Raw genomic sequence first — 60,948 nt, 5'->3', positions numbered from 1 at the left:
CTGGAGGCCGAAACCAGAATAAATGAAACCGCTCTCCGTGAACGTTGAAGACGACTCGAATGTCGACTTCTGTTTGCCGAGAATGGAAAGGAGTGATGGGAGCAGACGGAGCGTGACACGCAGCTCCGCTCAGCGCACGGCTGTGAATACTTTTTGTTGGTGGCCCTAAAAACAAAAGTCAAAACAGAGCGCTAGATAGGAAGTCTGATACACCCCGAGCCTCTCTTGTTCATCTTGTGTGGTGACATTTTATTGGATAAGGACAGGGCCCTTTGGCGACGAGAGAGAGAGGCAGAGAATAAAAAGCCATGACAAGAGAGGAGAAAAAAACTAATCTTTAAGCACCTGTAGTGAAACACAATGCACGGTTTTGAAAACAGTAAAGGCGAGGAATTTTTCTAAAATGGGCCAAGTCACGTCTTCAAGGCAATCCGAGACAAGAGAGATGAAAGCAGGAGGAAATGGGGGTTGAGGGAGGCGTCACCTGGAAAAAAAACTGCCTGCTATTGACAGGATCCCAACCAGGCGAGACACCCTGAAAAAGCCACTGAACACAGGCGCTGTGTTCCAGACTGGAGAAGGCGGAGGAGGGGCTGCAGCTGCAGACAGCTGTTTCCAACCAGATCATCAACCTGCGGATGCCGTTCAAAAAAAAGGTGCAAGATGTTTACCATGGAGTTCGCAAATTAAGCACGTCATAAAGGTGAAAGACGTCTGTCATCAGCATGCACGGGGCCAAGATCAACAAGAGGCTGACGGTCCAATGAAATGCAGCGGTTGGGTGTGGAGGAGAGGCCGCCGGGCCCAGAGCGAGGCCCGATTTACTGTGACGCTCACGGTGGCGAAGGCTCATTTACGAGCAAGGAACGTGAATGATGTGTTTTCTTGTGCTTCTAGATAAGTCCTTTTTTTTGTTATGACTTGGCCGATAAGCCTTTTTCCTGATAGGGTGGAGATAACAAATGTTTACGGCTGTCTGGTGTCTATGTGGCCATGATTCACATGGACAACAATGGAAGCCAATACCAGAAATGGTGTGGGCGCTACTATCTAAAAAAAAAAAAAGTGTTTTTCTTTCTATTTCTAAAGAGAAGGCTGGTTTCATTTAGGTGTATATTCTGCGTTATGTGTACACAGATTACATGTTTCCCCAGAATAAAAAAAATAAAAAGAACAGTGCTGTAGCTCAAAAGAGACTCCTATCCTAACAAAAATATGAAGATGTGATGATAAACTTTGTCATTCCTCTTGTAGGCGTCAGCTGATTGACTGGAAGCAGAACTTAACCTGATTCATACTATGAGTAATAAACGGACTCTTGCAATAATTGTTTTCCCCACCATCCTAGAACAGCATCCCGTGATAAGTGGTTATAGCTATAACTGTGCTGACTGTGTAAAAAAAACAGGAGGGACGGCCATGACAAAACCAACTTAAAGTGAGCCTTTCTTTCACGGGAACAAAAAAGAAATCACAGGAACAAAACAGGAGCATAAATAAAAAAACTAGGCCGCTGCATTTAAAGCGTTCCCTTTGGCAGCTGCACAACTTGCACTTTACTCTCATTCTAATTTGAGCAGGCATCAGTTCTCAAACCTTTTATTTATCCGGGGAGGGTTTCGCCGAGCGCGCCCCTCCTCCACGCTCGCACCTGGGAGCTGTAGTCATCAGTTTTTATGGCTAAAAAAAAAGGTATTGCGCTGTCCTTCTGATACATTTCGGTGGTATCTTACCTTTGGGTGGTTTGAAACTTTAATGTGTAATCATAGCTAAATCCCGCGAGGCTAACTAGCCCGCTAAAATCATAAAGTAGTATTGCGCGGCTTTCCGCGATGGTGACAAACAACAGAAAGGGCGGCGAGTGAACGAGACAAAGAGACGGGAGAAAGACAGAGAGGTTTGTCTTCTTTTTCAAAAAAGTCACAATATCATTTAATATAAAACACCTTTAAATTGAACATAATGAGGAATTCGGCATCAGGAGTTCCACCGATCCACGACCGCGGGAACGCCGCAGTCCACGCCGGCGGCAGCCGACTTCAACGGTACTTCCGAGTGCACACAGAAAAGGGTTTGAAACATGCATTTACTACATTGTACAAAGTCGAAAGCGGGAAAAAAAAAACAGGAGGTTTTTTTTTTTTTTTTTTTTTTTTTTTTTTGCCGTTACGGGCAGAGAGCCTCTGCCGCCTCGTGAGGGATCCGGAGGCAAGGAGGGAGGAGGAAGGGGAGGGGAGGGACAGTCTTGATAGTTGGGCATGTACAGAGGTGTCCATTTGTTTCCCGGCACTTATGGATAAAGTGCCCTCCTCTCTCTCAGACCGTCAACTGAAGGGAAAGCGGAAACTTGGTGTAAGGCAGGGAAATGACTCAACACACTTTAGATATTCAAGATAACAGTTGCTTATTAATTTGGACAAACGGCGACGCCAGTGCGGTACAGCGTTGTGAGGGCCTCGGCAGTAACAGATAGCTGTCTCTCTCTACTCACACATCAATGAGTGAGGAAGCACAATGTCCATATTATCTATGACAATCCAATAATGATGCTGCGTTTTTGAACGTCAGACGTGTCACAGACGTCTGTCCTTTCACACTGACGACGCTTTGATAAACACACACACTCACACACACACACACAGGCACACACACACTCTCTCACACGACAGACGCCACGGAGGTGACGGAGGTCACCTTACTGTCGTCGGCCCAGGGCTGCAGGTTCTGCAGGGCGTAGAGGGAGGAGTTGTGCAGGCACAGGGGGTCCGGCTGCAGAGGCTGGCTCAACGTCTTCTGGAAAGCTTCCTGCTGAAGCTGCAGCATCAGCCGGTTGGCCTGCTGCCTCTCGGCCTCTCTCTCCTCTGCAGTCTGTCTCCTGGGTGGATGGGTGGGGGGGAGATGGAAGAGGCAGAGGAAGATATAAGACCTCTATAGTGGGTACTCTTATGGGGCATGCACACAGGATTTATTAGTGCCGCATTGTTCGCAATGTTTGTCTCGTGTCCTCATAAAGGAGCAATAACATTTCTCTTTTAATATTTATATTTAAGCAGCGGCGGCCAAACTGGGGGTCAGGACCCCAAAGGAGGTCGCTAGCTAACGGGGACACGTTGGTTTTCAGGTTCATACTTGTATATTGAGTTTCTAATGTATGCTTCAAAAAACACGTTATTTGTTCTACTGTCTACCTGCATTCATTTTAATGGCCATCTGATTGGATAAAAGTCTTTGAGAAAATGACTCTCCCTTGACTTATTACCGCAGTAAACATTGTAAACATGAGTTCATGCTTTTAATCGCTAGCTTTCTTAATTGCAGCATGATGTTCATTTAGTAAATGATGTTCCCACTTAGAGTCAAATAGACCATAAATCAGGGTATGCTTGAGGGCGGGGCTACCTTGTGATTGACAGGTTGCTACCACAGCGTTGTCCGATCGGAGAATCGTCCTTGTTTTTGTCTTAACGCTTTCACGGTGTGTTTTCACTTCATGAAAGTCAACTGTAACATGTGGAGCTAAGTACAGCCTCTGGTTGCACTTAGCTCCACCCTCTTGTGTCACTTCTGGTTGCAAAAAAACAAGATGGCGACGGCAAGCGTGCCATACTTGAGGCTTCAAAATGGCAGCCAACAAACCAATGGTTGACGTACGACTGCGTCTGTTTCTTATATACAGTCTATGGGAGCACCTTTGCAAAGGTAGTAATAGTCAGAAGAAGGGTGGTATGTACTAATTACTAATTATTAATTAAATACTAAATACTAACAGACTGCATGAGACATAAGAAGGGGAGACACATGTACTTATTTCACAGTTTGTGTCCAGATATCCAAATGTATGTGCAATGGATGTCCCCTTTAAATCTGTGTATATTTTTCAGATTTTTATTTACATTCTTCCTTTTTTTAAATGTCAGACTAATGAATGATTTCACCTCCTCGAAAATTACTTTAATATATCAAAAGAAATAAATGTCTGGTTTAACTGGTCACAACCAGTAACATTGCTTCACACGCCAAAAAGGCAGGAAACCACCACATTAAAGGTCGAAAAAATAAACAAGAGGTACACAGAAATGGAAATAATACCGGCCTGATTAATATGTATGATATTTTATGGTGTTTATTTCTTTTCTTTGGCAGCTAGTCGTCGTAATGTGTCAAAAAGCAGGAAGTCAAAGCGATAAAGAAATCTAGAAAAGCGCATTATATAAAATATTAAATGTGCAAGTGAAACCTGTCCATTTGCAAACTGTCTGCTTTCACCGCATGTCCCCTTCAACACCTGCATGTGTCAGAGCTTCAGCTTCAGGCTGAACAACAGCTGATCAGGATGAGTGACAGGTGCAGGTGAGGGGACGTGACTAAGGGAGGATGGGGGAGGCACAGGATGCATCCTGCCTCAAGGAGAGACGTTACCAAACAGAGAGGTAACGGTCACACACACTCTGCTACCTTGTGTGTCTGTGCTGTTTCACTGACACACACAGACACACACAGGAAACAGTGTGCTTTTAAAACATCAAGCTTTTAACGGGAACGTTACATTGCTTTCTGGAGAAAAGCACAACCGGAAACCTTTAGGTATCGGCAGGAAGATGTTTATCAGACTTTGTTGAGTATTTTTGAATCGTAATCAAATCAAATCTCCTGACAGCTGTTTGCATGGTCTTCAGGACATTTCCCCATCTGTGTGTTTGTGCTCATTTCAGCCAAGAAAGTGATTTTCAGCAGCGCAGATTAAGAAACAACGAAGACTCTACAGAATGACGATGGTGTTGCTATTAAAGCAAAACCACAACAAACAAATGACTGCCGTCAAAATAAACTACACAATACAGATGGCAGGCATAAATCACAGGAGGAAGCACACCTCTAAAACACTCTTTCATGCACACCGACCTCCATCCATTAGCCACACATTATTGTTAACAGCATTATCATAATCCGATTCCCCGGCTGTTGATTCGATCATCCTCTTGTTACTAGCGTAGTCGTCACGCAAAGACATCCCTCATGCTCGTCCTATCAGGTGCGCACTACAGGGAGATGGCATAAATCTAAGCAAAACTATGAAATCTGAAGAAAGAAATACAGTTATGCTAATTCCCTTGTTACTTATGACAAGCTGTTTGGTCTTGGATTCAGTTTGGCGGATTTTATTTCCCTTTGTCTCACATCTTTTAGTGAAAACAATACCTCTTAGTGTTTTCACTATGATTGGAATTCATTAAATATCTTCTTTTTTTTTGTTTGCTAAAGGTATCATCAAACCAGTTTATGACCAAAGCTAGCTAAAAATAAATGCTAACCAGCCGCAACGGGAGTTTTTAAGTGTTTTCCATGTGTATTGATTTTAAAACTCAGTCGCACAAGCTCTAGGATCGTTTAAACATTAAAACCCTGAAAGGTAATTTAGCTGTTTGTAATATACGCTTATGAAATATGTGTCCTGTCCCTTTAACGAAGGGCAGGGCTTCATAATTTGATTCCCTATACTCATTTACTTCCAAATGGCGATAAACAACAGTTAGAATGAAGTGAAGTGAGTGTGCGTGCATGTGTGTGTGTGTGTGTGTGTGTTTTCTGTCTATGGGCTTGGCAGTCCATTCCTCCTGTGAGTGTTTCAGTATTGCTTTGGACAGCAGCTTTCTAAAAGGCCTTTCAGGAGGCTCAGGAGTAATTGTGCTTGGTCAAGTGAACTGGCCTCGGCTGGCAGCTCAGCTAAGCAAAATAGGTGTTGTGTTGTACGACGCCTCGCCCCGCTTCGGCCTGCGGGCCGCTTTGCTTCGTGTTGGAAGGTAAAACACCGGTAAGCATTTTGGACCCCGAGAGCAAAAACACAATCGTGTCGATTTATGGCTCGGGGAGAAGAAAACTGGACGGAAGGAGCGAACATCCTGCCCTCATAAAGACAAACGGCTGCGGGAAACATCCACCGCGGCCTCTTTGTGTTGCTTAAGTACACCATGAGGGAGGGGGTATGAGCGAAATTTGGCACGTGCAAGAGAGAATTACGATGCTTTGGCTTCATTATTCTCTGCTCATCAGCACCAGATTCCACTTTTAAGCGCAGGCCTTCCCCGTCTGTAATCTTACCGCCATTTTGTCCGTCTGTTCTGAAACCAGGTCTTGACTTGTGCGTCCGTCATCTTCAGGGCCTTGGCCAAGGTGGCGCGCTCGGCCGACGCCAGGTACTTCTGGCGGTGGAAGCGCTTCTCCAGCTCGCAGATCTGCACCCGGCTGAAGGACGTGCGAGGCTTTTTCCTCTTGGGCGGCGTCCGGTTCTGGTAAGGGTGGCCGATGCGCCGGGTCACGGAGAACGGGGACAAGGCTGCTGATCAAGAGGGTGGATTTAGTTTGAATGTTCTCAAGCGAGAAGAAAAAACCCTCCATGCTAGCGTTAGCTACGAGGTTATTGTAACTAATTGAAGCGTCCGAGATTCACATCTGCTCGTGGAAGGAGTTATTTCCATTTTTCGAACCGCAGCTTCCCTTCCCAAACTTATTTCCCTTGAGCTTTCGGTTTGTCTACGCTCATGTTATAAACACAATTTTGTTTTCCAGCCCTTTGGTTAGATAAAATGATTGTCCATTTTGTTCTAACTCTGGAAAAGCCAGCGTCGTTTGGGGAGTCTCAGAGAAGGCCCAGAAGCTGCCAATTGCCGAAGATAAATGTAATTACGACTAATATTCCCCTGCCAGATTTTTTGAAAAACCAAAACAGCACGCTGGTTTGTGAGGAGATGACGTTTAAGGACAAGTCAAAGAGAGATGGACATTTAGATAAACAGCATCAGCTCCAAACATTAAAGGAGCAGATTTATCGCTTGATAATAAAGTCATGGAGGACAGATTTAAACGTCTGCTTCAGCAATATGTTTTACATGTTCACACTAAGACAAAACAACACTTTCAATAGCTAAGCTACACAAGGATTGCACTCAAAAATCAGCTGTGAGACAGGTGTGTGTGTGTGAGGAGGTGTGTGAGGAGGCGGTGACTCACCTGGACACGCCCCCTTCGGAAAGGGATAGTCTGCTAGAAGGCCACTGCTGTCTCGCAGGTGAGCGAGCTCGGGGTAATAGCATTTAGCCAACGTCTCCACGGTGCTCCAGACGGGGACCCTGCCGATGTCTCCCTTGGGGAGAGGACAGAGGGACCCCACGGGCCCCGGGCCCCCTGCGGCCTCTCCGGCTCGGCTTTCCTCTGCCTGCTCCCCTAAACGAAAAGGGAGACACGTTTAGGTCCCACATCTGGAGCACAGCTGCAGCAGCCGCCGTTGTCCGGGCGCCAACGCATAGCGGATAATCACATTGGGCGGCCTGAACGCTGAGCAGAGTCGACTTTAACGTCGTTTGCTGATCGTCTCTTAAGTTCGCGTTTGCGGGGGTTTCGCTCCAAAATTACATATCTGCCTTTTAGAGAAATAAGTGACAACTAGCAGGGTTACAAAGACAAATCCAGCATGCTGGTCAGCCAATGAGGCAAGGTCATATGACACGGGGGTGAAGGTCAGAATATGATTTCTTTAAAACACTATAATAACATCAACCTACGTAAAACAATGCAACGCGCAATCTATTTACATACTTTTACAATTTTACAAGATATTTATCACATCTTCCACACAATGAATGACACAACTTCACATATATAGTCATTTCAGAATGGACCTAATTTAAAGCTATTGCTGTTGAATTATTAGTTACACATATATTTGACCCAGCCTGTTGTGTTCCCAACTGCTTTGTCATCGTGTGTCTTCAAAAAAATATGAATATGAATGTGAGCCTACATTGTGTTTTTCCTCTCTCTGTCTCTCTCTGTCTGTGCCCGGAGGCTCACTTTCACATATCACTGTATCTGGGTATTAATAACAACTTATCTCCTGCATCATAAAATATCTATGAATCCTGTCTATTTTGTCAGCCATGGGTAAACAGAAGATCGATAAATGTAACGAGATCGTTTTTGGCCATAGATCCACTCCTGCAGCCACATTCTGAATGTGGAGGCCGAATGGAAATCAAGGGAAAGGAAAGAGAAAAAAAAAAGTGGATAAAAAACCCAGAGTTTCTGTCTCTCTGTGTCTCTGTGTCATTCCTCCCCAGCAAGCTGTTTCACCTCCTGTCATACAGGCTGTTTATTTGTTTTTGTTTTGTCAGAAAAGCTCACCAGCAGCCAAAATGAATATGAAAAAAAACAAAACATCTGCATAGGTGTCCCCCGGGGGCCACGAGCTGCCGCTCCCAGAGTTACAGCGAGCTTAAAAAATTAATTTGCCACGCAGGCAGGCAGGCGACGACAATCTGAAAGTAAAATGGAAACATCGTTTCCGGGGAGCTGCAGACGTCCCCTGGTGGTGCTGAACACGAGTGGCAAATTGAGGCGTGCTTGAGCAAATGATTTGTAAAAAAAAAAAGCAAGATGAATAGCTGCAAAGTGCTGTTACAGGAGGTCACATTAAGGGAACATCACCTGAGTGAGTATTAGCAATGCAGATTTAGTGCCTCAAATGAGAACTCCCTGCCTTTTATTGTGTTTTGCACTGGATTTATAGTGTCTGTGTCTTCTCTTTCTGCCTCTCATTATTATCTTTAATCTCCTATGGTAATATCCCTATAATATCATTATCGGGTTTCACACCATGTGCTGCTCTGGTGCTCAATAATAGTAAAACTGGTAATGCTATCCCTCTAATATTCCTTTCGGGACTTGGACAGGCATCTGTGGTATTTAATCATGGGTTTATAGTGACAAAATTCCCATGATGTCTCTGATATTTAGGCGCTCACAGCAGACTGCGGCACCTCCGTGGCCCTTTATTCTGACTTTATGGTGACTTTATTGCACTTCATGGTATGTTTTCGACGCCTCGTGATGTCTTGTTCCTTTGTGACTTTTCCATGATGTATATATAAATATATACGCGTTTGTAATCAGCCCTCTTTGCCTGGCGTCTCGTTGCCCCATGTGCAGCCTTATGGGTCACATGCTGAGAGCGAACAGGCCTGTTGTTGCTCCCAGCGGCAGCTCTGGCTAAATGATACTGCATTAGGTGGCTATTTCAGGCCATCTGTGGGCTAACTAATGGACCAGGCGCATACGAGCACGTTCACAGGCAACCCAAGTGGAGCTCCGCGTGCAGCAGCAGCCCTCGGACCCACGACTGAGGGGGAAAAAAGAGAAGAAGCTCGGCCTCAGCGTGCAGAATGCTGGGGAATTTATATATATGAGGCAGGGATGCTGCGTTAGAAGCGGGTTTATTTGTATTATTATTAGTGCAAACTATTAGGAATGCTGAAATCAAATTAAGACTCAACTGCATCAATCCTAATGAAATTATAGGGATGAAATGAATCCATAATATTCCTGTATTCTTGTATTTATGGCACTCAAATGTGTTTATGGCGCTTTTAAATGAAGCCAGCTGTGTCTTTAATGTTAAAAAAGTGAGTTTAAATGACCTGTCACTGCAGCATTAAAGGACATTTAAATACAATATACTTCGAAAATCTCATAATCCTGAGATTAAATGTCCCAATCACACATACAGAGTATACATATGAATATTAAATGTATCTACTTGTAGCGTAATTTCCTATAATGTATGTTGAGACATTCTAAATCCCACGAGATAAAACGCGATTGTTGTGAAAAATGTCAGTATTATTTTTATTTTTTTTCGTATGTTATAGGATTTTAATAATTTTCACCATGAGAAGAACAATTAGTCATGTAACATTACCTTGAACGAGCTGGGGGAAAACAGTTAAACTGTTATTGCAGCGTTTGGTCCGGATAGGTATGAAGTACATTATGAACCACATCGCAGCATTTATTTTTTATTTTTTTTTAAAGAGAGAAAGAAAGAAAAAACGATCTTACTCCTTGTTTTTTCTTCCCTCAAATGAAAAAGAAAAACGAGTGAGAATGCTAAATCTGCTGCTTGTGTAATACAATTTAGCATAAGCATATAATAAATGCTACCGCGGAGGATATGTTTCCCTAATAAAACCAGCGATACTTAATAACACTTCCCGGTGACAGCGCCTCCCTTCCCCACTGCGGATATTACCTCGGTGGCAATCTAATAAATATATCCGTGAAGGATTCTAAAGGGGATATTGAAATATAACATGAACATATATTGCTATTTATTACACTATACGGGACAAAAGGCAGGGCCGCCGTCTTCTGTCACACCGGGAATCAGGGCCGCGCGCAAACACGAGCAAATACAATCACATTGTGTTGTTCTGCTCTGCCATTAACACACACACACACACACACACACACACACACACACACACACACACACACACACACACACACACACACACACACACACACACACACACACACACAGATGTATTGGAGAGAGGAAAAGTGTTTGATTGTGTTGTTTTTTATCGGTGCTACATGGCCTGTATGGCTCTGTTTATTGTCAATATGCCCGAATGGTCCACTTTATTTTGTCATCCTTTATAATCCTATTATACTAATAATTATTATTATTATTACAGTAATAGTTTATTGATTGTATTAGTGCTTGGCCGTCGTGTAGGGTTCTTGATCATTTGTATTGAAACTGTCCATATTATGGATGTGTAAAAACTCATTTTGGAAATGAGTTTGAATAATATACAAGTATTTTTATTGGATAAGTATGATACAATACAATACATATGTGATACTGACTTTTTCTGTTTTCTTGTTTTCGTCCATTGTTTTGTTTGTTTAGTGTTTTTTTTAGGTTATCAAAATTGTTGCCGAGCATTGAGCAGGTTTTAAACTTTTTAAACATTAATGTTAATTCTAGTAAAACAATTAAAGCAGAATGGCGCAGAGGAATAACGCTGGAATCTCCCAAAAATACCAGTACTACAGCTAATACAACTACTACTACTACTACTACTGCTGCCTACTGATATTACTATTAACCAATAATAATATTATTACTATTAATAATCAAACATTTGCGCTGACATCTGGATGGGCTAATACAAATAATAGTGTAAATATGATGAAGTTGCCCTCAAGCCACAGAGGAGCTGGTGATCAGCATAAAGCCACTAGTGAATAAAAAAGTATTAGTTTCATTCAGAGATGGATTATTAAATGATTCATCTCTCGGCCTGCAGCCTGAATAAACCTCCGCGTCCGTCTGACGCAACTTCTCTGATTTATAACGTGAATTTAGGCCACGAGGACGCGCGCAGAGCGAAGAACGAGAGACGCCTATTGTGCAATTTAAAAGGTTTCGTTTACATCCCTGGAAAACACACACACACACACACACACACACACACACACACACACACACACACACACACACACACACACACACACACACACACACTCCCAAGGCAGCCAGAGCTGGAAGCCTTTGGCTAAATGTTTAGCTGTTTAAAGCTGCACGGGGCCGGTTTGTCCTCCTCCAGTTTCAACTCGAAAAGCGAAGAGAAGAGAAAACACATCGGAGAGAGAGGGAGAGAGAGAGAGAGAGAGAGAGAGGGAGAGAGAGAGAGAGAGAGAGAGAGAGAGAGACCTTTAAAATGTTGCTCTGCCCATCAGGATAGATGATAGTCCATTTGATTTACGGCTTCTTATAGGAAACAGAGCAGGCTAAATCTGGATAGTGGGCTGTGTGTGTGTGTGTGTGTGTGTGTGTGTGTGTGTGTGTGTGTGTGTGTGTGTGTGTGTGTCTGCTGATCAATACAGTGGAAAGATATAAGCTGCGAAATAATTACAGCGACACAAAGCTGGGAGAAATTAAACGAGAGGCCCTCGGTGACTATGAGGAGAATTGATAAGCCTCTTTACACTGTATCTTTTTGCTGCTGACATATCGTCCCCCAGTATTTAATAATTAATCAGGTGGAAAGAACGGAATAGTGAATATTTAATGCGTGGAGAGGTGGGGGGGATCTATGATGCTCTTCTTCATCTTCATCTTCATAAGGATGAGGTCATGAGAAGCAGACCAGTGGCAGCATCCCCTCCCAAAAACTGAATGAATGAAGAGAATAAAACACGATGCTTCACGCAAGAACTCAATTATATAGTTATGTAAGATATTATTTCATTTTGTATTTATTTAATTATTTAACATCATAGAATTTTGGCTAACACTGCCACTGTGTGTTTGTTGTTGATCAATAACTCTTTCAAAATAGATCAATATATTTTAAATAGAAGCCTGAAAACAACGCGATTCATCGTTTTTAATAACATTTTAATTTGTAATAAATAGCATCATGAAAATGGTGTAACTGTATGTGAAGCTGAAATAAAATGTGAGCAAATATCTACAATAACACAATTAAAAAATCATCGTATACTAGTTTTTTATTTTACTTTAGAGAAGCAATTATTTATTTAACATATTTGTGTCTGCAATATCTTAAAAAGAGGAAATAAATAATAAAGGTTATTAAGTTAAAAAATAAACTCGACAAAATATATCGCCTACAAAGAAGCTGTAGTATTGCTGCACTATGATATATATTAATAAAGGGCAAAATAAAACGAAGGTTTTTAAGAGTGAATTATGAAAATTATTCTTTGAGAACTACACATCATTGAAGCTTTGCTTTTATGTAATATCTACCTCTAAATTATAATTACAAATGCTACATCACTTATAGTAGCAACCATTGTGAATGAATAATAATAATAATAATAATAATAATAATAATAGGTGTAACCCGTTATTACATACATGTTAACCTGCCACGTGTAATTACTATTATGACTCATCTCTCTGCTTTCTCAATTGGCTCTCAGACCAACAAAATAAAAAATAAAACCTCATTCATCCTCATGAAAAGCCAGGCAACGTCGTTATCCGTCATCCGCAGTAAATGGAGAGTGATGGTCCAATACTGATTCATCAGCACGTCCGTGCCAATCTCTGCGCTCGTTCGTCAGACTGCGCTTCCAGCGCAATAAAAGTGACTCTGCGTGCGCGCACAGACGATTCGTTATATATTACAACCTAAAGATGGAATCAGATCCCCATCAGCCGAGATATTAGGCCCACTTCCTCCTGCACACGTTAACATAAGAGGAATAAAAACACACAACTCACAACTGCAACTCTTCTTTCGGGCTCTTTCTAAAAGGTGTGGAATGCGGGGTGAAGGTGCGTGTTTGGGTGCTGCGGGGGTCACGGGGGGTCACTCGTTACCTGTCAGCCTCTCCTTGGCGAACCTCCTACTGCTCTCCATCCACGGGAAGGTGAAGCTGGCCGCGGCCCCCATCCCCATGCCGGGCACCGAGGCGATGCACGGCGGGTGCGCGGAGGGGGGCGCGTGCGGCGCGGCGGCGGCGGAGGGCGGCTGCGGCGGCGGCGGCGGCGGAGGCGCCATGGGTCTGTGCGCCGGCACCCGGATCACCCCTCCGGCGCCGCCCGAGTTGACGTTGACGTTCATGTTCATGTTCATGCTGACGTTCATGTTCATGTTGACGTTGTAGGAGCCGGCCAGACCCGCCGCCATGGAGCAGGCCGGGTTGTAGACGCTGTTGTACCCGTTGCTGTAGACGTTGGGTGCCAGCGCGTAATCCGGGTCGCCGGTCCGGTTGGGCAGCATGCAGCCGCTGGACTGGTCCGAGCTGTTGAGGATCTGGTCGATCCCGAAGCTGATGGGCTCATGCTGCTGCTGGTGCGTCTGGTTCACCTCCTCGATCCCGGTGTGCTCCATAGTTTGTATTCGTGTGCTGCCGGCGGTGTGTTTTGTCAGATGCGATCAGCTCGGATGTGTTTCTGTCATTCAACGAAATGTTTGTAGTTGCGCTGCAGTGTCGGTAACTGTGTTTGGGGGGATTCAAGCATCGACACGGGCCGGATCTACTCCCAGGAAACCGAGAACGTGTCCAGCGCTTTCCAAAACCTTGCCATTATTTTTGTCCAGCATCGGGATCGGGTGTTCCCTAAATGAAATGCCTCTCCATCGGGCTAAGAAAAAAGCGTATCCATCTTTAACGGCGCGTTCTTTCCCAGAGAACTACACACACACACACACACAAACACACACACACACACACATACATACATACACACACACACACACACACACACAAGGCAGCCTAGCAAGAAGAAGAAGAAAAACACACAACCTAAAGATGCCAAATGGTTATCCTGAGTACTTACACACACACATCACACACAACAAATCCGTGATTCAGTTCTCTGGAGAGGCTGGATGCGCTTTGTTCGCCCGCTCTGAGGGACGGTCCATATACGCAGAGGACACGGCGGGATACCCGGGCTCGTTGCATCAAAATACAGCCGCAGACGGAACCAACCAAACCAAAAAGGAGGCGGCGGGCGACGCGCTGACCTCGCCGGCGTGGATATTAATTGGAGGTGAGAGCGAGCGAGGGCTCTGTTGTGCTGAATGGAGGAGAAGTGCGTTCCAGCAGGTGAGACAACCCTCTGCGTAAAAGCTGCCATTCGGTCATCCAGCCAAACCTCGCCTCTCTCTCTCTCGCTCCCTCCCACCTTCCCTCCTTCCCTCCCTCCCTCCTCCTCCTCCTCGGTAGGGTAGTTTGTGTTTGCTCGGTTTTCTTAAAGAAGCCGCAGCTTTGTTTCTTTTCGGCAGCTTTCCTGCCATGACGCCGGGAGGTGGTGTGCCTTTTAGTGGCGCTGGAGGTCCGAACAGTTGCGCGTCTGCATGTTAAAAAATACTGGAAAGGGTCAATATGAAAAGAGTTTGGTCTAATGTACAATTGAATATTTGATTTTTATTATTCTTCTCCTTATTTATTTATTTAACAGGATTTGTTCTCTCTCCTCATGTAAGAAAAGATACATTTTAACAGGACAAATATGATTTATATACATTTGTTTTATTTCATAATTGTTTAATCTTTATACTATTCCTTTATGAGTTTGACACTCAGTCCATTTTGATATGTGTGTGTCCATCTTTACTCTGAGACTCTGCATATTATGTTGGTTGTCTTGTAGATGTTTGTGTTTAAAAATAATCTTAAATGTATTCCCAAAGGGATGTAATATGTCACCGTCTTTACATTTAAGCCTGTGGAGTATCTTCCATGATAATAATAATAATAATAGTAATAAAAATATGTTTGTTATCGCCTCCTCTCTGCCACCTGACTGTTTGGACATCATTTGGCACAAAACGTGACAGCAGGTGCTCACTTGTGTTCAAGGCAGTGATGACAAATGTGTGTGTGTGTGTGTGTGTGTGTGTGTGTGTGTGTGTGTGTGTGTGTGTGTGTGTGTGTGTGTGTGTCCAAGGACCCCATAGAGTTTCCCGGTACACCACTTTAGGATCCACCAATATTCGGATCAATGAACACTGAGCGAGTATAAAACGGAATGGCAAGATGATGCTGGAGAATATGGGCCTGAATGGGATCCCCTTATTGTTAATGGCAGGTTACATCAGTACACTGTGTCCTACCAGATACAACACTACTGGACCAGATGTATGTGTGTGTGAGGGAGAGAGAGAGAGAGAGAGAGAGTGAGTGAGTGAGTGAGAGAGAGAGAGTGTTTGAGTGAGAGAGAGAGAGAGTGAGAGAGAGAGAGAGAGGTGCTGAAGCAATAATCTGTTGCGCGCAATGAAGCCATAAATCCAGTGATATTGACGGGAAGTGTGCAGACTACTGGCCTGATTTAAAGCCACTGATAGGCCCATTCCAAACAAAGTAATGAAATGTAAAGCAACCGTAAGCGATATTTAGCCTGTAGGAAACAACATGGAGGCCCAGGAGTAATATAAAGGTTTTACATCTGCAGATGAAGAGGAAAGGATGGATGGATGGATGGATGGATGGATGGATGGATGGATGGATGGATGGATGGATGGATGGATGGATAGATAGATAGATAGATAGATAGATAGATAGATAGATAGATAGATAGATAGATAGATAGATAGATAGATAGATAGATAGATAGATAGATAGATAGCAGCTGATGCACCTCGTGGAGCCAAACGTAAATTGCTGATTTGCACAAATTATTTAACCTTTCTCCGCCCGGAGCGATGACGCGGATGTCCGGGGTCTCAATTCAATAACAATGAAAAATGTATTACAATAAAAGCACGACACGGAGAGAAAAAAACCCGGATTTAATATATCCCCGTTTTATTACGCACTTATTTCACTTTCCGTGCGAATAAAGATATCTCTCCGCTGCACGAGGTGGCTAGGGGGAAGCATCAAAATCAATTGTGTGAATTCAGGGCCATATCAATAACGTGCGGGGGACGAGAGCGGCTGCTATTAGGCCTTTATATGTTTATATGTTTATATAAATATGTTTATGTGCGCGTTACAGTCAAATGAATAGGACGAGAGGCCGCAGATCCGCTTACCGACAAGGCAATCGGCCGTTTATGAAAAACCGGGGAGATCTATAGGCCCGGGAGGCGGAGGGATACTGTGTGGAAGCACCTCTGAAGTAGCGCGGCTCTCCGATGTGATGTCTGGTCGTGTGTGTGCACGAACACAGGTGTTTACGCCAACCAGGGGTTCCCAAACGCCTGTCTTTCTCTATGTCTGTCTGTCTGTACTCTCTATGTTTTAATACATTTGTATTCATATTGAGTCGCTCAAACGTCATGCATTGCCTTAATTTGGCTTGTTTTACATTTATTATATTATATGTTACTTTAGGCTTTGGGAGGTATGCCCCCAAACCGTTTCCATATCTAAAACCCACAAGTGGTCACGTGTTCAGATTCAAATCAATATTATTATCTCACTCCCTGAAGCCCATTAACATCAATCGTATGACGTAAATAATATAATAACATATACTCCTCAAACACATCAAGACTGAGACTGAATAAACAATAGTCAAAGAAAATACAAGTATAAATCCACTTCAGGGTCAAATATGATATAAATACAAGTGAAGGCTAATGAAAGTAATTATTAGATTTGTATTCATTATTTTATTTTGATCAGTTTCAGGCAGACAGGACACCTTTATGTTTTAACTGTGTCGTCATGTAAGAACAGTAAACAGTAATGACGTCACATTCTTCAGGTCTTTACTGACACATAAAGACATGTTGTGTTGGGTTATGATTATAATAATGTGACAGCAGGATGTTATAGACATGCCCTTCACGTGCCAACATTTAAATGTGAGACCCCACATGTATCAACACATGGACAAAGCACTTTTTATTTATTTATTTATTGCTGCAGATTATTTATTATATTTGAGACACTTGTAGGTTTTGAAGACCAAGTGGAAAAAAATAAAAAAATAAAAAAGTTGTATTATTCCACACATGTACACTCCGCTATATGGGAGAAATCAAATTAAAATCCTCATAACTTGTGTCCCCTGTCCTTCTGTTGAGGCTCTCTGCAGCGCGTTGAGCCCGATGGTAAAAGTGTAAACCTCTCATCATCATCAGCGATATCTCACTTCTCCTTATTGAGCCTGACAACCAGAGCTCACGCTCAACAACACACCAAGTGTCTTGTTTCATTATTCTCCACAATTTCACTGCGATTAGTTCCCACGAGCTGCTGTTATAATGAAGCATAAGGGAATTAAAATCATTTTTAAAAGTTATCTGATTTCTAATGTGCAGTTTGGGACTCTTCAGGCTGATGTGTCACATTTAACTCCATGCAACGTCTCATCAGATGATCAGTTTGCATTATGGACTACACATCACAGCTGAACTAAATAACTACTAAATGATTCTGTGCTTTTATTGAATCTACAAAGTACCCTTTGTTACTCATCTGTTTTTTTAAATGAAAGTAGTTTTTTACATTATAGTAAAGGTCTTGTTTTGATCACATGCTCAATAAGAAAATGAAGTGTCAGCCTAAATGTATTTAAACAGTATGAGATTATCTAGCATGAGCTGTTTTCTCTAAATGCTTTGTTGAACTATACCTTTAGCTCCATCTCACACATCTCCCTGTCTCCTGCATCTGACCCATCGGGGTCATTAAAATACTATCTAATAAGCCATCGCTGCGAAATATGAGGGACATTAAACGATTATGAGTATTTAAATGGGTGATCCCTGACTTATTATAAGGCTGCCACTTGAAAACTAGTTTATAAAAAAATAGGCCAACAGGAGGTCTACCTATAGCTCTTCAATGCACACGTGACATTATGTTGCGCAGGATTGTAATCAGCAATTTTACTAATGCAATAAGGCCCCATTGCCAATTAAGGCTCTCTCTCTCTCTCTCCCTCTCTCTCTCTCTCTCTCCCTCTCCCTATCCCTCTCTCTCTCTCTCTCTCTCCCTCTCTCTCTCTCTCTCCCTCTCTCAATATGAGAGCCCCTCGCTGACTTTGCCCAGAGGCGTTGTCTGTGGTTGCCGGCTGTGCGTGATGAATCGTTATCTGCAGGCCATGCTGCTCGTCTGGGTAATAAAGTACCAGCAAAGCGGAGACAAAAGGAATTTGTCACAGTTGCCTCCCCGATATATTAGCGACCTACCGGTCGGCTCAGCCCGCGTTCAGGGGACCAGGGGCCCGCAAACTAAATTAAAACGAACAGGGGGAGAAAAGAAAAAATGGAGTAAGCGTCTCCATAAATGTTGCGAAACAATACCTCGATATCACTTGAGTGAATGTGCACGTGTTATGGTTATGAAGATGATTTCGCCTGTTAGTGGTGTTGTTCATTTTGTTAGACGTCGTTGTGTCATTAAAGCGCGCGTGTTATTGCTCATTGGGGCTCATGGAGGAAAACGCTTCCTTGGACTTTGGTGTTTGCTAATTGTTTTCTGTAGAGATAAATGATGTTTGGGGCGAGGCCCTCTTATTGGTGGTGTGATGACGTATTCGTGCAAAAAAAATAAAATACAAAAATCAACCTCCAGTTTAGTGTTTATGTTGTTCTTCTCGAGTTTGTCGCTTCCGCTTGAAGAACTAGTTCCTTGGCTCTCTCGGTAGAACAGCTGACGCGTATTTCCTTGGAAAATATGAATGTGTGAGTCAATAAGGGGAAAGAAAAGGACACGCATGGTTAAACTCCTTGACATGCTGTCAGCTGGTTGTTTGTGGAGTCTTGTCCAAATTGTGTGTAAAGAAAAAGAAAAAAGAAAAGCTGCTGCAGAGGCCCTGCAGACAGTAAAGGGGCGTCCGACTCTGGATGTCTAGCCGCTGAGCTGTCCGATAACGGACGCATTTAAATTGACAGCTGAAATGATCCCAGACCTGAGGTATACAGGGTGGGAGGAAGACAACAAAAAAGTGCCTCTGCAATCAAGGATGTGGCAGATTAGTTAGACGGAGCCTGACATGCTCGCCCTCCCTCGCAGGGCCTGTTTGGCTCTCTGTTGCCATTAGGTTGAGTTTCAGAATTTACACCCAGAAACAAAACAGTTCAATGGAGGAGGAAGGAGCTGAAAACCACATAACATGTTGAATACATGTGGTTTTTAGATACTTCTTTTTTGCTCCTTATTATTCATTATTGTATCCTTCAATATGCTGCTGGTCTGGAGGGCCCGGAGAAATATGGAGGCCAAGGAACACATTGCTCCCCAAACCTTCCACCTCATTGAATCCTTATGTTTCAGTCCTAGTTTGAATTTATATTTTAGTGTAAAGTAAGTGTTTAGCATTCTGGAGTCTTTGGTTGCATCTGAAGTCCCATACTATCGTGCTACTTTCCAGAATTGTGTCCATATTAATTTTTTCTGAATATATAATTAAGTAAAACTGTAATACAGCATTATTTCACCCTGTTCATATGCTGCTTATTGCTATTCTTTCACCACAGGGACTATTGAAGCATCATTGTCTTCATCATTTGGTGATATAGCAACTTAACAGACATTTATTGAAGTGAAAATCATTTTAACTGTTGAATTGATGCCACATTCACGTCTTCTGAGAGTGGACTCCAAAGTTTAAACAAAATCTGTGTCAACAAAGTAAACCTGTTGTTGGGAGAGTTGTGTCAACGTCATTGTATTTCATCCGAAACATACATTGCTCTGAAACCGTGAGATGAACATTTAAGGAATCGCACATTAAAATCTGGACAAATTATCTGAACAAAAACAGGACAAATTTCAGCAGTTTGACCAAAAAACTGTCACCAAAACCTTCAAAGTAATTAAACCTGAAGTTGATGCCAAACAAGTGAGAAAAACTAACAGGTGCGTTGGCAAAGAATACAGCTCTTTTAGTTATTTATGTCTTCATTTATGTACTTATTTCATTCTTTTTTTTTGTGGAATGATATAAAATTATGTGTGTGTGTTTTTTCCCCAGACTCTTATTATTATTAATATTCAATTATTATTGAGTTATGTAACTAAACCTGTTGTTAGAAGTGAAAAACACTGATTATTACAATAAAATCCAACATTTAATTATCACCCAAACTCATCAAAAATATATTATTCAACCTTTAACCACCGTGACTGCATTTACTTACTGTACTTTGTCAAAGGTGCTTTTACTTTTATTTCTTCCATAATTATACTCCATAATTATAGTGGGTTAACACAATATTATGCATCATAACTCTTTTCCGTGATGCCAACGTTGTGTCCAAAAAGGACCGTGGAAGACAAGATGTGACTTGTTTATGTTGTGTTATCAGGTGCTTCTGCATGCTGCCTTCAAAGAACCATTATCATTATTATTCATGGGAACCCTCTTTTCTTCAGAGTGCTAGATAGAAGAATATGTATCTCCCCTTGTGTGCGCGAGTTACGAACCCACGGAGAACCCACTCTGCGCGTGGAACCCTCTTTACTGAGAGGGTAGAATTACATTATTCTGCATTTGGAGGGTTCAGTCCTTGACTCTTCTCCCTCAGGGGAAAACCTGGCGCCTCCTGCCCGGATCAGACGACTCCAAACTGGACGGAGTGGAAAGGAGGAGGAGGAGGAGGAGGAGGAGGAGGAGGAGGAGGAGGAGGAGGAGGGAGCGAAAACAGTGAAAAAAAGAAGAAAGAAATAGGAGAAATCTATGAAATGCAGGCTTGGGGCTGAGAGGATGGAGGGATGTCATGTTGCTGCACCGAGCGTCACCGGTAAACAGGCATTTTTTGTGTGAAAATATGTATCTTATTATTATGAATAATAATCATTGTTGTTGTTATTACTGTTGTTGTTGTTCAGACTTAATCTTTATTGAAGCGTGGTGTTTTATCATAACTTTCCCCCATGTGAGTTTAGTCTATTAGGAGAAAGGGAATCGACAGAAAAGGAGGAATAAAACCCGTCATTTCATTTACTCCACGTCCGATTTCTGGACTTTATCTTTTCCACTTTTCCTTTTAAATGCAAAGCGATTCATTTTGCTCTTCCCAGCTGTTCGCCTCGGATAAACCTATCGATTAGACATCAGTTAGATTCCTAGCCGGCGCTTTATTGAGTAAGTTGGTGAACCTTAAAGTGAATTACAGGAACTGCTCGGCCCCTCCGGTGAACTATTTAGTTGAATCTAATTTACTTTGATAAAGACCATCTATTTTATTTACTCTGATCGCCATTTTCATCGGGGGTTTATTGTGAGGCTGCGTGGGCAGTTTGAGGAGGATTTCTGCAGAGGAATTAGAGACTGCGATCACGTAGCTTCGTTTTCAGAATTAAACTGAAGACTGTCTCTGTAGTCTTTTTAATAGAAAATACGTTTATTCATAGTAGTATTCTTAATAAAAAATAAGAATTAGTGTTGTTATTATCATTATTGTTATTATTATTCATTAAAGTAGTCTGAATGCTTAAAATTTAGCAACAGATGCTATAAGTCAATTTAAGTCTGCAAAAGCGCCGTTCATATTTTCTAAATCAATACTCAATCAATACATTCTACAATCTAGCATTCATAGATTTTAATATGCATTTCTCTTTTGTCTGCAGGAGTCACGAGATGCACCTCTGCAAAGGGAGAACTCATTCTGCTGATCACGTCACACATCCTGCTATGTTGCTAAATGTTAAGCTATACTGTAGGTCGACCATTCATTAATAATTTGAAATTCATATTTAATTCATATTTCTATGAAGGCAACACATGTGGTCGTCATATCATTATTTAGTGTGTTTTGTGTGTGTGTGTGTGTCCTTTCTCATTCTCTCTCAATGCAGCTGTGATTTAGTGCAAACTGCTGTGAATTTAAAATGAATAAAAAACTGATTATAAAACGGTGATAAATATGCAACCAATAAAAACAAAAACAAATGTCTGCGGTGTGTGTGTGTGTGTGTGTGTGTGTGTGTGTGTGTGTGTGTGTGTGTGTGTGTGTGTGTGTGTGTGTGTGTGTCCTGTGTGTCTGCTCTCTGAGAGCCTGTCGTGCACGTGCGTCGTATTTAAGCGTAATTGTCCGTATCATTGGCTTTTGTCTTGTTTACAAAGCGGGCAACAGGAGCGGTAATTTAATTTCCTTTGCCGCATCGAAGAGCCACCAGCCGCCTGTCAGGCCCGGGACCAGCCTCCACAGCCCCGGGCCGGGCAGCACTCTGGCCCCGGGGCGATCCTGCAGGACCGGGGACATCTGCCTGCAAACAACAGGAGCGAGACCACGTGATGGAGGGAACACCTCAGTGTCTGGTGACATCACCCATAACCTTATTAATATTTACTCATAAAGGGGAACATTGAAGGATGGCTTCTTTAAAAAATATTGTATATTGTGTTCTTAATTAATGTGAGTCTGAGGAGTTGTATCCCATCATCATCATTATCATCATATTATTATTTTCATTAATACTTCCATTAATACATATTGTATTTATTATGTATCTTCAATTGTGGTATCTTTACAATTTCTTTTTAAGTTTATTTTTATTTGCCCATATTGTTTCCACCACTTCTATGTATTAATGCCTCTGATGTTTAATCTTATCTCATCTTTTATTGTTTTGTATTTTCCTTTTAAAAATACACTTTACTTTGTTGCTGCAGCAATCTCAAGTATCCATGCAGATCAATTAGGAAAGGAAAAACACAAATAAATAATTTTCCAAAAATAGCTTGCGTGTATTGGTTGTTATTTACGTAATAACTGAGCTATTGGAATACATTTTGATCTCCTTTGAGGCCGGGAGACTAGCAGAGCTAAACTCACACATCATATTCATGTAGCCACATTATAAGAAGGATTATCAAATCATCAGTTATATGGAGCCAGTGAAGACGGATGGAATACATGGTGACTTTCTAAAAAATACAGGAGATTAGCATTCTGTTTTTAATGATGATCACCAACTAGTTTGTCTCCCTTTTCATTAACGCCACCGATGGTGATGGGAATGCATTATAAGAAGGAAGAGAGTCTGAGGAGCTGACCTGCAGCAGAGACACAATGACAGCAGCTTTAAACTGAAGGCCCATCACAATGAAAGCAAAGCTGACAGTGTGCTAGCATGGATCATTTATTTACCCTTGATGCAATGGGAGAACATGACAAACGGGCAGCGGTCATGGCGTGACCTGGAGTTGGTGATTATCAAAGACAAATGCACATTATAATATAATAAGACAATATAAATCTGTACGCTCCCCACTACACTATATAGCAAACCCTGATTATGTCCAAACATCTATTCATTTGAGTTCATTTCATTATTTTGTTCAACAAAAAAACCCTTTTATACACCGGATCCTTCCTGAAATTAAATAATACGTTTAAATGTGAAATGAAGGAAACATGTTTTTTTGTAAATGAACTCTTTGTTGACATCGTGCACATCTGAGGAAGAATGAAACGTGCACTGTGTGTGTGTGTGTGTGTGTGTGTGTGTGTGTGTGTGTGTGTGTGTGTGTGTGTGTGTACTAGATCAGAGCATGGAGAGAGAGAGACAGAGAGAGAGAGAGAGAGAGAGAGAGAGAGAGAGAGAGAGAGAGAGGGGATATGGCACATTAGGCCTGAGGGTGCATCATTATTGGAGAGCCTGGCTTCCCTCCCTCTCTCCCTCCCTCTCTCTCTCATCCATCTCTCTCTCTCCCTCCCTCCAATCACAGGGGCGGTTCAAAGGGCGACCAGAAGAAGAAGCCATGGCCGCCGTGCAGCAGCAGCTTCCTGTCCGGGTCCGGCGCGGCAGTTCCTGCTACTCTAATTACGCCGGGACACAAACGCAATATCACCTCCCGCAAATATTCCCACATAAATTCATTCCGCAGCTCATTAAAGATGCGAACGGGTGAGATCATTTACATCGCCGCGTTCCCAGTGCGACACACGGCGCGAGTTACCGGCGTTTACGACGACGCCAAATGTGCCAGGTCCCCCCGGTTCAACGGCAACCTGGTAGGCATTAACTCAACGTAATGTCTCACAAATTAAAGTATTGCCGGGGCTACCACCGCGGCGTCGGATAAATGTGCTCGATTAGGAGGCCTCCAGCTGTGCGCAAAACAATTGATTGCTTGTTTGTGTTTTCATATGGCGTCCGCGAACACGCAGAGTGATGGATGAGGGCCCGCCATCTCCAGTTGCTGTTAGTCGATTGCTGTTGGTGCTTTTCTTCCCTCGTTCTATAAGGAGAGTTGGTCAGTACACACACACACACTTACACACACACACTTTATATTTTCTTTATTGAGGCTGTAGGAAGGCTGAGTGGGAGACACGGTGCAGAGGGGCTGATGGGATTGAACCAGGGCCAATAAGGGCAGACGTGATTGCAGAGCCAGCTAAGTGTTGATGCAGTGATGTTCACGCTGCACGTTCAGTTTATAATCAAGATTTCATTTTTTGTTGTTGGTTTATATATTTTTTTTGGGGGGGTGACCAGTTTCTACCAACAACAACAGGACAGATACAGGAAAACAAAAGCTCTTGAACAAAGGAAGTGGAGCTGGTGTGTGCAGTGAGCGGCTGATTGGGGAAGTGGGAACAGGTGAGCTAACGAGGGACAGGTGAGACATAATCAGGGCGGGGCCAGACGGGCAAAACTGGCGGGAAAATACACAAAGGCAAGAAGTAAGAGGTGAGTTGGTGAGTATAAAACAGGAAACCCTACTTGAGAGATATGAAAACACACACACACATATATATATATCTCCCACCCAAATGTCACACATTAATACAAACAAACTACCGATCGAGGCAGCAGAGTTTCCATGTTCTTTGCTTTGCTTTGCAGAGGGCGATATATAAAAGCTTCACTTCCCCGTCGGAGCTGTCTAACAACGAGGAACAGGGCTGAAAGTATTCTAAATATCTCAACACACTTAAACTGATATTCATATTTTTGTTGTCTAAAATAATGTTGTTTCTGCAGCTCCCATCCACAGCTGCTTTATCTTGCTTTATGACTTGGAGCTGAATTCTCTTCAGAGTCAGACTCATTGACGAAAACAGACATTTTCATCATGTAGGACACTGGACAATTTTTTCTTCTTCAAAGTAGTATTATATAAGATTCTTTATTTCATAACGTCGCAACGCAAAGTTTTGTTAATGAACTGGCATCAAACGTGTTGTTCATATGACCTTTTTGACAAATAGACATCTATTATAAATAAATATGTCGGAAGTGACGTTTTCCTTCAGCCATCCACTCGAGTTCTCAAGCTTTAAACGTTGAATTAAAACTGTAACCAGCATAAAAAAATGTCTAATTTGTCAGAATCTATATTCCAAAGCTGCACAGAACTCAGACAGGATCAACAGTGTTTCATGTTACCTGGTGACGGGTCTGGAAAGTCCATTTGTTTAGGTTGCATTCAGGATCTTTGGGGTTAATGCCGTTGCCTTTCTTTAAAGCTATATTGCACTCTGCCACACTTCTGCACGAGCAAACTTATATAAATCGTCTACGTTTACAATCTGTAAAAGGTTCTTTAAACAAACCAGAGACCTCTTGTTTACTACTCTTGTTTTCCTGAACATTAGCAGTACAACACCCCAGAAAACAGACTTATTTCTCCCTCTCCCCCCTCAAGATTGCAGATTTGCATCATGCTGCTACGTAAATTAAATCCGTTATCATATCTTTTATACTCCACTCCGGATTAATCGAGCGCAAAAGTGCAGCACTAAAAACACCGTCTTCCACCAGCGTCTCCTGGTTGAACGCAGTCATTACTGGAATCAGAAGGCCGAGTCCAGGTGAGAGCGAGCCGGGTCTCCGGGAGGATATCACGGCATTAATTGACGTTTAGCTCGATCAGTCTCAGAGGCGCTGATTGCAGGTGCGGCGGCAGAATTGATGAGAATGCCCTCCCACTGCTCCTCGCCATTACTCACTTCCACCACCACTACCGGCCTCCTCCGACCCTCACACATCTCTGCCCGGTGATACACACAAACGTGGGCAAACTATGACCTCCAGTATGTGGTCGTCATTAGGCACACAACCATGTTTTCATGTTTTTTTTACTCCCTTTAGACGCCGTTTGTCTCAAATAAATCAGAAGTCTTACTACTTCCTCTAGAAATAGGCAAGAATAATATATATCGGGTTAAATCCAATTTTGCAGCATTTACAGCAACCAGATCAGAAAAAAATCATGTTGGGAAAGCAGAAAGAAAGGGATGCTGTGTAACCGGCTGCAGGAGTCCATGCACTATAGATGCTGAGTCTCCCGCTGTAAACTGGGTGTTTTATCTTGGGGATGTGAGCGGCCAAGAGGAGGCCTGGCTTGCAACGCCAGCCAAGGCAGCTAATTACATTTTCCTCCTCGACAAGAATGGAGGATTCCTTCCTATGTTATTAATCATAATGAGTGGAGTATAATAAGCTACCATACATCATGCCGTTGACAGTCGTAGTTTACCATTTGCAAGCCCAAGCATTCTTCTTCTTTTAATGGCCGTAAACTGAATTAATGCACACTGTGTTCGATGCCTTTAATCAACTGTGGACAGACTTTTTGCCTCACACTGAGATTCTGGATGGATATCAAGAATGTGGTCGTCCAGGACTTAACTGTATCTGTTCATGTCGCGCATGCATCAGTGTGTCTGTGACAAACTAGCACTGTTTTGCACACATTGAATACATTTCGGGGGAAACAAGATGCTGCCAGATACCTTTTGTGTTATCAACAAAATAATCATATTAAACAGAATCCATTTCATACTGAGCATGGAAAAGGTTCATATGGATGTTTTTTCTAAATGAACATGTCAATGTGTTTCTTTTCCCTACATGGCAACTTAAGCATGATTGGGGTATTCATGATTAAGATGGCTTTGATTTATATTTCTTCGTAATTACATTGAAACAAATAATATATCTAATGTAGAAGGAGTTGCTTGCAGTCAAATACAAACGGAGCAAAGAGCTGTTTCGCCATTTTTATCAGTTTTGGTTTTACAACCCATTTACCGAAGGGTTCAGTCTCAAGGCTCTCATCAATGTTTATAGCAGCGGTTTTCAGCAAACAATTCTCGATAAACCTTTTGTACGCTGAACATAAGTTGAACACACATGGTGCTCATACGGTGTGGTGTTGTTTGCGTATGATGCCAGGCCACAGCGTTTTCCCTAACTTTGAAGGAATAGGTTGACATGTTAGGAAATACGGCATTAGATGAGACAAGAGATATCTTTCTTTTGTTTGTACCGTCAATATGTAACTGGAGTTTGCAGCTGCTTAGCTTAGCTTAGCATGGCTGGAAACGGGGGGGAGACAGCTAGCCTAGCTCAGTCCGTAGTCAACAAAATATATCACACTGAAAGAAAGCAATGAAGAATGTTTCCCAAAATGTCAGATAATTCTCATAAATGCTAATTATTTAGTCAGTCTGATGTTATATAAACAATCACTTTACTTTGGCACTGGCACTGCTCCCTGCACTATATCACTACTTCGTCCTCTGCCTCTCAATGTTTCCAGTAAGTCACTATTACACCTTTGTAGATGTCACGTACGCATGCATGTGCAGGTGTTCACTTGTTTCTGCAAGTGTTTTCATCCCAGATATGATGTTGAAGGTGACAGTGAACTGCAAATAGAAAGCCATGTTTCTTCTTCTGTAGTCAACCCTGACATTTCTGAATCAACTAGGGGGAGGCCGATTCTATCACTGTGTTTAATAACGGCACGAAAAATGAAAAGATCCCGAAGCTAGCCATACCTCCTGAACGGCTATCTGGAGAGAGAAACAGCACTGCAATGTAATTTATCGTGACTGAGCTCACAGCCCCCGGGCTTCTGCTTCGAAAGGAGAAGGAAAAAAAAGAAATCTTAAAAACTAACAAATAGGAAATAAAGGCATTTCTCCTCTTAATCCCTCTCACCTCAAGGGGGAAAGACACAGGTTAAAGACTTCACAGCCGCGCACCAGCGAGATAAGGTCCGAGTCAGTTTGGTCAGTATTTCGATAACTTCATCAATCGTGGAAAATGCAATCAGATACAGTCCAACACGCTGCCGTTGCCCTCTGGGAGGCTGAGAGAGACATTCATTTTGGCGAGGAGGGCACACAATCTCCCTTTTGTAATTAAGAGTACCCAAATAAACTGTGTGTGTTACCCCTGAAGTGGAACAGTTAGAAACAAATAAAAGGCTAATGAAGAAATGATTGCTCTCTTGCAGGAAGAGGGAAGAGAAGGAATTTTAAGGCAGAGAGCTGCTGGTATGCAGCACTCTGAACTAGCTTTGCTCGTGGTTGCAATCGGTTGAACATGAAGTGAACGAGGATGCACGTGTGCATGTGATGGTGCTATTTAAGTGAACTACAGTGTGGTGATGAGCGTACGTCTACGTGTCTGTTGAAATGGAAAGGTGGTATATGCATAGGGGTCTGCCAGTGGATCCTGACAGTGAAGTCTTCCCAACTCATTTCATTCTTGTGACGACGGAAGTTTATTTGTGTAGCGTAGCATTGACATGTGGAGCTGGCTCTACACGTGTCACGGAAAACGCACCAAAAATGAGTAACCTTTTGTGAGATATCATAGGATATCTGGTATGAGGATACATTGCTCTAACTGACCCTTGGCTAAGCCCCGCCCCCCGCTGCTACTACTCCAAGCTGTCAGAGCTACCATGGAGCCCACACTGCCACTAACTGCACTACCTGAAACAATATTATCAAATTTTTGGAAAAATTAAACTTGGATTTCAGAGAGAAGCAGACAGAAGGGTCTACAATATGTGTTTTTAAGGATATACCCAAGATGTCCAACTGATTGAGCAGTGCAAACAGGTTAAAAAGATGGATGCTGAAGATAGAGCTGATGCTACGCTATGATTGGCCAATCTGTGTTTGTGTGGCGGGACTCAAGAGCGAAGGGTCAATTTGGACTTATTTCTTTGCAACAAATGTTTGCTTTAAATTAACTTGGCAATTGAATAGAAACATGGCTCTAAATGATTGACAGTAGAAAAGACGCAAACACTCCTGTGTCCCTGGCTTGTTTCCATGTGTGTGTGTTTGAGTCCCTTCCTGTCTCGCTGTCAACCTGCGCCCAGTTTATCTTCACACCTGCCTGCAATCGGCTCATCACCTCCCTCAGCTCACACATCTGCTATTCATCAGCTCCGCGGCATATCTTCCCCGGCTCTTCATCCACTCACCGCCAGATCGTTGTTGCAGCTCCTTTGGTATAGAACCACGTCTCAAAGCGTCTCTTTTAGTTTATTCCCGTGAGAAAATATTATCTTATACTCAACTGCCTTCCAGTCTGTCAACCACTAACCCTCCAATCCTCGGCCTCGGCCTCGAGTCCAGCCTCGCTCCGGCGTTCCTCAATTCCTCGTCACCCTGTGTTTGTGTCTACGTTCAAGACCTCACTCACCGATTGTAACGATGTTGAGCTCGTTGTTGGGCTTGTTGCCCCCCGACCGTCCACCCTGACCTCCTCCAAAGAGGTTTTGGGAAAACAATCGGCTAGACAGTCTGTTGAAAGCTCCAAAACTTAGATTATTTTGCATTCTGCTCTCAAAGGTCGTCGCCATGTATACTTAAAACGTGTCTTTTTAAACGTTTAATCAAATAACAAGACCACCGAGTTCAATGCATTGTGCATACGTTTGTTTATTTGATATGATTTCGTTCCTAAATTTGTCACACCGTGACCGAAGATTCAGATTCCAGGACCGCGCTAATACTTTTCATACACATTGACCTGAAACACCGGACTTTTCATGTGTATTTGCTATTTTTTAAAGGATCAGAATACTTCTCCCGCCACCACAGTCTGCGTCCACTCACGGCCGGAGCGGTGAACCACCCGAGCGTCCAGGGGGGGGGTGTCCCATAATTAAAATGTTTCTCAGTGTCTCCGTTACCTTATATTTCTTTAAGTGTGAGCGCTGTTTACTTTTCTTGGCAGATAACTGACGGCAGATCAAGACGCTGAGCCACTCGGCGATGAAAGGCCTCTGACTTGCAGAGATGAAAGTTTGCGAATTCCAAAGTACAACCACGTCTCCGGTTACAAAGCGAGGTCAATCCACTTGCAGTGACTAGATTTTAGCGGTGAGGGCGCCATAGGTGAAGGAAAACACGCAGCCGCAGCAGACATGTCAGCTATTTCAAGACGTCAGCTGTCTCGCCACGTCGACACATTTAAATATCACTTATTTTTTTGGTTTGGGGGCGGTGGGAAGAAGATGAAATTTGTGTCATCAAAAACTCGATCGCCCGTGGAAAGCGTGGCACATACCTTTACACCGAGCCGTTGCAGAGGCTTGTTGGGGTTATTGGCGTATCAGCGCTCATCGGAAATGTGATCTTCCACATCTGCGCCGTTCCACCGCGGCCAAATTCCTAGCAACTGTAACTAAGGCGGTTGTTTGGTCCCACGGCAGCGCAACTTCTTACTCTCCTTTGACTGTCCGCGCATAAAAGTGTCAAGATTTTAAATTTCTGGATTAAGAATTGAGTGAAGCGTCTGGCATTCTCAGCAGCTTCGTGCGAAGCGTCTCTGTCGTCGGCAGCACACGGCCGTCCGAGCAGGAGGGAAATGCATTAGTCCCGACGGATCGGGGGTCCTCCGGAAACCAGATACGGGGCTTTTATTAAGAAGGACACAAGTTAATTTATGTCAGAGCTTAAAACGGGACCCGTTGCCGCTTCTTATGTTAATGATGAAGCAGGTGTTGTGGGGTTTAACCTCAAGAACAACTGGCTCTGTCTCAAGGTCTGAATCCCAAATGTTTTCATTTCCAAAGACTATTAGCGGTTTGAAGGTTTATACCACTCATGTTTTATTGGAACAAACCCTGAGGGATCTTTTCAGAAAAAAATAAATACAAGAACATGCAGGTACAAGTTTAGACCTCTTTCACAAGAAGTCCCGAGAAAAGGAAATCATACGCAAAGCGTTGCAGAGCGGCAGAGTCGGAGAAGGGAGCGTGACACCGTTGAACTCTTGCGCGTCGTGTCCGTGCACGCAAGAGGGCCTCCGCTTATATATCGACACATTCCCATCTGCCATTGTCTTGGCAGAGCAGGAGCTTGAAGATCACATAGCTTGGAGAGGAAAAAAAAAAAAGAAGAAAAACAGCAGCCCAACATCTCCCTCCCCTTCGCAAGCAGTGATCGACATAATGACTCCAGGAATGAGCACTTCAACTAATGCTGGAAAGAGGCATCTGGATAGCATCTCTTGTCTGGGTCCTCTGAACTCTCCAGCCTCTTGAAGCGTTTTGTCGCCATGCTGTCCGGGCCGTGCCATTTTCATTCCAGTGCAGCCGCTCGGCTCTTCCACCTGTCATCTGCACTCTGAGCTCCCTGCGGCCGACCCGCTGACAGCTCCTGAACGTGAGGGGAGTCACAACAACGGCGCCGGGGGAGCGCCGCATTGACGCCGCCCCGCGTACTGTATTTCGCCGTCGTCCATGTCGCTGATGGAGGACTCAATATTCTCGCACAATTAAAACTAACCTTCGTTGGGATTAATCGTTTCGCGAGTTACTTGAAGGGAGCGGAATTTTATTAAGTAGAATATTAATAATAGTTAGAGCGTGAGCCTCTGATGTCAGCGAGAGACACTTTGGAGAAATTAGAGGATTAATCATTAGAAATAATACAGTCTGGAGCACTGCAGCAAATCTTTGGCCTTTATTTTACGGCCTTTTGTTTGACATTACACTATTAAATTCAACAATACATGTATAAATTGGCTCATTTAGCAGTGCATTTTGTACATGCAACACCTGACTTTCACGCAGGAGGCCACTGTTCAAGTCCCAGACGTCAAAACTTAGATTTTTTTTATTTTTGCCAGGTGATTTTGAGTTATTAGTTACATAACTTTCGTACTTGCATAACGTCACTTCTGTAGTTCTGCGAGGATGTACGTTTATTTTGAAAAGATTCTTCATACAAGTTTAAATTGACAGATGTGGCCGGACATTTATAGGAAAATGCATGAAAAATTAAGATATCTTACAAATTGTTATGAAGATATGTTGCTAGGTGATCTTAACCCTCCTATAATCTTTCGGGTCAATTTGACCCCATTCAATGTTTAACGCCTCTAAATAAAGGATTGACATCATTTCTCTGGGTAAACAACTTGGTAAACATAAAATGAACATGATGATTTGTTTTCAATGTCCTGTACACATCTTGTACGCATCGGTGTTCTTTGGGGTCAATTTGACTTTGGCTTTTTTTCACTGTGTAAAACAGATAAGAAATATCAACATTTTACACACATTGGTTTTGGTTGTTTTGGATGATATTGAGCTCCCTATAGCATACAGTTGTATAATATTTAGAAGGTTTTAGGACCCTAACCTTAGTTAAGTTGTGTAACGTTCCTTCATCATATACGTAACTTTGCCTTCTTAACTTTGTAACCAACGTACTTATTTTAGCCCAAACCAGGATACATGGATTTGTCTCCTAAACTTAACATAGAAGTTTATTTTTTTTAAATACAGTGAATGCAGAAACAGACACAAAACTGACGCTTGCGAACAAGCTGACATATAGATTTATTGATTCATTATTTTAGATTAAATTATCTAGATTAAATAAAATCCACCTCAATCAACTCCAATTGTGAAGTATTAACAATCCAGTTACACAATATATGAGAATACGCCATAACACATGAGTACATTTTTACTGATAATACTTCTGTACCTTAACTTACATTCAAATTCAATGGCAGAGTAGAGATTAATGTGTAAAATTATATTGTTAAATTTTTCAAATAAGCAAATAATTTTCAGAGCACGTTGTTGATACATTGTTGGGTTCAAACCACATATATATTCTACTTATCTATGTGAATCCTAATTTCCTCCCTGTACGTATAAAGACATAAATGTCCGTTGCCTAGGAAAGAGGTGTCCAAATGAATGTAATATTCAAAAATATTGGTTAATAAACCTCAAACATCCCAAGATGTTTTAGTTTTTTTGGTAACGCATACCAGATTTCCCGGGACGCCGTCTTGTGGGCACGATGAGCACTCGTGCACTGCTGGAGACAGTTTGTATTTCACGCTTAAATTTCAATTTGTATCTTGCTGTTTCCTCAAGTGCCCGTACTTGACGCTATAATTACATTTGGGCAACGGGGTCTACGGTATTTCAATTAGGAAGATCGGGGCCCCGTTTCACTGTTGCAGCCCCACTTTGTGATTCCAGGCCTTCACGAAGGCAGCGATGTCATGTGATCGCACGATAAAGGCCAGCCGAGCAGGACACCCACCTGGGTGTAATTTTACAGCAAAAATATTGCCTAGTTAAAGCACTACAGCAGCGGAATTTACCTTGGTGCAAAACTTTAGTAATGAAGAAACTGCATTACATGGCAGTCTTATTCCAAATGTTCCATGTAGGAATAATTAGAAATAGAATAAGCAAAATTTTAATGTCCGTCTCTCTGCAGGTGACAGTAAATTATCTTTGCCGTGGTTCACACACCATAGAAAAGAAGAACAATTACACACAAAACAAAAACATAAAACATCTGTTTAGGCCCTCTCCGACTCATCACACAGCATGTAAACCTGCGGGGGTCAAACATAAATCTGGAGCATCTCATAAGGGCATACGCGTTCGACAGCAGCATGAACATGACAAATATTTGCAGTCGTTAACATTCGCCTCGATCAACAGGGAAATAAGTTTGACCGGTTTGGTTACTGTTATCCAGCCTCGATACGGATCTCCTGCTTTCCACAGGATGTCTCCCTCACGGCGCGGGAGAACGCCCTCAGCCACCATCGCCAAGACGCGGGGCTCGAACCATTGATGTCGGCCCGTAATAACCCCGAGACCAAGCTGAGGGCGTTTTGGGAGAAACACAAATACTACCGCCATGGCTTTCCTTTCAATAGCGCTGGCCCGGATTCATTCAATCTCTGATCTCCCGCTTGAGTTGCTTCCCCTTCACCTTGACGGATGCTGAGGGGAGATCAGGGTAATGGCCGCCGACGGTGAAGACGCTGATACTGATGAGACCCTCTGATCTTCCCTGATAAGGCCGAGGACTGTTTCTCCGGCGTATCTTAGGTGGACGACAGCGTAAGGTTTTTCAGTGCTTCATAAATATATTGATGGAATATGAAGCAAAAGCACAAACAGGCGACATGTTTACAGGGTGGAAAGTTGAGCTAATCATAAAGTAGTATAAGACAGTATTGTTGAGTGTTATTGCAGCATAACATAGATTTTTCTGAGCTTTGACACCACGAATAAATCAACCACAAATAAAATCTGTTGAGTACTTTCACTATATTGTTGGTAACTTGCGTACTGAACTAATGCAACGTAAGTTACGGAACATTTTTTTTACGGAACCCAAACCACAATCTTTGACTAGACTTAATGGCATTTGTTAGAGAACGCACAAAAATATAAAAAACAACCGTAAAATATGATTTGAGGTTACCTTTTCTGGATTGCATGTCAGGTGTGGTGGTTTGCAATCATTAAAAGTGTATTTTCCACATTATCGCCATGGTGCTGCCATTAAAAATGAATTTCTAAATAAAGCACAATATGTGCACACACTCATATGAATAATATGCACAGGAGAAATACAATATTTAGCTGGTTATTTTTGGCCTTTTTTCTTGTGAGATTGATGTGTTTTTCAAAATAAGGATATTTTCTATCGGTTTCTGAGTCAATATGTAACCTAATCCTCAACATGTTTCCCAAACAATATTATTACTATAATATAACTATAAGCTCACTGTAGTATTGAAGTACATTGACATAAATCGGTTGAGTCGGCTGTGAATGTTTTACCTGACACTCTCCCCTCTTAACATGTTTTTATAGTCCAGATTGGCTAATCTGCAGAATCTAGATAAGAGGAAAAAGCAATACTTAGGGAGGAAGTGCCCTCATGAGCCAAGCAGCCAGCATCCTCCCACTCCCACATCCCCAACCGCTGCAGCTCTGCACGCTGAGAGGAGATAGGGGCCAGAGGAAGGCATGTCCAATTGCACATTTGACTTATGACTCGCCGTAATCGTGCAATCTACCTCTGTGAGGGATGGTGGTTAATGGGGTGTGGATGGTAGTTTCTCTCTAAGTGCCATCATTCATACGTTTCAAGCCTCAGTAGCTTCGCTGCTTCAACTGTCAGAAATGAAATGCTTAATTGAAAGAAAAAAGCTCCGCAGTCTGGAGGGACCCGACGAAGGCCGACGGTCCACATGCAAGTTCTTTCATCTCCGGACAAGAGGAACACATTGTTTTCCTTGTACCTCACACATTTGGAGAAAAATCAAAAAAATTGTAAACTTTTTTACACTGTAAAATGAAGTGTATTCCACCATTTGCAGGCATTTTAAGACATTCGGGATAAAGGTTTCAGCTCGGAGCTCGAGCTGCAAAATGTGAATCGATGTTTCCGTCAGACGGCTGAAGGGGTCGACAGTCAAAATGGCTTCTCCCTGCTGCGAAAAGTAAGAATGCATAGTCAGCAAAGCCTCCCTGAATAAATAAAGGCTGAATAGAAGAAAGCAAACAGGATTTTGTTCATCCATATTCCTCTTATTGTATTTTTCTATATCTTAGCCGTTGCAGTAAAAAACATGTAGCTTCAATTGCAGAGTGTGTTGTTTACTTTCTTTCTTTCTTTCTCTTGAATGAATCATTTTGTCTTTCTGCAGCACAGAGGCGGCACAAAATGCATTAAAGTGACGAACAATAATACAGAATTTCAAGTCACGCTCTCTATCATTGCAAAAGAAATAAGAGCGCCAAAACTAATTAGACAAAATATTAGAATAAAAACTGTAGGAAAAGGAAAACCTCTATTAATTTGAGGTGTTTGCCCGGCAGCAACAGTGAGTCTTAGTGTGATACGTGATTATCTTCCATACAACAGATTCTCATAACAAGATAAGTAAAAGCAGCCTCTCGCCCCGGCTCCCCTCGCTCAGCGCCCCACCGCCCCACCGCCCCACCGCCGCTAATCCAGACAACAACCAGCTAACTTTTTATTTTTTGTCGATGTCAGCAACATGAGTGCCAAACCAATTGCATCCAATCAGTTTAATTCGCATTGGGCTGTGGTGGCGGACTCACGCTGATAGTGGCCTGTTGTTTCAAATGAATCTCTGAATCTCGGCCCTTCCTCCTTTGCTCCTCCTCCTCCTCCTCCTCCTCACGCTGGAGACGCACTGCAAGAAATGGGTCACAGCAAAGAGTGTCAATCTTCACTTCTTTCTTAATATTGTTTAACAGCATGGTGTTGGACAATTTAGTTTAATTGACCTTTGCCTTTTTTTTTTTTACCTCACACAAACAATGATAATATCTACATATCATGTCAAACATCACCTCACAGATTATTTGGCCCCAGATTAAAAAAAAAGAGGAAAGACGGATTCAATTATTTCAAATGTATACAATTAAAAAGCAAAAATGTGACGTGTGAATATGTTTCAAGACTTTCATTTTCACAGATACTGTGCACATATACTCGGTATCTATTTCCACAAAGGAAAGGTAGCATTTTTGAAACAAGCTTCTCCTTCTTTTTCCTTTCTTGCAGCGTGTTCGATGCCGCACAGTTGCTGCCTAAGCAGGCGGATCCTCTAATGAACCAGCGGGTATCAGCAGATGTGGGTCCATAACTTAATTTCCCCCCTCAGCTATAGAGCAGATCCTATGGCGTGTAAGTGGTCTTGATGGATGAGCACTACAGCTCATCATACCCCCACCATCAGCACCCACCCCCAGCATCCAGCACCCTCCAGCCCTGTCTTTACTGTCCCACAATATCCACGTAGCCGCACATTTTAAAGGGTTTTCTTACTCCCTTTCAAAGTGGCTGCGATTTGATTCAAGATGGTTTATTTGAGTTCTTGTAAAAGGGAGGATGAAATAGTGTGAACTGAATTTACACAAGCCCACAAAAAAAGGAAGGCCTCATCAATGCTTGAAACATCAGAGGTGATGTAAGCAAACAACATCTGTTGATAAGAAAACTGCTGAAAGCTCCAGAAACAGTCAGTAAACCTTGAGACAGTGAAGTCTGACATTATCCCCAAGATATGATGTCAATGTTCTGTCTACTATTCGTTTATGTTATATATATATATATATATATATATATATATATATATATATATATATATATGTACTATATGATATATATATATTTGATATTCTAAATATAATAACATTATGCTGTTTATATTTATATACTACTCACAAAGACCAGGCTGTGTATAAGATGAGCTTCCTAAATTTGCAACCAAAATGCTGAAAACATTTTAATTTATGATTGTCAACTCAGCCTTGATAATTCTTGAAAAAAACACGCAGAAAAATAAATAAAATAAAATAAAATAAATAAATAAAAACGACGCCAGATTACAAGATGTCAATTTGCACGGGACTAAAATGATTGAATGACGTCTGTGTTTGGAGAAATACGGCAGTGAAATCTTTATTTGTTCATTTACAATATGTCACATTTGCACAGGATTATGATATTATATGTGCAAATAGAGTTTAAGCCAACATCAGAACAGCTACTTGTCTCGTATGTCAACACATCCAGTCAACAGTCGTGTTTTTATTCCATTTAATTCAAGTCGAGTGAACTTTTGGAATGTTGCCAAAAAGCGATGCAAAGTAGTCACGTTTCAATAAACTGGTTTGGATCGAACACACTGGGAACGGCTGTAACCAACCAGTAAACACAGTAGAAGACCTAGAGGTCGTGAACCCGGAAACAATCAAACTCATCTATGAGATGACTCAAGCGGTCCGGAGACAAAGACAAAGTAATGCAGTGATTAATGCACCGGAGAGACAACCAGTCATATTCCAACCACGGTCACGTTTCCAGCTGCAACGCTTTTATACGATCACCTCTTCCATATCTTCCACCAGACAGAAGACAGACAGATTAACACTAGTGGGTGAACACAGTGGAGACGGTAGCAGCCAGATGTTTCCCTCTGGAGTTGGAGGAGACCAAAACAAACCTAAAAGAAGAGTGACTATTAGACTTGACGTTGCTTTAGCTGTGTCTGGTGGATTTGTGAGTGGAGTTTACCGTCATCACCAAATCAGCTTTGTAAGGATGAAGGCCAAAATAATTATTACGTGGATTTTAAAGGACCCATGTAATGTAATCTTGACTTATTCGGAAGTCTAATTGGATGGTGTTTTGGGTAGCACTTTATAATAATACACACTATTTAGCATTAGTAAAGCATAAGTAAACACTTAATTAATCTTTTATAAAGCATTATTCCAAGATGAACACTCATTAGTAACAAGTAATTAGTATGCAATTCATAAACACAATTATACATGTTTTATTATTGATTAATAAACTTGACTATTATGCGCTTCATGGATGGATGGTAAATTAAACTAATTACTAAGGACATATAGATGATGCACGAATGGTTAACATGTGCTTCATAAACGTGTACAGAAAGAGGTCATCATTAAGATTCTCTGTTTTCCAGGTGTTACGTTTCTAAACTGCTGGATGTAACCACGTGTGATGCATTCTGTACCGATATGAAGTGAAGTTCCTACAGATAAAGACATTAAATGTGTAATCCAGCGTGAACGAAGCCTAAGAGGTTGCAGAGAGGCCGACTATAACCACACACACACACACACACACACACACACACACACACACGTCTTCTCTAAATATCCCCTGCCCCTCTCAAGGGCAGCGAGCTGCGGTGGCCGCTGCAGGGCCGCGGGGACCATGTGGCGAGGCGTCCATGTGGAGTAACCCGAGTCCAGGCAGGGTAAGCCCACCGTGCGTCGGTGCACTCTGTTGACTGTTTCAACAGACATGTTTTCCCAAAGCAAGAAAAAAAGTACACTAAGAGGGGTGCCTTAAGTCCCGGCTCAGCTCACTGAGCTATCTCGCTCCAGGAATCTGATCTCACTCACTTGAAGACTGCGGCTTCCCTCAGCTGCACTGCTCAAACCGGCTGCTCCCGCTATGGATTTTAAGCGTAACTCTTAAATGTTAAATGAAAACAATTGTGATCAAAGAGGGGACGAAGTTCACTGATTTGCACAAATGTCTTTCCTTGTAAAACATAAATAAATAAAGCATTCAGACGCTACACGCTTCTATATTGTCGAAATGAAGTTTGGTGTTCTTTTATTTTTCCCTCCCTTCAATTCACCTGCGGATGCAGTTGCAATCAAAAATGCTAATTACCCAAGTGGCTTAATCAACATTAGAATAATTACGCCATTAGAATACAAGCAAGCTGTGATGAATATGGGTTGGTAAACTCGTGTAAAACATGTGCTGCTTATTTGATTAACATCAGGATACAAAGATGGCTCCCCAACCAACAAAACAGGTGATTGATTGAGACCGAGAAGAAAATACTGGAGGAGCGAAGCAGAGGCTGGATTCCTTCAGAGCGAAGCAACAAAGAATCCACTGCGTGTACGTTCGCTACGTTGCCTTTTATCTTGGGTTCTTCTTTCCCGCTCACAAAACTACATCTATTCCTCACCCGGACAAGCCGAAGACGTCACTGATCTGTAAGTTCTGAATATAGTAAATATACTTTTAATTGAAAGTCTGGTCTTCATTGCTGTAATCTCTAAAATAGTCATATTCACTTTGAGTTTTTATTTCATAAGAATTCTACCGAGACCTGTGTTCTTGTCCCAAAACATTGTAGAGTTATGTGAGTGATGTTTGGTGTTTTCCATATTGATGTTACCTTGTTTAGATTTTACGTAGGTATTCTAGGTGAGAGTTTTAGTCTGAATTCACGACATTAAGTGGAATTGGTGTCTGACCAAGCGCCATTCTGGGACGAGTTGGGACGAGAACCTGTTGGGTTTGTCCGACATGTTAGCTTCGGGTGAGCGGCTCTCAACTACAACACCCATGAGCCTCCTGTGGAGAATCAAAGGCATGAACCAGAGCGGCTGCAACCTAATGCTCCGTTGATGCAGTTGTAAACAAAGCACCACGGCTGCTGAATTCATCCACAACTGAAGTTAAAAGTGAACTGATCGGTTTTACCCTCGGCGCTCGTCAACCATTGGCGGTGCAGAAATGCATCCTGGTAGTTGTAGAAAGCTTCACCCCAGTAGACGTTATGTACACAGGCTCGTACGCTCGACTTCTTAGAAATGAACTAATTGTTAATCATTTGGACTCGTGAAACCAGGAGCGCTTCATGCCGCGGAAGTAAGCAAGTCACGTGACATCGTCCATGGGAAAAATAAACGTGACTTTTACCTCCAGAGGTGCTGAAAAAAGTTGACTTATATGATTGAAATTGTATATTTTTTTAATTCTCCGTCCTTTAGTGCATAAAAGTAAACATTGTAAATGTTAATATCTTGGACATTAAAACTGAAAATCTCTTACGATTCTCTTACTTCACTTTTTTTTTGTTAAAAGAATTGATTTCCAATTGAATGGGAACAGGGCTGAGCCACTCGGATCATCAATATTTAAGTGAGCGGTGAATCAGTGGGATTTAAGCAGCGTTTTGCTGACGTTTTGACCTTAAGTGTCTCCTTTTGGAGACAAGGAGGGGAGGTTTTTCTTTGGGGGGGGGTCCATCAATATTGAGAAGTCAATTAATGCCTTAAAGTGTCTTTTCTCCTCTTTCTCTGTTCTCCTTGAGTGACAGACTGAACTCTAAACGCCATCTGCTAAGAAATCTCCCTAAACTTGACCCCAACGCCCCGAGGAGGGGTGGCCGACCTCTGCAGCCAGATCCTGCTCGCCGGGCCGTCCAGAGAGCGGAGACCCGGGCGTGTGTCGACTTGACGTGGGCGGGAGGGTCGGATGATTTATGGCGTCTCGGCCCGGAGAATCATAACCTGCATTCGGCAAAACAAAAGCAGCAGGAATACAGCGGGTGAAATGGGGGGACATTAACAGCCCATAAATCTGCCAGAGAGGTCCACAAGTGTTCTGTCTCTGCTGCTATTTAAGATGACGGACAAGAGGGGCGAGACAGCCCGTTACCCAGAATGCATTCCACACAGGCGTCTTGAGTAAGGTGCACTTGCACTGACTCGCAGTTGATTATGCAGGATCTGTTTTTCATCTTTTCTCGCAGTTTGAGAGACGATGTCTGAGACGCCCGAAGGCTGCAGACGAGCTTTTAATTATACGGGGGAAATGTTTTATTTTTCTTTCTTCCAAACAGAAAAGTAATTCATTGTGTCTTTCACATTGTTTTAGAAAAGGCGAGGGTGACACGATACTCATTAAATGTACAGATATTTGCATTTTTCTCTCCTCTGGGCTGCATGTGGGGCAAAGGCTTTTATATAAACATTGATATACAATTCTTTTTATTACTTCTGTTGATGAAAAATTTACTGAGATTGCCCTCGTGAAGTTTGAATAAAGTTTAAATCTCTTTAAAAGTTCAGAGAGCCGTGAAGATGAATGTTATTGTTTTACAAAGAAACCACATATTTGATATGGGTTTGACATTTGAGGGCCTTTTACACAAAAAGTATCCTTACACCTTGTGTTTCTACTTGAAATACCTCTTTCCATCCCTGGTGGCGCACACGAGGGTGAATGAAGGGAAGTAGTGGGGTAGTGGGGCGAAATCAATTGAATTTGTGCCCTGGAAATAAATAAAAATATCTATAAGCATGACAAGAATCTGCCTTCACCCTCGAGAATCCCTCGGGACATTTTTGGAAGCTTCTATAAAATGTCTATAATAAACTGTGCAATCAAAATAGAAACACTCAGACCATTAAGGACAAACTTGTCTCCATTAAAACCCATTACAGCCACCATTTTGATCCCATGACTAATACAGCATAAAACCATACAATCCATTATATCAGGCTTTCAATCAGGGCCTCAAAACTTGATTTGTTTTTCAGATTGAGACGTTTTTCATGTTTTCCCTACGGGGCAATTACATGCCAAGAAATAAAATATAATTGCATCAAAATCAATGTTGTTGATAATCATTATAGTATAGAGATTGTATTTACTTTCATATATATGACAACTGTGGCAAAACTGTGTTTTAACAGCTTTAACTAAATTGAAATGCTGGTTATCCAAGACGTCTAAAAACCTTGTCTTCAGATTTACACCCTTCCATGTGTTTTGACCTACGATCACTAAAACCATGCATTCTTGTGTTTCCATTTGGCATTAGAGATCCACTGCAGATCTGTCACACATGAGTTAGGGATCTATCTGGACTTGCCGTACTCTGTGCTGGACAATAGATAACATGCTGCAGCTATTGATCTCTGCTGGTATTTTAAGTTTTGGGTGCGGGGCGCTCTATCGGGTTTCCAAGCACAACTGCTCAGTCTGCCCGCTAGCTGGCCCGTCTTTAAAACCCCTTATGTTCCCAGAGCGGGTCGGCGGAGGGGGCTCCTGGGGTGGCAGGTTAATGCTGAAGAGTGTAAACATAGATGCACAAAACCCAGAGTTGAGTCAGAAATAGCCGTGCCCATAACAGACTGGAGGGGTCAAATGAACTCGTAGTGTCGGCAAATGTTTGTTTCCGGTCCAATCACAACTAATAAAAAAACATCATAAACATACAAAGCTTTGTGTCTGCATCAAATAATCAAATGTCAATCAAATAGTTCTAAAATGTTACGACATGAAGGGGTTGGCTGCGTTTGTAATCTGTGTATTTGATCATAAAATGACAGCTTGTTTGGTTCACAATGTTTGAAAACCCAGACGAACGACGGCAAAAGCAACCTATCATTTGTATTTTACCAGTCAAACGCTTTTTTTACCGGTTCCAATTTAATCAAAAGTAGCCCAATCTGGCAACACTGTCTGTCAATGGTCCAGTTATTGGTAAATTCTACACATTAAGACCTTATGAGTCTAACATCCATTATGTCTACCCTCTGTGCCCTCTGCCTTCTATGAACAACAGATATATTCTCACTAATAACTAGAATAATCAACTTTTGTCATCTAGATTCTGTGTAAATTGTTAAACTAATTGCGTTCAACCAATAACTGCATTGTGTCCTGCAATGAAATCCAGATTGCGACACAATCAACATTCAAAACAATGGGAAGAATAGATACTTTGGCTAATTTGAACCCACCGCATCAGCCACCATTATCACAGTGAGAGACAGAGACCCTGGCAGCGGATCTGATTACAAACACTCACTCGTTATTTAAGAAATTGCCCATTTGGCAAATGTTGGTGTCATCTGAAACCTAAATGTTCATTTCCATCGATGCGTTCCAAGGGATTTGTTTTTAATTTAAACAGACAAAAGAGAACCAAAAAAAAAAAAAAAAAGACATATAGTGGGACACATAATCATTGAACGCATAACCATTCACCAGTACATTTGAGCCTCACATCCAACCTTGATAGACACATCCCTCAAAACAAAAACATACGACTCACGAGGGAAATAAGCAACAGTGAGCCTAATGATGGAAACAACTTAATGTGGCAGCAACATCGCCCAGACTCCTCCCCGACAGCGCAGTTTGGCATCGCGTGCGCGCGTAATGTCCATTTGGGACGGACGAGCTAATTTAGCGCGAACAACACCGCGCGGCCCTAATGATCGCCGAGCCGCCGAAGCCCAACCCCTCTCACAATCATCCCGCGGTCCAGTGGCGGCGCAGGCACGGCTGCAAAGGTGGGACTCGTTTGAAAAGTGAAGCCGAGGTTTTTGGAAAGAGGACCTTTCCCCCATTAGACAAGCGGACATGAAATGTGTGGGACGTTAATGAGGCGCCTTGCAGCTGCGGGGCGAATCAAACTCACTGGCTGCTAATTTATTTCCCTGATATATTTCTCTGTCTTTGTCCATCCCTTTGACTCCACTCTTGCCATCTTCTCCCCCACCTGATGCATCTATTTTAGGACAAGAAAACTCTCTTTGGATTTAAAAAAATGTGTTTTCTGTAGGACACAGGAAATGCACATGCATACCCACCAAACTCGGACTAGAACTTCTTAAAACCCGACAAAAACAGACAAAGCTGTCGGGTCAGTGGAGTATAATTGTCGTCATGTCAATTAAGCCACATTGATAGACATACTGCGACTCCTCCAAAACCAGCACTTTGCTAAAGGTGCTGTAACTGATCGTGTGAACGATGAACCTCCGGACTGGAGTTTCGGCTGGCGACGGTGGTGTGTCTGCAAAAGTCTTCCCCGGGGAAACATCTTCTCCACCTCGCGCCACTGGCCTTCTCTGTAACGCTATATCCACATCAGAGAGGCCGGCCCCATTGATTTAGCACTTAGCTCCATCGTCCCATATGAACGGTTATCATTTTTTGGCCGGGGGCCAGGGTGCAGGCGTCAAAGTTACCGATCAATGGTCCGAACTTTGGAAAAGGGGGCGGCAGTTTTGGATGAGGTGTAGGTTACAGGAAATATGGTATTGTGATGAATTGGGTATGTGTGTGAGAGGACGTATCGGGAGGTGTTTTTGATGATTAGTCGCATTTATTAGAACAGAAAACACATATTTTTGAAATCCAAAGAAAGTTTTCTTGTGTTAAAATGGATGCATCAGGTGGGGGAGAAGATGGAAAGAGTTTAAGTTGGAAGATTTGACAACAACTTGTTCAGAGTGTGTGATGTGAGTGTGTAACAAAGACATGATTCAACACGCAAATCAGATGATAGCAGACGTTCATCGAAAATATCAGTGCAAAAGGTACATTTCATTTTACGGGTGAGGAAATTGCATCCCAGCAATTCATTTAAAATGCCTTTAACTCAGGGGGAAATGTGTTTTTTTACATTAAGTCACTGAGCTTACGTTACTTTTCAAGCATAGTTATTTTAAGCAAAATAAATTATGTTTTTTCTAACCCTGACGAAATAGTAGTGTTGTCGAAACCCAACTGCCACCGCTTCACAGCGTTAGCTTAGTTTAGCATTAGCCTAGTTTAGCATTAGCTGCTTTACAATGTTAACCGGGACCTTTTCACAGCGTTAATGATGTGTAAACCTTCTGCGTCAAGATACTACAAAAAAGCCTCCTGCCCGAGTGGTGAAATGTGACGAATAGGGATGAGATCACACTGTGGACGTTTCTCAACCTGATTGCCAGGCAAGAATGCCAAGGTTAGACAATATTGCAAAACCCTGAATTAGCGTGAATGGCCAAACTTTATTTGTTTACCTCCATTGTTAAAAAAATTCTAAAAATGTTGTGTTATATTTGTCTAAAAGAGAGCAATGAGCATGCAGCCATATTACTAGCTGATGTTTGCCAGCCAACATGCATGGTAATGTTGGGAAAGGTCACAGCAATGGTTGAAACTTCTGTAGTCTGACACGCTACACATCCTTCCAACACTTCTACACCTTTACTTTCCACCTCGCTACCTAAAGGAAACACTTCTTCCTGCTCTGGTGGGATGTTTTTCTCCAGGTAGAAAACCAGTCGCTATCATCTGTAGACTCGTAGAATATCCTAAACCTGCTTTACTACATGTTAAAACACGAACTGACTCACTGTGGAGTCTGCACTTAATTCAACAAATGGGATCAAAGGACCGACGTACATGTTTGTAGAATAGAGTTCAGACTTCAAGTGTTGCAGTTATTTTTCATCTTTAAGTTAAGCACCTATTGATTAGTGAAGCAGTGACAGTTCGCTCTGTTTTTCTTCACCGTGACTTTCTTGTCACGGCAACAGTTGAGAAACTGCTGGACGACGTTCTCCCGTCCGCCTAGAGCGTTTTTGGTTGCGCTTCCTAATTTCTGGACAGTCTGTTTAAGCACTCTCTTGGGACCGCGGGGGGCCAGCATGGCGGAGCAGATGGGAAGTTCTGCTTAGAGATCATCTGCATGAGATTTGAGATCTGACCCCTTTCACAGGGGCCACCGTTTGTCTTCATGTTTTCATGTCTGACTTACTGAGTCGGTTTGTGGGAGCTCTAGGATTTCACTAAAACTGAGGAAAAAAAAAGGGCACGAGTTTAGAGGATATTTGTTACATCCTTCAACAAAACCTGCTCAAAACCATTAATTAATTGGATCAAATTGGTTCAATTGAAGCCAAGTGTAATGTCGTACCATGGTGTTCTCGTCCAGCAATCGTAGCTAAAATAATGCGTCGTAAGTCGTAGATATCCAACTAAATAGTTGCATATGTTATCCAAGTAATCATGAACCAGGAAGCCCGTAAAAGCACACACAATAGTGGTCCAACAAACACAGATCTTTTAACCTGGAGACTGCTGTTCGTTTTCCGAGTGAAACAGGAAGTCAATGTTGACTCGCACACGTTAGTGGCGGCACTTCCGTAGTTATTTCAACCCAAACAACGATCTATTCCTAAATCTAATTCAAGTAATTTTGTTGCCTCAACCTAACTATGTAGTTTTCCTGTGAAGAAGGAAGTTTATTTTGAAAAGACCATAGATGTAACAAGCAGAAATTGACATGTGTTGCAGGACTTTCTGAGGAAAACGTACAAAAAAAGACTTTTGTAAGATATCATATGAACCAGTATGAGGATACATTGTCCAGGCAACTCCACAGTTGAGCCCAGTAAGATGTGCATGAATATTCAGAGCCAAAGCGGTGGGCCCTTTATTTAAGGATCGACAATTATTTATTGATTTTATTGTTCCCACAATCTTGATCTAACCTTAAGACAACTGTTTTAGTTCCTCCAGCAGCTCTGGAGTTTGTTGGCAGCCCTGAGTGGAATCAGGAGATAACTTTTAAGTGGTTCATTACAGTGAAATCTGCAATGTGTCATTAGTTAAATCTATATTTGCTCTGCTAATTAACCAAGGAAGGGAGTGATTAAATGAAAAAAAGCAGCTGCGGGTTCCAGGATTGGTTGATTATCAGGCTTCCTTGCATGGAGCACTTAATTTCTGAGTAGATAAGTTATGTGTTTTCATTCTGTCACAGATTGTCAAGTTCGCTTAAGTTTCTTAAGTCTCAAAGGATCTGCGTTTCAACATAAAAATGTTTCTATTTGCTGCTGTCAAAATGCAAATCTAGTCCAAATAGATGTGCCACAGGCCTGTTTTAAAGAAAGTTGTCTATGCAAAACCTGCTAAGTATCATGAGAGACTTGTAATGTTATGGAAAGCAGAGAGAAGTGCACGCAGTAGCTGTTAAAACCAGGCTCTGCAGACTTCTCCACATCATTTGAAGCACAGAAGATACAGTCTATGTGTCAGGCGGTATATCATGGTTACCATGCTCGTGTTTTAAAGGACTCATGTGAAACATAAGCTGGTAAATGACTATTTTGTTCTCAGGCTTTCCATCTTGGATAAATATCCCTTGTTATTCAGATTAAAAATAAACACATTTCTCAACCCAATACCTTTCTCCCCAAAGGAAGCACATCCTGGTTAATCAAACGTTATTACCCGTTATTGGAAATGCTATTAACGAAGCGGCGCTTTCTGAGCGCAGTAATTTAACATCTTCTTCCCACAGTGTCTGAAATTGGGACGAGTAAATGATGTTATCATCGCCCGGTTAATTCATCTAATAATTTTTCATTTATTTAGATGATGAGATCTTTTAACTCAGCTAACGCAGCTATTAGTCTACCTGTGGATTGAACAAATAACATGCTTGGCAACACAATACTCCACACGCCTTATATTTGTAAAGTAGCGTGCAAAAGTCTTCTCTGCAACTCATAGATGGTGAACAAATGAATATAGAAGGATTTAAATACTAATGATGTGCTTTTTCCTTTTAGCTGTTTCTCATTGTTTATCTAATGATTCATGTGTATTCAGCCTCCCCAAATTAGCTGCCTTGCATTTACAAAAGAATCCGACTCACTCGCCCTGCAGCTGCTTGCCTTTGCACGGTGTTTGCAGTTTTATTTAAATACAACTGCAGAACATGAACGACAAAACTAAAGTAAACCGTCCTGCAAACAATGTTCAGGAAGATGAACTGAATTTAAAAGGTGGTACATGATCACATTCAGAGCAGAATGAGTGACAGTGAAGTTTAGTTGCAGGCGCTTGTGGAGGTTTAGGTGGTGGATGGTTGTAGAGAGTTTGACTTTAACTTTTGTGGTTATTGTTTCTGTTCCACCCAAAGCTTTTAGCCATTTTATCTACCATCTTTATGTAGAACTCATATCTATTTATACTTTTGCTTTGGGGTTTCACGGAGGGTTTATTAGCTTCAGTACGGCACGACACGACAAGCTAGCTCACTTCACTGAACAAACAGACATAATTAGCCGAGTCACAACGTCTGTCTTGGTTTCTACTTGAAAGCACGATGACAGAACTTTAGTTTGAAGAGTCACCTCGGTAAATATGACTAATAGGGCTGTTAAAGTTGTGTTTGACGTTGTTAAACTAAATTAACAGCCTGCAGGCTCATTCAAATGATGAGCCTTGCTAGCTTCTACCAGCTAATGTTTGCACTCAAGTCCCGAATCGAGTCCCGAGCTAAAGATTGAGGGCCATGAATTGATTCATGGCACACTTTAAATAACACACTTTAATCTTTGGGCTTGTAGGAAAGGTATTACGTAATTTCAGTCCCATTGAAGTTACAACTCATGGGTGTTGAAGTCCCAGTCGAGTAGCAAGTCTTTTCTAAAGTTATCAAATGTGCGACTCAAGTCCCGTTAAATGGCACCAGAAAAGCAGCGTAAAATTACACAAAAAGCCAAAAATGCGTAATATTGATAGTAATGAATAATGTTGTGCTATTCATACGTCCTCATGAGATCGTTTTGCTCGAGTCCGAGTCATGTGACTTGAGTCCACACCTAGCTAGTGAGCTAACCAAGTCAGTAAAGCACCAACATTTACAGCCATTTGTGCATCAGTTACTTTTTTTTAACAAAGAGATTGTTAGGGTTCAAGGTTGTTTAATGTGTAAGATATCGTCACCTGAAGGTCATGGGCACAGAATGTGTCAACGTCAAATGGTAATTTTGCACTCCTGGCAGAATAAACAGACACCAAAAGGTATTTATTAAAGTTACAAAAGCTACAATGTGTTGGTTCATGTTAGAGCAAGATCATTATGGTGAAATGAAACTAGCATCGACTGGTTGTTGGCGACAGGAAACCAAAACGTCTTAGTTATTCATCATGACAGATCCTTTGTAAACACATCCATCCACTGGAGTCAATGTCTTCCTTTTCCTGGAATAAAGTTTAGATTCAAAGAACAGCAAACATTTGCAGTGCAAGTTCGCAGTTTGTGCAGGAAACGGACAAATAACAGTAAATATTAGCTAGGAATCAACATATGCACTAACCGTGTGTGTGCGTGCGTGTGTGTGCGTGTGTGTGCGTGTGTGTGCGTGCGTGTGTGTGCATGTGTGTGCGCGAGTTTGACTGATCTTACCAGCAACTCCAGTTTCCTAAAGTCTCATTGCATTCATAAAGTGGAGAAGAGATTCAGGATCTGCATGAATCTTTCACGGAGCATTTTCAGCAAATTCAAAATCGTGAGCCTCCACTTGTGTCTTTTCATTAACTTTGAGTGCAAACACTCAACTTTACTAGTTGTTGAACAATATTATCATTATTTGTTTTGGTGCGCACTCATTTTACCATTTAGACCTTGCAGCTTGCACTGAGGTCAGGGACAAATTCATCTTTGCACATATCCAACTCCATCATGCAGTTACTGAATAAAATACGTGCCATTTAATATGAAACGAGTAATATTATCAGTGAGCGGCAGCCAGGAGGGGAGCAGTATCATACTCCTTAACTCGGGCTGTACATCTCCGTTGAAGAACCCTCGTAGAGTTTCGCGCTATAAGCCAGCATAAAATTGGGTGCCATTGAAACAAATGAATACCACCGTGTCTTGGAGGCAAATGAAAACCCTTCACTCTGAGTGGATCTGAGCAGCCAGGAGTCATCGTCGGCTCTCCCTGGTGTCAACTCGAGCCTATTAGTCTCTATAAAGGATGATGAATTAGAGACAGAGTGGGAGGAAAGCCTCAGTACCGATGCCGAAGATGGGGGTCATAAGAATGATAAAGTGAACAGCGTGAGCACTTTAATGGGCGACGCCAGCAGAGAGGGCGGAAAGAATGAGGAACATGAAATCTTAAAGAGGGGGATTTCCATCTCTCTCTCCCTCTCTCTCCCTCTCTCTCTCCCTCTCTCTGGTCCGGAGGCCAATACGAATACGTGAGCGTTTCATTTTCTCAGGCAGGACGTGCAGTATTTTGTTGACATTGCGGTTGAAGGACGACTGACAGGCTGAATATGAACACAACTTATTACAAAGACAGGGAATGACGGCAGCCATCTGTCTGAGGCCAGATCAAATAAACACATCTGCAAAATCAAACATACCGTTCTGCCATTTCACTACGAAGACACGTTGACGTTTAGATGAAGAGGTGACAAAATATCTATTTTTCTCTCTGTGCAATAGCATTTAAACACGTCTGCAAAAGGGAATATTTATTCGTTTGAAAGCAGATGTCGCAACAACCAAAAAAATTTCGCAACAACCATTCAATTTGCTTTCATTTTGTAATGTGTTTGTTTCTGATAAAGCAGCTGCTCAGCGAGTGTTTGCAGTAGTTCTAAACCGTATACTTGCTGTTATCACCAGTAACTACAGATGTTGGCAAATTCAACCTGTAAATGTAAAGTATGCTCCCTCTTAGTGCTTCCAAATGGGATTATTGTTGGTACTACTACAGCGACAACTTTAGCAACTCATTCAGACCATCAGGGAAAAAGCAAAAAATATATATTCAAACATCACTTTGCAATGTATTCCCAATGCTGCTCAGAGTAATCCCAGTCCATGACCAGTCCATGTTCTCTCCCTCGCTGCAGGCAGGCGGCAACTTGCGGGCCTGAAAGGTGAAGCCGATGCTGAGGTGTCCTGAATGTTGCCTTCTTTTCCACGTCTGTGTGTCAAAGGGGAGTCGTCCTTTTCCCCAGAGGTTGCACCTGGCGGCAGACACAAGTCCATCGTGAAAGAGAGGCGAACACAACCGATGGTGTCATCAATCTATAACCGTTACATTGTGCTATCAACAATTACTTCATAGTGATAAGTTAAAGCAAAAAAAACAAAAAACCTGTCTAATATAATTTTAAACAATCCTATCAAACACTAACAATAAATATGTAAAATAAATACTTCATCTTGATAAATCACCTTTAGTTTAAGCTGAGGGCGGGACGATGCACTTAATTACAATCACATAGAGGATTTCCTCTTAATGTGCTTTATATGATGGGATTTCAAATAAAAGCAGTATTGACTCTTTTGAGATTTTAAATGAGTTGCAGTGTACTGCTGCTAATTTGTGATGATCTAAAAAGGTTTTCTGAGTAATATTACGAGCATACTTATCCTAAATGTCGGTCTTGGGAAACTTTTAGAAGTATGTACTTTTGCAGAATGAAAGTCCATTTAATATACCAAATATATTGTGTGCTTGGGGTTTGGTGATGGAGAGATGGAAATGCCTTCATGGGTCATTACATTAACAACTGATGCTGGCAGATCCGTCCAGCCGCGGAAATAAACCTTTTTGCCTCCCGAGATGAGAGTCAATCATGTCTTTACTACATGAGACAGTGAAAACAAATGGCGATCATATAATATTCCGAAAGAAGAAACACTTAGTCTGAGCTCTTAATGGGTCTTTGTCTTGCAAAACCTTTCATCTGACATTGACAAACGAGGCACAGTCCTACCTGCAAAAACAGCTTATGCATTACTTCCATGATAATGGCTGCACTGAATGAGGTCATGGGTGTTTTTTCTCTTTTTCCTTATTCACATGGCAGGACTCCTACTCTATAAGTATAAGCGCCATCAGGATATGAGCAAATGAGCCAACTGCATTTACTTTGTACTTACTTATGTTTGGAAAAGCTGAAATCCATTGTCTTCATATTAATAAATACAAATATCAGCAGTTCAATAACATCATAAATCTGCAGCTGCAGTCAATATATTTAAATATTCAAATCAAAGAGGAAACACTGCCTGTCGTTTTAATGAACGCTTCAAAAGCATTTGCCATTTTTCATCGGACGGCTGACATTTGACAAAAAAAAATGCATCAATAACAATTATGTTCCCGCTATTATTACAGGTCATTTATCATCGCCGGTGATCTGCAAATTCTGTGAGTGTGGATTTTTTTTTTCTCGTATTTTGTTGGAAATATTCGCCGTTCTTTATCAAAGCTGCGAGGGAAAGTAAGTCAAGTGGACACTCTGTCATAAAAACAGATGTGCTGAAAGTGACACATCCTCCCTGCGAGTGTATTAACCTCTGCTTGGGCTCCTCTGCCACGTGAACCTGCAGTATCCTCTTCCCCGCACGCATCGCTGACAGCTGAGAAGCTAAGTATTGTGTAATTGCAGGAGCCGCGGCGGCATGCTGTGCAATAATACGCTAAGTGACTATTAATCATTTTGGTGACAAATAACAAAATAAAGGCGAGACGTGGGAAGAGGCTTGCGCTTGATTGATGTTCTGCAGGAAAAGTTCTCTGTTGCCTAATTGCTGATGAGGCATTTGTCTTTTTTTGAAGTGTGTGTTGTTGTTTTTTAATCCTCTTTGCAAATCCACTACTTTAAAAAAAAATGCGCCACCAGCTTTGACAATATAATTGCTTTTTGTCTTTATTGAAATTTAACAGTAGCAATTAAAGCCCTGCTCTTTTTTGTGTGTGGATCATGGTTCTATCCTCTCTCTTTGGAAGCTGTCTCCCGTGACATCTTAAATGCTTACACTTTGACAGCGATGAGATGTCGAGAGGTTCAATCATTTCTATTTGAACAACTAAGAAGGGGAAATTACCAGATAACTTCGCACAATCGGAGGACAAGTTATGGGATCAAAATGATTTTCTGCTACAAGGAAGATAATCCTGGTGAGCCTTCTTGACGCACTTGACATACTGTGTGATGATGAAGTGTGGAACATAATGTGCTTCATCTAGAATTTCCTTTGGGTGAGCCGACACTGTATTATAAATATATATGCGGGTATATCAGGGCTCCAGGGGCCCCAAAGGCAGAGCTCTGCATGAAGTCCATGTCATTTATCTAGTATTTCTTGTCACATAGTCAAAGGGCTTAGTCATTCATGTCAATGACAGAACCCCAAAAGTCCTAAATCCAGCAGAATCAATTTTAATATTGTTTTATCAGTAGCTAAACTCGAATGGCTTATGGAGTCTTAGCCGGCTGTTAGGATTTTGGAGGGTGGACAGGACTTCTGGAGTCCTTCATGCAGGGTCACAAGGGCTGAGCAGTAGGAAGAAGTAAAAGAGGACTTAAGGAGGACCATTAAGTAATACATAAAATTTAAGTTTTTTTAAGAGTAACAGTATTGTGTTATCGATTACATTTTCAAGTAACAATAAAAAGGTACGGCACAGTAACACTGCATTTGTTTCTGTCTTCCATTCGCTTCACCGTGACGTTTGTGGACTGCGGTTTTGAAGCCTCCGCTGAGGCATTTCGGCCGTCGCCATCTTGGATTTTGCAACCAGAAGATGTGACGAAGATGAACGTGGAATAAAACATCTTTAAGTGACCAAAATGTCTCAATTAACTTTCATTAATTAAAAGCACACTGTGAAAGGTCAATGCAGTTGAAGTGACCTGTCAATCAAGAGGTAGCCCCGCCCTAAAGCATATACCCTTATTTATCTAGCGATTGAGATCATAAACTCATGTTTACAATGTTTACTGAGGGAACAAATCAAGTGAGAAGTCATTTTCTCATAGACTTCTATACAATCGGACTTTGTTTTGCAACCAGAGGAGTCGCCCCCTACTGGCCATTAGAAAGAATGCCGGTTGAAGGCACTTCCCCATTGGCTTCCCTTTTTAGACCCAGAGGGTCAGGTATAACTTTAACTCAATCCACACACTGGCTGATAGAGACAACGTTTTTAAATGAAAAAGTCATAAATGTAGTGCAAAATGCAGCATTACTCTTTTACACCACTTCCAGTGTACGCCTTAACCCGAATGTATTTATTGCTCACATTGGAACCATGATGTCACATCCTATTCGGGGGGCTGATGGTGCAGCAGTTTTATTGAACACAGGCTAAAGTGAGCGTGTAACGAAGACTTCACATGTTGAGACGACATGAGTCCGGTGAGATGAGGGCTTATCTGTATGAGCGGCGATGCGGAGACAGATCATCTCTGCTCTACAAACCCTCCCTGGATAAATAACGCTCCAGAAGAAAGTGGCTCGCGGTCGACGACAGGATTGCTTTTGTTGTGCAACAGACACACGTCTGTCATCCAGAACTCTCTCCTCCTCCATCCTGCGCGTTCTCCATCACTGGGTGATTAGGGCTCATGGATGATGGATGGGTCGGAGAGGAGCGCTTCCTCCATGCTTCTTCTCAGGCCCGCATGTCACAGACGCGCTTCCCCAGCGGCCATCAATCCGGCAGCCGCGGCCTCTCAAACCTGCGTCCAATAACGCGACGGCACTTCAGACTAAAGGAGAAATAAGAAGCGTGACGGGGAGAGGGAGCGGAGAGAGGGGAATCGGAAGGGAGGAAAGGAAAACAAGCTGTTCATGCTGACATCAAATGTACCTCAGAGGGTCGTCAAGAGGAAGCGCTGAGCGAGCGGCGTCCCGGCATGAGCGCCTGCAGACGGGAAGCGAGCGCCAGGCGGGGAGAGTCTGCGAGAGGAGGATGAGCTAATGCAGGAAGGGGGGGGATGGGGATGGGGATGGGGGAGGAAGGAGAAAACCTCTTCCTCCTCTTGATTCGACTTGATTTATGTGACAACTTTAGAAACATTAGGCACAAATAAAATCGCCGAGGATCATTTTGGTAGTAAATCAAAGACTTGTTACCGCGATCCCCGTGATGTCGGGGACGGCGAGGAAGCGCGCGGTAACGACGCGAGGCTGCACGCAGATGGAGATCGAGGAGATTCATTATCAGAACACCTAAGTGCATCAGCGTTTACAACCTGATACCAGTGGAAATGTTGAGTGAAGAGGCGTTCAGGGCACCCAAACGCAATGGAGAGCGTTCATTTCTAATTCTTTAGCTCAAGTTCCTGAATCGAATGTGTCGATATGTTGATATTTGGTCAAGCAGGGACCTCAGCTTTCTTCATTTAGGAGATAAGCCGCTGGCTTCCATTCATTTCTCTACACTTACACTATAGCGAAAATATTATCAGTTGGCTCTCCAACAGGCTGGAGTTGCGTAATCCATCACCGCGAACATGAAGTTTGCGTCAATATCTCCCAATGTTGCATTATCACTGCGTGGTAATGCAGTTTAAGAGCAGAGTGATTGGATTTGAAACATCTGCACTGCATTACCTCATACCGATTATGTAACTTTGACAAAGATTAAGGCTGACTTGATGCTCACCGTGATGGACGACACGACTCAGGCGAGCTTTCGTAGTTTCATACCGAAGAGAAACCGATTTCTAAAACTCTAATCTAAAATTTCGAAAACAAATCCATTGGTCTAATCCTTTAAATCAGGTGACTCAGCTCGCCTCCACAGTCCTTGTTGTATGTGGTATAATACAGAGCCAAAACAAAAGAAAGTGTGTCACCGTCTTAATTATGAACTGTAATTATGCCTCCATTTCTTTTTGCTTCCCCTAATCAGAACGGGGACTTTAGATGTATTGATTTATTGACTCTCCTTCAAAGATTTCTTTGTATAACTTCATTCCATGACACCAAAAGGCAACAGCGGAGGGACTAGTGACAGCTTGACTGGCAGCGATGTCATTAATGCCCTTATGGCAACTGCCATGGACGTGAGTGTCACATCCTCTCAGCCTGAAGACACTGTATTTAATTGAACTGTCATCTTTAGGTCAAAGAGAAATCGTTCCAAACGGCAGGAACGCTGACTAAAACCACATCTGACAGCAATTACAAACGAATCCGGCTCCACATCGGTGACATCGCTGATGCCCCCCCGATCAGACTGGTTGTCTCGTATCAATCAAACTGTCGTTTTGTGAGAAGACGTTAATATGACGAATGGTCAGATGGTGAAGTAATAATTCACATTTTCCAAAATGGATAAATGATGATTTTCATCTCGGCTGTTGACTGACACAAAGCATCCGCGATTCAAACTCTTGTTTTTACAAAAAGATAAGAAAAGAAATCTCAGCATTTTACTTTTCCAGTGGCAGAAACATCAGCGCAGTTAGCATTAGCAACGATAGCTTCAGCGGTTGAACAAGGGAGGGGGGGGGGGAGACCCCAACGAGTATTTATCAAAACAAAAAAATCAAAGAGCAAATTACATTTTGAGAAGCACCAAAGTCTTGGGAGCAACAAAAATCTAAATCAAAAATCTCAAACCATTATGGAGCCGCACTTTTTATATCAAACCCACACGGTTGACTAATAGAGTCTTAACTCGTTAGATTGATTTAACACCTCTCCAGTGATGCCCGATCATGGAGCCGGGCGGCAGTGACAATAGCTAATACCCAAAGTGTTGCTGGAGTTGGATGGGTTTCCGTAATTGATGGTTGGATGTGTTTTCCCACCGATAATGTGTCTTTGCTGTCATGAGGTTGCTGCTTTCCTTCCTCTCGCTCCGTCAGAGCCCTCACTGTCAAAACAGCACATGTGTCTCCCCAATGAAGACGGATGACTCTGTCGGGTGGAGACTGAAGGATGCAGAGGAGAAGAGGGGGAGGAGGAGAGAGAGAGCCCAAACAGAGGTGGTGAAGGAGAGGCAGCAAAGGGAAAGATAAAGACAGGGGGAGACTAATGGCAGAGGGGAGGAGAGACAGAAGAAAGAGATTTTAGAAAGAGAGAGTGATGGAGGAGTTGGCGTTCATTACCATGTGTTTCCTGTGTGGGCGCGTCGGCCTTGGACCGAAACCAAAAACTTTTATTTTGATTGTTTCCCAATACACAGGGCACCAAGTCAGCGTTTTTCATTCAACGATGATGAATCTGTTTTTATGTATTTTTATTTTAGTGATATTGAGGCACATGCGAATTTCATGTAAAAAAAAATAAAATCCACAAAAGCATAAAAAGGAAAAACTAATTGTACAACACTTTAAGTTATGTTATGTTATGTTGTTCTTGCATATTTAATTATGTTTTCACTTTATTTAAAGCAAACAAGAACAACTTATAACCACATTATAATGCAATATACCAGGCAATATAATGCATTATGAAATTATTATTATGTATTGCAATTATGGGAATTATAATCCACCGATGCTTGCAAAACAATATGTCAGTGGCAAGTAATTATCATGTATTATGATACTTACCCTTATAAATTAAAGGCAGAACACAAAAGTATTCACATGCATTTTAACCACAACAAAACCTGCTTTTCAAATTCATCACATCTTTCTTTCTTCGGCAAAATGGAAGAAACAGAAACCGACCTAAACACTGAAGCGTGGATTGTTGTCCATATTGTATGAGCCGGGATCCTCAAAGTCACATAAAACTACTTTCCCACAGTGGCATTTCTTATAAGATGCTGTACATCAAAATAACTGTGACATGACAGGAAACTCCCACCGTCTTTATGAGAGTATGCAGCACCAACACACACACACACACACACACACACACACACACACACACTCACACCCTGACATAAAGCTGCTTCCCGTGGTGCAGCATCCATTAGCGTTGACCTTTGACCCGACCAGTTGTGATCATGTGATTGTGCAACACAGAGGTCACGCCGGCTTGTCAAAACACCCGCGCGGACGTGACGATGTGATAACCTACGTGCCGATCAGTTTGAGGTGATGTCACTGACTCACTCACTCCATCACTACTTGCATGGCTCTTTGTGGGCTTTGTGGCAGACTGAGAAACAAGGAGCTGCAGCACTTTACCATCAGAGAGTTTGCCGTTATGAAAAACATGGTAATTCATAATGCATCCACAGCACATTTTGATTCTGAATCATTTATTATGCATCATTCTGTCGTGTGATTTAAGACACTGTCAGCTAGCATTTTCTTTTTTTATGTGTCTATCGTTTTCTGCAGTTTATCTTGCATGCAGCGTGAGACAACATATCATAAATACACTGTTTCAGTGAGAAATATCATTCAAGTGGCGCATGAAAAAGACGTTGAGACGCCCAAAGATCTGAGGAAAAGATCGTGAACTGGACTGACTGACGAGTCACGTGACCAACGAGTGACGGGACAAAGTGAGTGAACGTTGACTTTTAGTTTGACACAAACAGCGGACTCTTGGGTGTCCAGTAAGTCCAATCAGTTGCTCTGAGCGTCTGTTAAAGATGTGGATGGGTTCCCATTGGAGTTCTAGTTAAAAGCCTGCGTTGCATCCTCATTTTGTCTTAAAACTATGAGTGTTGGGGATGTATCAAGTATGTGATTGGAGGGTGAGGAGGTGGCCAATGTCACAGTTTAAGAAGTTTGCAAGGATGTTTTGATATCTTTTTCTCAATAAATAACAATGCTATTGGAGTACATTGAAACAACGAACTAATGACACACTTTTCACGTCCATCTTTCAAGTCTATATAAGAATAAGCATTTTGTTATTTGCTTGGGCATCACATTAGAGTTTAAGACCTTTATTTACTCCTATTGGAGACCAACTCTGCTGCTGCACATCCTCCTCTAACTTCTCTTTTAAACCATATCGCCTAAAAGCCACACAATAAAATGACGCAATGCGTGTGAAAGCAGAGAACCACCAGATATATTGAGCAAGGAGGCGATACATCCAACTGGAAAACACTTGAATCGTAACATCAAATGGAAATGTGTATTTTTTTGGCTTGAGAACAAACGCTTTCAAAGCATTTGAAGCTTTGGAGAGATTGGGCTGATGGTGGTGTCATGGGGTCAAATGGAGTATTCTTCAAGTATGTGGTCGACATCCATGAAGCCCCTCCCCCTGTCGGGTGTGCAGCCCGTCATCCGCCAGTGGACCGGAGCGCGTGTTGTTCACCTTGTCAGCCGTGAAGGAACACAGGATTTGTCGGTGCACAAGCCGCGGTGATTCAGGTAGCGTATTAGTTCGAGGAGATTGGAGGCAGGGAATATTCCCTGACACTAATGAATATCAGTTTTATTAGGATATGATTGCGGCCATCAAAAAGGTTATTGCTTTCATAACATTGTATATTAAAAACAATTTAATCTCATCCTTGTAAACAGTAATTCAATCTCTTTCAAGCTGCATCTCATGTGATTGATAGCAAAAGCGTAAGTATATCATCCATACGATGTCACCGGGAGACAACCGCCTTATCTCGAGACACGGCTCTGAAAGTGAAACCATGTCGGAGAGGAGAGTTTTTCTCCTTTCTGTTACACATTGACAAAACTGGAAGTAACTTTGAGTTAAAAACACGAATAAGAAATTGAAGAATTCATATTTTTGAACCTGAAGGTCAAAGACACTGACTTAAAGCAACACATACAAGCCGTGTGAGGTCATGCAAACCCTTTGATGGAGTGTAATGATTCCTCAGATGATGAGAAAATGGACGTTGACCTCAGTTGTCCTCATTTCGGCCACCTCCATTGATCACGGCACCGCCTTCCCCTGGTGGCATTAAAAAAGTCTCATGCTAAGAGTTTCATCATTGCAACTGTGTCCCAATTTGACCAGGAACAAGAGAGAGGAAAGAGGCGGCAAGAAAGAGAGAGATTAAGAGGAAAAGAGAAAGAGTGAGAGACAGAGGGAGAGAGAGAGAGAGGCTTTTAAAAGGATTTTGTCGGTTATTGACTGGTTGCACTCTTCAGCTAATAGCCATTTAAAGATTATGGGCCTGCTGGTGGAAATCAAGGCCTCCATTGTTTGCCTTATTGCATTCTGGCAGATGGGGGCTGACACAACAACACGCAGCATCCCTCCGGGCACGCTCACCGAGCACCGACCCTCCATCAGCAGATCTCCTATTGAACTGGCCCTAATAACTGGCCATGAATTATTAATCCGCGTACCATATTGAAGACAGAGAGGGAAGAGGAAAAAACAAGGGAGGATTGTGGGCCGGCTGCAGCGAGCGTGATTGGCGTACAGGTGCCAGTCGAAGGAAAAAAGGTCCGTTCAAAAGAGTCCCAGGGCGACTATTTCCCGGAACGGGGAGGACATTCCGATAACTGGCACGAGAAGATAAAATATATATTCATTAAATGTCAGATTGCTGATGAAATGGGTCCGATCCATTAGTGGGTAGCGGAGCGGCCGGTTAATGTTTCCCGGTTGCTCTTGGGTTGGGTGGCTTTTAGTGTTGCTCTGGGTTGCTGCTGGAAACAGGATCACTTGATCTGGGGAAAAAAAAAAAAAAAAAGTTTGCAAGTGTAAGAGCAGGTGTTTGACCAGGCTTTTTGAAATCGGAGTCAAATGCACCTGTTGGTGAAACCCAGTAACTCTGCAGTGTTTCAAGTCGAGTGAACCCGATCGCTGATTTGCAGTTTATCTGTCTTCTCTCCTCCGGTCAGGTGATTTATCTGCAGGGATTGATTGCTAACTTTGGCTAGACTCACTTCTCTTTTCTTCAGCTGCCACATAAAGTGCTGTCAGGCAGATTTGTGTTTTATTTTAGTTAGTTTTGATTCCAAGGACGAACTCCTGATTTAGTAAACTTTTTTTTGTGTTATTTATGGAAAACATCAATGTACACTTCTATTAAGC

The 60,948-nt window shown here is 42.3% G+C and overlaps 1 protein-coding gene across 3 annotated transcripts; it reads right to left on the bottom strand.

Moving 5' to 3' along the window:
- Positions 1–2,185: 2,185 nt before the first annotated feature.
- tlx2 (T cell leukemia homeobox 2) lies at positions 2,186–13,709 on the bottom strand (the record flags this gene model as incomplete). 3 transcript variants are annotated; one of them, XM_079228918.1, is made up of 5 exons in its annotated part: positions 2,186–2,328; positions 2,700–2,875; positions 6,100–6,334; positions 7,009–7,221; positions 13,196–13,709. In XM_079228918.1, the coding sequence occupies 5 exons, from the start codon at positions 13,707–13,709 to the stop codon at positions 2,291–2,293; spliced, it is 1,176 nt and encodes a 391-aa protein (XP_079085044.1). The 3 variants fall into 3 exon arrangements, with proteins under 3 accessions (XP_079085044.1, XP_079085045.1, XP_079085043.1); XM_079228919.1 differs by having other exon boundaries at positions 2,203–2,328; positions 2,695–2,875; XM_079228917.1 differs by lacking the exon at positions 2,186–2,328 and having other exon boundaries at positions 2,659–2,875.
- Between the last annotated feature and the right edge of the window lie 47,239 nt (positions 13,710–60,948).

This window comes from Taurulus bubalis, assembly GCF_910589615.1.
Source record: "Taurulus bubalis genome assembly, chromosome: 13".
In the NCBI taxonomy this organism is placed as follows: domain Eukaryota; kingdom Metazoa; phylum Chordata; class Actinopteri; order Perciformes; family Cottidae; genus Taurulus; species Taurulus bubalis.
Note: the sequence above shows the minus strand (reverse complement) of the source record. Positions and strands in the feature narration are given on the sequence as shown.